Here is a 61,241-nt window from a genome sequence, read left to right on the forward strand (position 1 = left end):
TTCTGGGGGTCAGCGGCCCCCAACCCAAAAAGAATCCCTGCCCCTAGTGTAAATGGGTAATGGTTTGTGCTTACATGCAGCCTCTCCCTCACGCTGCTACCTCTGCATCAGAGGCACACAATGCCTGGTCACCCGCTGGAACTTGTTGCCAAGAAGGCTGTGAAACCCTGGGACCCAGGGGTCTCTAAACCTCTGCCTGCAAGAAGCTCCCCTGAATGGCAGGTGTGGATCATGCGATGATCACGCTGTTCCGTTTGTTCCCTCAGAAGCCGGTGGTCCTAGCTGCTGTTGGAAAACTGGGTACAAGGGTCCCTGAGCCATTGGTCTGGCCCTGTCTGGGTGCGACTCTGCTACAGAATGGGACTACCCCGTGGCGGCCAACCCCTCCAAATACTTTCCTCTGACAACTGGCACTGCCTCTGTCTTGCTAGGGTTTAGTTTCAGCCTGCCGTCCTTCACCCATAGGTGCCAACTTTCCCTCTAGCCAAGGGGGTGCTGGATCTGCCCTCTGCTCTGCCCTGCCCCCATTCTAGGGATGTGAATGGTTAACCAGTTAACCCTAAGCATCACCCTTACCAGCTGATGCTTACTCAGAGTTGGGGGCTGTCATTTTCAAGGGGCCACCGACAGAGCCGGTCTTACGGCCTTAGGGGTGGGCTGCGACCGCATTTTGGCCCAACTTCCCAAATCTCCCCTCCCCCCAGGTTTCCCTTTTTTTTTCTCGACAAATTTTTGTCCAGTATATATATATATATATATATATTAATCATCTGGCAACCCTGCGGGCGAGCCAGGCAGTCACCTGGGGCTGACAATTGGCTAGGACCGGCCCTGTACTTACTAGTTACGGTTCATTGGCAGGGGCCAGTCCCCCACGAACCGTGGCTTAGGGGTGCTCCAGTCTGGCTAGAGCAGCTCCTCTACTCCCCCCGCCCCGCTTTAAGTGGTTAATGGTTAAACATAATGTTTAATTGTTGAAACAGGATTTTACATCCCTGCCCCCATTCCACCTCATCCCTGTCTCCTGACCTGTGGCTCTATAGACACTGAACAGAAGCAGAGAGACAAGTTATCCAGGCGGGACCCCCACAAACGAGGGGCGAAAGGGCAGAGATGCACCCCTGGGCCCCCTGCCAGCGCTCTGAGGTGGGACAGCCCTGTCTCAAGGTGGCCCTTGCTGGAGAGGTCCAGCCAGACCAGACGGTCTCCCAGTCCCCACCATCCCTGGGGGGCGTTGCAGTTGTGCCTGTCCCGTGATTTGGTCTGAATCCAGATTGTATCCGAACCAGAGCAGCTCTTGTGGACAAGGCCAACGCCGGACGTGCAGGAATGTGGGTGGGGTCCGACGGGCCCCCGCAGTGAAAGCCTTCCACTGCTCACTAGCCGAGACCTGCTTCTTGCAGGCCTTTGACCGCCTCCGCTGGCAGCGTGGGTGTGACGCTGGGTGGGGGGCTGGCTCGGGTGCTGCCCCACCGCCGCTCCCAGTGTGGGGGGAGGCAGCATCCGAGTAGGCGGCTCCAGTCCCAGTAGGCTCCGCTCCGCCCTCCACGTTTTCCCTCCTTCCAGCCGCGCCCCGGACTCCGGCTCCGGGTTTCCCGGCAGCTCCGAGCTCAGCCCAGCTGTTCGCAGCTGTACGGCCGCCGCTGCCCCGTGTCCTGCGCCCGCCCGGCCCCGCCGCTCCTAGCCCAGCCCCGGCCGCTCCTAGCCCGGCCCTTGCGCACCCCCCGGCCGCTCCTAGCCCGGCCCTTGCGCACCCCCCGGCCGCTCCTAGCCCAGCCCCGGCCGCTGCCAGTCCGGACCCCAGCCCCGGCCCGATCCGGTCCAGCCCAGCCCAGCCCGGCCATGTCCGGGGAAGAGGCAGCGGCAGCGGCGCCCCCGGCCCCCGCCGAGCAGGCGCCCCCGGCGGAGCAGCAGGCGGCGGCGGCGCCCCCACCGGAGCCCCAGTACCGGGCCCTGGTGCTCACGGGCTTCGGCGGCTACGAGAAGGTGAAGGTGCAGGTGCGGCGGGGCGAGCCCAGCCCGCGGCCCGGGGAGCTCGCCGTGCGGGTCCGAGCCTGCGGCCTCAACTTCGCCGACCTGCTGGCCCGGCAGGGGCTGTACGATCGGCTGCCGCCGCCGCCCGTCTCGCCAGGCATGGAGTGCGCGGGCACCGTGCAGGCGCTGGGCGAAGGGGTCACCGGCCGCCAGGTGAGACGGGGGAGGCGAGCCTGGGGCTGGGGGAGGCGAGCCGGGGGAGGAGGGGTGGGGATCGGGCGAGCCGAGCCTGGGACCAGGGGTGTGAGGAGCTGGAGGGCGGGGGCCGCGAGCCTGGGGCCAGGGGTGTGAGGAGCTGGGGGCGGATGCGGCGAGCCTGGGGGTGGGGATCGGGCGAGCCGAGCCTGGGACCAAGGGTGTGAAGAGCTGGGGAAGCGGGCGAGGCGAGCCTGAGGCGTGGGGGAGGCGAGCCTGGGCCAGGGGTGTGAGGAGCTGGCGGAGCGGGCGAGCCTGGGACCAGGAGTATGAGGAGCTGGAGGGCGGGGGCCGCGAGCCTGGGGCCAGGGGTGTGGGGCGCTGCGACCCTGGAGCTGGTGACCGCCGGTCTCAGGGCTCTCCCCTCCTCCGAGGCGGGGGTGGTGGCTGGGCTGGGCCAGGCCCTGGCGGGTCCCCGCCAGGAAAGGGGGGGGGGCTGTCCCAGACTCCGGTCACCGCCCTGAGGCCGGGAAACAATGGGGGCTGCGGTGCGCATGCGGCCGGGGGGCTCGGGAGCGGTCGCCCCCGGCCCGCCGCTAGGTTCCGCCCGCATCTGCAGCGAGGGGCGGCTGGCGTGGGGCCGGCCGCGGGGGAGGGAGCGGCAGGGGCGGGGCTGAGAGAGCTGGGGTAACGTGCTTCTTGCTGTGGGGGGACTCGGTGCACCCCCATTTTGCGGCATGGCAGATCCGTCCACCCCAAGCTGACCTCCCACCCCCGCCCCTCTGCAGACAGCTGGATCAAGGGAGCTTCTGCCTAGGTGGTTCCATCACTCACAAGGGTTACAGTTGGGGTCACTGGCTCTCAGCCCCCCCAACGTACATATTGTTCCCAAACCCCTGGCGGACAATGGAGATGGTGAGAAATCCCCCCTAACCGCCCCAGAGGGGGTACTTGCTAGCCAGGTGCACCCAGAAAATGAAGTCCCTTGGCAGTGAAATGTAACCAAGGTGGAAAGCAAGTACTGGCGGTTCTGTCACTAGGTAGCCTTGCAAATACCTTCCAGGTCTCTGCTCCCCCAGTACAAATGTCCTATGGCCATGAAAGTAACACCCTATAAGCCTTGAACACCATCTGTAGCTTCTCTTCATGCAGGGGGTGGCATTAACTAGCTAGACCTGACTGCCACCGGAGCAATATTCATTCCCTGGATTGAATAAAGAAACCAGATTTTTCATTCAGCACAAGGCTGCAGAACAAGTTTCTGATCTGTGCACCGCATAGTGTGGGAGGAAAATATTGGGAAGGGCAGCAAAAATGATGGTGGGGGCTGGGGAGCTGGGTCTGCTCATCTAGAGATAGTGGGGGGAGGGGGAGGGGGAGGGCAGAGATGAGTGAGGTCTATAAAATCATGAATGGTGGAGAAAGTGAATAGGGAAGTGTTATTAACCTCTTCACATAACACATGAAGCAGAGGGCACCCAATGAAATTAAGAGGTTGTTCAATTTAAAAGAAAGTATTTTTTTCACCACAATTCGCAACCTGTGGAACTCATTGCCAGGGGATGTCGTGGAAAGCCAAAAGTATAACTTGGTTAAAAAATTGAGACGTTTGTGAAGGGCAGATCTATCAGTGGCTGTTAACTGAGCGACATATCCATGGCGCCCTAAGTATCTGACTTCTAGAATCGGACAATAGAGGATGGATCCCTCCTCAATAAATTGCCCTAAGTCTCTGACTAGCAGATGTCAGAAGACAACATGCTGGGCTAGGTGGATCATCAGTCTGACCGGATATGGCTATTCTTCTATATTACAGTCTGTATTGCTGGTTTCACCAGGTGCTAGGCAGACATGATTTTTCCTTACTGTCATTGTTACAAAAATAAAAAAGCCAATGTGACCTGTGCTGGACTGAATGTGAGACTGCTTCTCTACACGTGTAAAGTGTATCCACCCTCTCCTCTTGGTGGGGCAGTTCCCATGAAGCCAGATTTAAATTAAATTGCTTGGAGGTCTCATTTTGTCAAAATCGGTTTAGTGAATGACAATTTAAGTTGCAAAGAATTTCCATCTTATTAGGAGTAGTAAATCCAGCTCTTGGCATATGTGCTGAGAAATCACCCTGCGATAAAATTGTCATAAATACAAGCTGGGGGGGGGGGGCTTCAATTAAAGGCGTTACTAAATGCAGCATGTGTGCCACAAAGGCAGTTTATGGAGATAATCATATAAACACATCCGTCTCGGGGGCTGGTTTCACTGTGTCATTGTCTTTATGGGCAGACCTCACTGATGAATGTTACTTAAGAGCTCTTCTAGAGTAGAACAAAGATGCTGTTATTAATTAGCTTTCTCTAAATATATGTAATTCTGTTACAGTGGGAGGAGAGTAGGCAACGTTAAGTAACTGGCACGTTGTGGATGAGTCACTAGGGGTGGTTGGCTGTGAGGATGCCATCACCCCGGCCTGCTAGAAGTGACTTGTGCAGGTGTGAAGCTGTCAAATATGGGATGGCAGGATGGTTAATTGCAAAATTGGTTGCTTTTATTTTGACTGGGATGTTTTGTCTCAACACTGGTGCGGCTGGCAGGTGTACTGCTCTGCAATACGGAGGAAGGTATCTTGAATGAATGATGCTTCAGAACCAGATATGCACCCGGGGACAATAAATGTGTCCATTTCTGATCATGATGAGATGCATAATAAATAGCTGCGCAGATGGACCATGGCTGTGTCTAGACCAGCCAGTGTTTCTGGAAAATCAGCCGCTTTTCAGAAAAACTTGCCAGCTGTCTACACTGGCCGCTTGAATTTCTGCAAAAGCACTGACTTCCTACTGTAAGAAATCCGTGCTTCTTGCAGAAATACTATTCTGCTCCTGTTCAGGTAAAAGTCCCTTTTGCGCAAAGCTTTTGCACGAAAGGGCCAGTGTAGACAGCTCAGATTTGTTTTCCGCAAAAAAGCCCCGATCACGAAAATGGCCATCAGGGTTTTTTTGCGGAAAAGCGCGTCTAGATTGGCACGGATGCTTTTCCGCAAAAAGTGCTTTTGCAGAAAAGCATCCGTGCCAATCTAGATGCTCTGTTCCAAAAATGCTTTTAACGGAAAAGTTTTCCGTTAAAAGCATTTCCGGAAAATCATGCCAATCTAGACGCAGCCCATGTGTCTAATATGGCTTAATCCAGGGGGAGGGAGAAGAGCCTTGGCTAAAATGTCTAAGCATCAGAAATGTGGCAGTAATGATTTCCACCATCTTAGCCTGCTTTTAAGCTACCTAAATGAGCCTTTTTTGGGGAAAATGCAGTGCCTCGCAGACCATAGTCGCTGGGCTTGTTCCTCATTTCTGGGTCTTTAAGTTTTAATGCTGCTGACTGCTATTAGTCATCTACTTGTTGTCCAGTTCTCATTTTGAGGAATTAGGCTGCTGGGTCATTTTCCTTTCTCCCAGCCTGCAAGAGTTTACAGTCTGGACTGGGGTGGGCAATAATTTTCACAAATGAATTTTAGTACATGGTTGTAAGCCCTGTCTCCAGAAGGGACGGAAGGGGTGGGGTCTGAGGCAGAAGGGGCGGGGCTTGGGTGGAAGGGGTGGATCTGAGGCAGAAGGGGCGGGGCTTGGGCGGAAGGGGTGGGGTCTGAGGCAGAAGGGGCGGGGCTGGGGAATAGCCTCCCCCCACAGAGTTATCTGGTGACAGGCTTTGAATTAAGACTGCCGGGGTAGCACCACAAGCCTTTTAAATAGGATCCTGCTGCCTGAGTCACCGCTTAGCAATTTGGTGGCATGGGCAGCAGGATGCAAATAGAAAGTGGCCAGATGCAGCCTGAGGGTCAGATCGAAGTGTTACGTGGGTTGGATCCAGCCCTAATCTGGATTGACAAAGGTTTTACAATGTGTTTGTACAATCCTTAGCATGACGGGACCCTGATTTCTGGAGTCTCCAGGCATTACTGCAATAAAAGCAGCTTCCTGTTCATGTACTAGATCTGCTCTAGAACGACATACAGGCAGTCCCCGACTTACGCGGATCCGACTTATGTCGGATCCGCACTTACGAACAGGGCTTTCTCGCCCCGGAGGTCGAGGTGGCGGATTGCTACCTGCGAGCTCCGGGGTGAGAGAGCCCCGTTCGTAAGCTGCTCCGGTGCCCCTGGTCTGCTGGAGACCGTCTCCAGCAGACCAGGGGCACCAGGCGGGTTCCCGCGCTTCTGAGGCTTTGCCAGCAGACCACAGGCACCGGGACTGAAGCTGCAGCCGCGGCGGGGTCCCGCGCCTCTGAGACTTTGCCAGAGCAAAGCCTCAGAGGTGCGGCACCCCTCTGCCACTGCGGCTCTGCTCCCCGTGTCCCTGGTCTGCTGGGGGGGGGGGCGCAGCTAGTGTGCCCCCCCCCCCCCAGCAGACCAGGCTTTTGTTTTGGACCCTGGGGCAGAGCAGCTGGGGTGCTGCCGATTGGTCCTGTAGCGCCGCTCTGGGCACTACTGGACCAACCCGGCAGCACCCCAGCTGCTCTGCCCCAGGTCCTGATTCAGCCGCTGCTGGTCAGTTTCAGCAGCGGCTGAATCAGGACGCCTGGGGCAGAGCAGATGGGGTGCTGCTGGGTTGGTCCAGTAGCACCGAGGAGCGGCGCTACTGGAGCAACCCAGCAGAACCCCAGCTGCTCTGCCCCAGGCGTCCCCAAGTCAGCTTCTGCTGAAACTGACCAGCGCTGACTACAGGAAGCCCGAGGCAGAGTTGCTCTGCCCTGGGCTTCCTGGAATCAGCTGCTGATCAGTTTCAGCAGCAGCTGACTTGGGGACGCCTGGGGTTCTTAAGTTGATTCTGTATGTAAGTCAGAACTGGCGGTCAGTTTCAGCAGTGGCTGAATCTGGACACCAGTTCCGACTTACATACAGATTCAACTTAAGAACAAACCTACAGTCCCTATCTTGTATGTAACCCGGGGACTGCCTGTATACGATATAGTTCATCTAAAGATCAGTTTGGGTTTCTTTAAAGCACTTCCACCCCTCGCTGGATAATAGCACGTTTATTTAATAATTGAATGTGGTCTCTTCTCAGAGTTTCTCCCAGGGAGTTTGAAGGGATGTTAATCTGCCCGACGGGTAGTCCTGGCTGCGTTATAAAAGTATTAGTCTTAATTCTGGGAGGCTTGTCTCGCTTTGACTAAGTGGCGAACATTTCCAAGATAGGTTTGAAGATCTCCATTGGCTATAAAACCCGCTAAACCCCTAGGGATGTAAAATCCCCGTTAGTTAGTTAACCGGTTAACCTAACATTTAACCACAGGGGCTGGTTGCTGGTTCTGAGCCTCTGCTAGCTCCCAACCCCCACCGGCGCAGCTCCTGTCTGTGTCAGGCTGGGCTCTTTGCAGACAGAGGCTGCTCCAGATGCCAGCACAGCCCCTGTCCATGGCTGGCCCCCTGCGGGCAGCTGCTTCAGCCCCACCGGGTCCTGGTTCACCAGTTTAACCTTTCACATCCCCAATCAGCAAGAGTCTGGTGCCTGATCCCTACCCAGAGCTGACTGGTACCCTCCGTGCTTTCTTCCTCGCACGTACCACTGTGCAAGGAGGGTGGGACATGATGCACGTGCCCACTGGCTGCTGAAAAGCAGGATGCACCCATTTGACATCAGCCGTTTGGGGAAGAAGTAAAGTTTTGTTTTAAAAAAAAAATCAGATTTGTGACGGTTTGAAGGGGGGGGTCACTTTTGTGGAGAGAGTCAAGCCGTGTGTTCAGGGCCTGCTTTCAACTCGCCCCACCCCCGGTGTGTGGATGATGTATGTGGAAAATGCTTGTGCCGCCTGCTGTAGCAGGGTTCATGTAAAAGGTGAAGGATGTGGAGCATCAATAATACTTTTTTTCCTGACTCGGCTGCCAAATAAATACAGGATTTCCTGCCAGCAAAGGAAGATTGTGTTTGCTTTTCGCCTGAAAGATGCACAGCTCAGGAGCCTCGGAGGGTTCAGAGAGAAGCAATTCCAGTAACCGTTCATTGTACATTAAAATCTGTTCTGGAGACAGAGACACCCCGCAACATGTGGGGGGCGGAAGAAATGTCTAGCCACAGCTTCCTTTAAAAGGAGAATCTTCTGGGGAGCTGGGCCAGTAGGAGATCAGCTGCTGGGGCCCTATGTCTAACGGTAGCAGGGTGTAAAATAACGGGGCACTAGCTGGAGCAATTTTACTACCTGAGCCAGTTTCCAAGATGTGAGAGCTAGAGGAGGGCAGTTTGGCCGGGCAGGCTGTGAGGGATGGGAGATCAGCTGCCGAGCTCTGTTTGACATGAGGCTTCGCATGTGCAAAATGACGAGTTCATTGGAGTTGGAGATAGGGATGGAAGTGACTAGTTCACTATCCGATAAGCAAAACGATGGGATAGTTGAGGGACTAGTCGACTAGTCATCCCCCCCACACTTGCTGCCTCTATCAAATGTATTTAAAAGCCTGGTGCGTGGTAGGAGAGGACCCTGTGCAAGCTGGGAATCAGCTGTCTCAGCTCACGTTGGGTCCCTCCTGCTGCACTTTAGCCTTTTAAATGGATTAATAGCTGACAGGTTCTTAATCCATTTAAAAGGCAGAGCCGCCACAGGGTTAGCTCCCGAGCCAGGAGTTAACCCCGCTGAGCTCCCCTCTTATCAACTAGTCCAGGGCTACTCAACACACGGCCCGTGGCCCGTTTGTTTGCGGCCTGCAGTGCAGTTTGTTTACACGAGGCTCAACAGGCAGCCATGGGTGGGAGCCAAAACAAAAAAGTAGTGAACATAATGGTCTTCTGTTGATAATGCATTTTAGTAGTTACATTTCTGGACTGTCATGGCTCATTAAAAGTGCTGTTATATGGGTGGAAATTGGGTAAATATTGCATTTCGTTAATATCAGCAGAACTGACTTACATGGGGCCTGCGTGCTGGGTAGCCTTGCCTTAATCTTTGTATTCATACCTGTCCGTGTGAAAGAAGCTATTTGCATATATTTGCATGTGGTCTATGCAACCACACTTAAGTTGTGGCCCTCGGCATGTGCTGTGAGTATCATTGTGGCCCCCGGGGCTTCCAAAATTGAGTAGTCCTGGACTAGGCGATGGAAAATCCATCAACTAGTCGATTTAGTTGATTAAATTTCACTTCCCTAGTTGGAGAGAACCCCTGCGATTTCTCGCCTCCTTGCCCCCAGCCCCCGTAAGGAGCGCCGCTAAAACATGATAGCAGGGTAGCAGGTTTAAAACTAATGGGTAGCAGGTTTAAAACTAATAAAAGAAAGTTCTTCTTCACACAGCGTGTAGTCAACCTGTGGAACTCCTTGCCAGAGGAGGCTGTGACGGCTAGGACTAGAACAGAGTTTAAAGAGAAGCTAGATAATTTCATGGAGGTTAGGTCCATAAAAGGCTATTAGCCAGGGGATAAAATGGTGTCCTTGGCCTCTGTTTGTCAGAGGCTGGAGAGGGATGGCAGGAGACAAATCGCTTGATCATTGTCTTCGGTCCACCCTCTCTGGGGCACCTGGTGCTGGCCACCGTCAGCAGACAGGATACTGGGCTAGAAGGACCTTTGGTCTGACCCAGTACGGCCGTTCTTATGTTATGTTCTTATGATTTGGAACCGGTTTCTGTGTGGATGGAGATGGTGCCAAGCATTGCGAAGCTCTGTGCCAGCCCCAGAGCGGACCAGGTCTCCAGGGCATTAGCAGGTCAGCTGAAGTGGTGTCCTGTTGTGGCTAAGGCAGTGTGGCTCTGGCGTTCTAAATCCCGGTTATCTTTGGATGGTTGTAGGATTGAAATCCCCCCCCCCCCCCCCCGGTTCTGTTTCTCTCATCAAAGCTTCGGTAGGTCCTCAACAGGCTTGCCAAGTTAGTTTCCATTTACCTGTTGTCGTGAGCTCACGGAGCCAGGGCTGCTTCCAGCAAAGCGACTCAAACAACGCTTGGTTATTGCACACGATTCCGTTACCCTCTTCCCCTCCCCCCCCGCCAGCAACGTTTCACTTTGCTCAAGTGTAAATGCCAAACCCACACAGCGATGAGCCTTTCCGCTGCCTTGGCTCTGCCTCTCTGCCGTCCAATATGCTGCTCGCTGCTTTTGTGCCCCCCCCCATCTCACCCCCCCCCCCCCCACACACACACACACACTAGGAACAGATGCTCCCTGTCGGGCGGGGGATAAGAGCAGCTTTCTGGAAAGGCTTTTGGGTTTCGTGCATCTGGAAGCAAAACGAAACGTGAAAGATGAACAGATTTGCACCCCCGCTGCAACGAGGCGTGTGTCCCGCTTGCAGTTAAACACGGGGGGTTGGTCCGTGTTACCTGACAGCCAGGGAAGTGGGTCCCAGTCGAAGCCACCGGTGCCTCCATACTGTGATTTCACAGCTCCGCAGATCAGCCCTTGCGAGCACGAGTCAGCTGACACAGGCTAGCCATGGAGGGTTAATTGCAGTGTAGATGCATCTTGTCTTGTGTCTGGTGTGCACAGCCGGTTCTCTGAGCTCTTGACGCAGGGCTGGGGAACCTTTTTTGGGTCGGGGGCTGCTGACCCACAGGAAAATCGGGGGGGGGGGGGGGAGCACTCCAGTGAAAAGCAAAAAAAACCAAATAAATCACGTCAGCGATGACGTGTCCCCAAGAGAGAACAATACTCCTCACGTTCCCCTAATGCATCGTGACCTAAGGGAGTCCAAACTTTTTTCAAAGAGGGCCAGATTTGAAGAAGTGAACATGCGTGAGGGCCGTCCCCGCACTCTCAGCCCCAAGGCGGAGGGCCCGCAGGGTCGGAGGCGGGCGGAGAGCGCAGGGCACGGCGGCCTCACGGCGGCCTGGGGGCAGGGCGAACCCGCAGCCGAGCGGAGGAGCGGGGCTGCGGACGTGCCCTACAGGGCAGGCTCTAGGACCGCGGAGGCCATGGGCGGCGGTGGCGCAGCCGGAAGCGGCGTGTTGGGCGCGCCAGTTCAAAAGAGAGCCGGGGAGCCAGGAGAGGGGGAGGAAGCGGGGGCCGTATTAAATCGGAACACGGGCCGCAATTGGCCCGCGGGCCGGACTTTGGACATGCCTGCCCTAATGCATCGTGACCTAAGGGAGCCCAAGCTAGTAGATTCTGCATGCGCTAGCCCCGTAGTGGGGACGAGGGGGTCCAAAGCTGGAGGGGAGCCTTGAGCCTGCGGGGCCAGATCCAGACAAACCAGGGGCAGCATGCAGCCCCTGAGCCTTAGGATCCCCTGCCTTAAAGTTACAAGAGAGATCCAAGGTGGGGGAAGGTCACATCCACTATCGCACCAGCTTCTGTTAGTGAGAGAGACATGCTTCCAAGCCCACACAGAGGTCGGGTCAGGTCTCGCCTCATGCCGAGGCTTGCATTAGCCTGTAGTTGGTGACTAGGATGCTTCCCAAATATACAGCAAAGTGAAATCTTGACGTGTCTCCTTAGGACTCCGGCAGGCCGGCCTTACCCCATGCACTGGGTTTTATGGTGTGGTCTCTGAATGCAAAGGCTGCACGCTCTTCTCTCCATTGAGTTGCCACAGGGAAAGGGTTTTTTCCACATGTGCATACCTGGAAGCCACCTTTGAGAAATGCCGATTCTTCTATCACAGGGCTACTCAACACATGGCCCGTTTGTTTGTGGCCCGTGGTGCAATTTGGGTTTACACGGAGCTCAACATGCAGCCCACAGGTGGGAGCCAAAACAAAAAAGGAGTCAGTGTAATGATCTTCTGTTGATACACATTTTAGTAGTTGAATTCCTGAACAGTCATTGCTCAGTAAAAGTGCTGTCATATGGGTGGAAATGGGGTAAATACTGCTTTTTATTAATACCAGCAGAACTGACTTAAATGGGGCCTGCGTGTTGGGTGGTCTTGCCTTAATCTTTGTATTCATGCCCATGAGTGTGAAAGAAGCTATTTGCATATATTTGCATGTATATGCAACCACACTTAAGTTGCGGCCTTCAGCGTGTGCTGTGAGTATCATTGTGGCCTCTGGGGCTTCCAAAGTTGAGTAGCCCTGGTGTAGCCGATCAGGGCCAGCCCAAACCATTCGTGCGCCCCTGGAGCGCGGCGCCGCCCCCGGGAGTGCGACACATGCGTGGCTCCGCCCCCGGGCACGCAGTGCCCCTGGGCTTCCAGCGCATGCGTGGTCCCACCCCTGGGCACCCGGCGCATGCGAGGCGCTGCCCTGGGCGCTCAGAGCATGCGCGGTGCCGCCCCCGGCAGCCCCACACGGCGCCCCGTACAATGGGGTGCCCCGGGCAGTAGCCTGGTTGGCCCGTACCTTGGGCCAGCTCTGTAGCTGATAGAAGCGGCCATAGTTTGTGGAGGTTTGGTTGGTTCACGCAGTGGTTATTCCACATGTCTTAACTACATGCTGCCCGTTCCACTCCCAATGCCCTCAGAGAGGGGAGCTGATTCTAGGGTTGCCAGATGGTTTCAGACAAAATATTGAAAAAGAAAAAGGACCTTGAGAGTTAAGCAAAAATGAAAAAAAAATACCGTGGCCCCTTTAAAAAACATATGGTGAGGCTTTTTGGCCTTAACAGGCTGCCGGTGGCCACCTGCCATCTTGCCTCCCTAAATGGGGCCAGACAGCTCCCCTGCGGAACCTGGTAAGCATTTGAGTTGCCAGGCTGCCTCCGTATTGAGTCGGACAGCCCGGGATTTTCACCTCCTGGCCAGGAAAACATCAGAAAGCACTGGACATTTTAGGTGTCTGGTATTTTCTGATTTTTTTTTTACTGGACAGGAGGCAAAAATACTGAACTGTCCGGTTCAATACTGGACACCTGGCAACCCTAGATGATTCTGTTGAGATGTTTCAGCCTTGATGTAAACTCCATTTGGATGCTGGCTTCACCTGCAGTCCCTGGAGGCTTGTAGGGTCAGACCATTTAACAAACCCTGCTGGAAACTGCTCTTTGTTGAAATGCTTCTTCTGTCTTTCTTTGAGGTTTCTTTTAAGAGCAGAAGCTTAATGGCTTGTACTGTGGAAGGAGAGCTCTTCTAGGCACGCTTCCCTGCAGGCATCCCCTGGCTCAGACGTTTTGCTGCAACTGTTGGTCCCGCTGGCGAAATCGCTTCCAACAGAGGAGAAATATATAGAAATTGCCTTGGTGACTTATCAGCTGACTCGTATAACAAACATCACATGCAGAGTTCATTGGGGCTCAGTTACTTCTCCAAAATCTTTCTTCAGAAAGCATCTGGGGCCTCAAGGATCTAGAACCACTCCCTGCACCTGATGTCAGGCTATAAAGCATGTAGTTACAAAATGCAATGCCTTCCTACTCCCTTCCTCCCTGGACTGACGCTCCTAGAGTTTCCCTTTCACAGCCCCGTTTGGAATTCTGCTAGCAGCCAAAAAGTTTGGGATGTGTTTTGTGATTGGTAACTCCGCATTCCCAGCGTCTGTTAGATTGTTTCACTCGAGCTACTGCTTGAGCAATTCATCTTGGCGCTCTCTGGATCAGTGTTTCTCAACCTTTTTTTTTTTTTTTTTAAATAAAGTACCCCTTTAAATTAAAAAAAAAAAAAGTACCCCTACTGCCTACAGTTTTCAGACACACACCATTTTTTTCTATCATCATAACTCATTTGTTTAAACAACTTCATCGTAGCCGGGCGGGCGATGAAATTTTTGGGTGTAGAAAGTACAAAAATAATAAAGCGCTGTAAAACTTAAAACAAAAATTCAGTTTTCTCCAAATTTCAGTTGTGTTGATGTACTCCCCCCCCCCCCCCCCCCGACTTCTCTCGAGTCCCCCTAAGGGTATTCGTACCACTGGTTGTGAAACACTGCTCCAGATAACATCATGAGGCACATCCCAGTCTCGGAGTACCCAGCCTTAATACGACAGCATGCTAGTTTACTGCACCTCATGTAGCCAAAAGTCACCAGGCGTGAATTGTCTGGACCAGCGATGAGCAACCTAGGCTAGTAAGAGGGCCGCGTGAGTGGTCCTCTTTCATCTCGGTTGTCCTAACCAAGCCAGGATAGGGTAGTTTTGCTCACTGTACTTGCGTACCCGGAATTTGCCAGGTGTGCCGCCTGAACCTTAGCAGCGCTGTGATTGGACGCAGAAGGAGCGCACGGCTCTCGTGGTCTGTGTTGTGGACAATCAGTGCACCTCTCACATCACTTACCCTGGCTTTACATGCGTGTCACTTTAGTAATACCAGGAGGGGAAAAAACGACTTGGACGGAAACCAGCAGAATGTGGCAGCCCTGCACATGGGCAGCAGTAAATACAATGTCTCACGGGCCACATATAGAACCCTGACGGACCGCATGCTGGCGGCACTCTTAACCTTCCCAGTCACAGAGCGTGAAGCAGATGACGGCTGGACTGAAGAATGCCTTAAAGTTGGGTGTTCTGTATCCAAACCCAGATCGTACTAACCCAGCACAATCCTCTGCCTTAGGAGTCTCTGTTCGTGCACGAACAAATTCTGCCGTGAGCATATGAACAGCGAGACTGGGTCAGACCAGTGGCCCATCTAGCCCAGCATCCTGTCAGGCCAATGTCAGATGCTTCAAGGGAATAGACTAGGACTATTGCTGGTGATCCATCCCCTGTCATCCAGTCCTAGCATCTGACCGTCAAAGGATCAGGGACACCCAGAGCATGGGGTTGAATCCCCGAACATCGTGGCTAATTGCGAAAGCCCTGCACAATTGCAAAATGGGTGGCCATATCAGGGTGTGTCTAGACTACAGAGTTTTGTCGACAAAAGTGGACTTTTGTCGACAAAACTATACCTGCGTCTACACTACTGCTGAGTTCTGTCGACATAATGTCGACAGAACTCAGCAGTTTTGTCGACGCTGGTAAACCTCATTTTACGAGGCATAACGCCTTCTGTCGACCGAGTTTCTGTCGACAGAAGGTGTTATTGCATGTAAACTGTCCTTTGCGTCTACACTACCATATCGACAAAGCAGCTTGCTTTGTCGACAGAACTCAATGTAGTCTAGACGCTCTTTGTTGACAGAAGTTTTGTCGACAGTATCTGTCGACAAAACTTCTGTCGACAGAAGCCTGTAGTCTAGACGTACCCTTAGGGATGTAAAATCCCATTTCATCAGTAAACCAGGATTCAGATGTGGGGGACCACCCCAGGTAAAGGTGATACTTACTAGGGATGTTAAAATCTGTTTATTTTGGTAAATGTGTAACCGTTGCTGTTTTCAGCGGTTACACATTTATGCACTGGGGAGGGGGCTTTTAAGTCTGCTCCCTGCGTGTACCAGCTCCTGTCTGCTTTTCCCGCCCCCCGCACTGCTGCCTCTGTATCAGAGGCAGCAGCGCGGGGGGCAGGCAGTTCTCCGGGAGTGGGTGCTTGCAGGGAGCCTGCTTAAAAGCTAGCAAGAGGCCATGAGGCCGAAGGGGGAATGTGTGTAACTGTGAATATAAACTGATGAGCCCAAGGTCATCAGTTAACTGTTTACACTATCACATCCCTAATATTTACTAGGTAACCAGTTACCCATTCACATCCCTAATCCCTATCCCTTCATGGTCTGCAAATACGGTCTTCAGCTAAGGGTATCCACAGATTTGTAGAGTTTTGCTAATAGCTATTGATGGACCTACCCTCCATAATCTTACCTAATTCTTTTTTGAAACCAGTTATAGTTATGGCCTTCACAACATCCCCTGGCAAGGAGTTCCTCAGGATGACTTAGGCTATGTCTAGACTGCAAAGCTTTTTGAGGATACCGGAGGTATCCTAGAAATGCTATGCCTTGTCCAAGGAATGCGTCCACTTTTTCGGAACAATTTCCGAAAAAGCAGGCGCGTTCTTTCACCATCCCTGTAATCCTCGTTCTACAAGGAAGAAGGGATGTACCAAAAGAGGAGATTTTTCTGAAATTTGGTGCCGTGTAGACAGGCCAAATTTCAGAAAAGCCTCTTTCAAAAGAAAAGTGGAAAAAGAGACGCAAATTGCGAACCGCAATTTGCGTCTCTTTTTCCAACTTTTCTTTGCAGTGTAGACCTAGCCTGAGTATTCTGTGAGAAGTACTTTCTTTGGTTTGTTTTAATATTTGCCTGTTAATTTCTTTGGGTGATCTCAACTTCTTGTGTTATGTGAAAGGGTAAATAACGCTTCCTTGTTCACTTTCCCCAAAATATTCATGGTTTTGTAGACCTCTCGCATACCCCCTTCCAACCCAGTTGTTTCTTTTCCAAGCTGAATGGCTACAGTCTTTTAAATCTCTCCTCATATAGCCACCGTTCCATACCCTTAGACTCATAGACTCATAGATCGGGATATCATACAGGAAGATCTGGATGATCTTGTAAATTGGAGTGATAGCAATAGGATGAAATTTAATAGTGAGACGTGTAAGGTTATGTATTTATGGATTAATAACAAGAATTTTAGTTATAAGCTGGGGACACATCAGTTGGAAGTAACGGAGGAGGAGAAGGACCTTGGAGTCCTGGTTGATGATAGGATGACTATGAGCCGCCATTGTGACATGGCCGTGAAAAAGGCTAATACGGTCTTGGGATGTATTAGGCGAGGTATTTCCAGTAGAGATAAGGAGGTGTTAGTGCCATTATACAAGGCATTGGTGAGACCCCATTTGGAATACTGTGTGCAGTTCTGGTCCCCCATGTTTAAGAAGGATGAATTCAAACTGGAACAGGTACAAAGAAGGGCCACTAGGATGATCCGAGGAATGGAAAACCTGTCTTATGAAAGGAGACTTGAGGAGCTTGGCTTGTTTACCTTAACCAAAAGAAGGCTGAGGGGGGACATGATTGCACTCTTTAAATATATTATCAATGGAGGGATGATAGGAGTTACTTTAGAGAACTTTCTGAGTGTCTGGCTGGTGAGTCTTGCCCACATGCTCAGGGTTTAGCTGATCGCCATATTTGGGGTCGGGAAGGAATTTTCCTCCAGGGTAGATTGGCAGAGGCCCTGGAGGTTTTTAGCCTTCCTCTGTAGCATGGGGTACAGATCACAGCTGGAGGATTCTCTGCATCTTGTGGTCTTCAAAGTATTTGAAGGCTTCAATATCTGAGATATAGGTGAGAGGATTATTCTAGGACGGGTGGGTGAGATTCTGTGGCCTGCAGTGTGCAGGGGGTCAGACTAGATGATCATAATGGTCCCTTCTGACCTTAAAGTCTATGAGTCTATATAGCCACTGTTCCATACCCTTAATAGATGTTGTTGTCCCTCTCTGAACCTTTTCCATTTTTAATAAATTTTTTTGAGACGGGCAACTAGAATGCCATGCAGTATTCATGGTGAGGGTGTATCATGGATCTCTCTACTGGCTATATGATATTAGCATTTCGTTATCTCTAGTAGTTCTCAATATTGTTAGTCTTTTTGCCACTATACCTTGTGCAGGTATTTTCAAAAAACGAAGCACATGAATTCCAAAAGTTTCCTTGAGTGGTAGTGGCTCATTGAAACCCCATCATTTTTGTATGTAGAGTTGGGATTATGTTTCCCAATGTGCATTCATAGATGCTGCATTTATCTTTGCATTTAATGACGCTAAATTTCACTACCATTTTCTTGCCCAGTCATCCAGTTTTGTGAGATTCCATTTATAACTTCCTACCGTCTGCTTTGGGTAAGTTAGTATTGGCTGTAAATTTTGCCACCTCGCTGTTGATCTGTTTCTTCAGTTCATTTATGAATATGTTGACTCACAGATGACACTCAAATGTTGATGGGGGAAGCACAATTTAAAAATTGGGGATCATGTGACCATCCCACATGTTGTCTCTACTTGGGCAGCATGTGAACTGCAGGCTGGGAGATGCTAGCCCCAACCACACCCCTTCTGCTGAGGCCCCTCCCCTTCTGCTGAGGCCCCGCCCCCTCTGCTCCACCACAGCTCCACCTCCGCAGGGGACAGTTCCTCAGATACATCACTTAAAAGCAGGTCTGCACAACTCAGAAAGCAGCAAGGGCCATATTACTCCAAAGAAAACAACTGTGGGCCGCAAGTAGGGATGCCCTCCCAAAAAATACCGAACACGCGGGCTAAAAATTTTTGTCGAGCAAAAACAAAATGCCATGCGTGTCTCCACTTGGCCCCTTGGCATTTGTCTCTCCTGCACCCTGCCCCTTGGTGCCTTCCCTTTTCTCCTGACCTGCCCCCCTCCCCTCAGCAAAAGCCCCTTCCTCTCCCCTACCTGGCTTCTGCCTTGCAGGCTGCGGGGCTGCCGGAGCCTTTTTGAATCTGGCGGTCGCCGGCCGTGACGTCATGATGCCACGTCACACCAGCGTCCTGGCGTCTGCCGGCGTCCCGCTCTCTGGCTTGCACCCCGCCTCCTCGCACCGGAGCTGCTTGCAGGCATCCCGGCAGCAAGAATTGTCGCACTTCCCCCTCCCCGGCAGCGCTCCGCTCCTCCGCCCGGCCGGCAGATCGGATGGGGCCGGGCCGCTCATAGTTGGCACGGGCTGCACAGTGAGCCCTTGGGCCATATGTTGTGCAGGCCTGCCTAAAAGGAATGTCTCTTGTGGGAGTCTCCCTCACATCCTCTGCAGTGAAGACCCGGGCAAAGAATTCAGTTAGCATCTCCATGTTGGCTTTGTGTTCCTTGAGTGCTCCTTTAGCATCTCAATTGTCCAGGGGCGCCGCTGATGGTTTGCAGACTTCCTGCTTCTGACGTCCTTAAAAAATAACAGGAAAATGTTTACAGAGTCTTTTGCTAATTGCTCTGTAAGATCTTTTGTGGCTGGCCTAATGGGAAAATGCGGTGTTGCTTTGAACATTGAGGCTGTTGCCTCAGCGCCTGCAGAAGCCAGAACGGTGCAAGGGTCTTGGCAGGAGTTGTAAAACCCGAGTGGAATTTGCAGTTGTCTGTAGAGAAATGCGCAGTATCGCTTGAAACAAAATTGCCGGGCTGTTCCACACCGCATCTGTATCCATTTCAGAGCAGGTCAACTCCTGGATATCCTGTTACTGTCAGGGAGCCGGGAACGTGCCTTACAGAACACGGTCTGGTCCCTGCCCTAAGGCTAGGGGCCAACAGACAATCCATGTGCCAGTCTTCTGAAAGTAGAAAGGGCAACTTCTCTCTGTAATCACAACTATCAGAGCGCGCTCACCTTGAGTCTCCATTCATGCTCCTGTCCCTAGATTGCATTTTGCTGCCTTCGACAGGACTAGGGATGTGACTGGTTAACTGGTAAGCATCATCTGGTAAGGGTGAGGCTTACAGGTTACTGTTAAACTGGCGGTCTGGCTGGGCTGGAGCAGCCCTCTGGATGGATGGAGAGCTGCTCCGGTCTGGCTGGGCCCCCTGCCCACGGGAGCCCGTTTAAGCGGTTAACTGGTAAACCCTGAAGAGGACCAGGCACTTGCTGGAGAGAGAACTCTCAACAGGAAGCAGATGTCGCAGAATGATCGTAGGCTTTGGACTTCTTGCTCCCTGGTTGGGAATCCCACCCGGCCTTGCTTCAGGTTTCAGCCCACGTGTCAGGTTCTAAGTAGGGAGATTAAAAAGCGGTTAATTAGGTAACCATTAAAAAATCTTAGCGGTTACATGCTGCAGGTTCTGCAATATAAAGCAGGGACAGCAGCCGGCTCCCCGGGAGCCAATGTGTACCAGAAGCCTGCCTTTAAGCCAGCTCCTGGCTCCCACCTGCTCCCCCGCTCCGGGGGAGCCAGCTGCTACCTCTGCTGCCTCTTTTAAGCCCTGCTTCTGGCTCCCGACCCCACTCCCAGAAAGCCGGCTGCTGCCCCACTCTGATACAGAGCCAGCAGAGTGGCATGGCAGCTCCCTGGGAGCTGGCATGTAACCGTTAGAGGAACCGATAAACTCATGCTTCTCCATTAACCGTTTAAACATTCACCCTATTACATCCCTAGTTGTAAGTGAAACTAAATGCCAGAAGTTTGCTGCTCCCTTGTCCCATGGAGTCTGTTGCACAAAGCCCAGCCAGCATGGCGAGTTCGGTTGTGTCCAGAAACGTGGCAAACGCATATTGACTCTGTGGAGGAGGAGGAGAGCCATCGCGTTCCCAGCCAGAGACCAGCGGCAGGCCAGGCACAGCAGACTTGTGCGTTGTCTGAGAAGAAACTGGTGTTGGTGCTGTAGGCTGAGTACCTGCAGAATGGGGTGCAGAAGATGCTGAGTGGTGTTGTACTTAAAATACTGCACAGGATCTTTTCAGGGGGATAAGGCAAAACACCACTTTTATTGGTAATACACCTGGCAATCAACACTTATCATATGCATATGATCTATTACACTCTCTCACACACACATAAAAGCACACTCTGTTCTGTTGTTGCTACCAATAGTTGCTCCCCTGAACCGCACTGGCCAGGTGAGTTAGATGGGGGAGGGGCAGAGCTGGGCTTCTACCGATCCGGTTCGGTGCCCCTCCCCTCCCCCCTTGACAAGAGGAAACCCGGGGTCCTCCTGCAAGATGTCTTAGATTTATAGTAGCTCCCCTCTCATGCAAATCTATCCTCTTATGCATATGCAAAATCTGTGAGCGTCGTCGTATGCAGATGCAGTTAGTCCTCTGTGGCGCCTTCTTCTGGGTGGTGTCTCAACGCTGCCACATTCCCCATCAAAGAGGGGGCTTCCCAAAGCAGGCCCTTGCTGCTGACTCCCAAGGCATCCATATGTCCAATCGTCTTTCAATGGGCCCACTTCCCAGGTCTCATTGTTCTTGGGTCAAGCTTCCATCCCCGCTCCAAACTGCCCGGAAGGGCTCGCCTTATCCATTCCCACCTCCTTCACTCCACAAGGACATTCTCTTCGCCTTCCTCCTTTTTAGGGGCTATTCTACCAAGATGTAATACAAAGAAGTGTCTCTGTTCTATAAGAAAAGGTACAAAGTGTCTATGTAAAAGGACTTGATACAAAGTTAAAAACTAGGGATGTAATCGAGTCAGTGAACCGATTAACCGATAAGCAAAAGCTTATAGGTGAATGCTATAGACCACACGCATTTCTTCCCCCCTCACCTCCCACCAGTAATTTTTTAGCAGGCTAGCCAGCAACCAGGCTCCGTTCCAGCTTGTGGGAGCTCAGACCACCCACCCCAGATATGCTGCTGCCTCTGTATCAGAAGCAGCAGCGCGGGGTGGCAGGTCCACAAGGGAAGGTGGTTTTTAAATTGGCTTTCCTCGCAGACCAGCTCCCACCTGGGATGGCAGGGGACTCTCCAAGAGTGGGGTCGGAGCACACTGGCTGCCGGCCCCACCCCCCGGGGACTATAGAATAGTCGACTAACCGATAAGAATTCATGAGCTTAATTGACTATTCAATTAACCAATATTTAATATCCCTGTTCAAAACTTCAATGAGGAAATGATGAATGTAGAGATTTGTGATTAATACAGAGATGTAGCTACAGTGCGACCTCTCTGCCGACCCACCATCCACCCTCCTTTCTCCCTCTGGCTTTAGGTTGGTGACAAGGTGATGGTGCTGGCCAGGGCGGGGCTCTGGCAGGAAGTCATCACTGTCCCAGCCAATCAGACTTACCTGATGCCCGACGGAATGAGCTTCGAGGAAGCGGCCGCCTTCCTGGTCAACTACATCACGGCGTACATGATCCTCTTTGACTTCGGGAACCTGAGACCCAACCAGAGCATCCTCGTCCACATGGCTGCCGGTACTGTGCTGCTCACGGGGAGCTGGCTCCGGAACAGCCCGCTTAGCTGGGGGGAGGGAGGTGCGAGATGAGTTAAGCACTTGGACAAGAGGGTGATAAACCTGATACAAAAGCTGAGACCGGTTGCACAGGTGCTGGGTTGGCAAAATAGCCCACTGAGCTCTGTGCAGGTCCTGGCCATGCCTGGGCTGTTGGGTGCTATGCAGTCCAGTTGGATGGATCTGATTTTTTTTAAGCCCCTTCAAGCGCCGTAGTGAGGTGGCGGAGCCCAGGGCCGTATTCATGAGCCCGCGCCCGTCTAGCGCTCCATTGCTTGAGTTTTTCTGTGCCACGGACACACCTTTCGCTCAGAGGTTGAGCCACGGCAGGGGGCCAGGTGTGCGGAGGGGACATCTCACAAGAGGGGACTGATTTGTTTCTGACGCTTTCCTGACTGCTCCTCTGTCGCCTTCTGTTTCAGGGGGGGTGGGAACGGCCGCCATCCAGCTCTGCAAGACGGTGGAAAACGTCACCATCTTTGGCACGGCTTCCGCCTCCAAGCATGACGCCCTCAGGGAAAGCGGAGTCACTCACCCCATTGACTACCGGACGATGGATTACGTGGAGGAAGTCCGGAAGATCTCCCCGAAAGGTACCATGAGCGCCTGCGGGTAGGACGAGGTGGCAGGCGACACCCCTACCCTGCCCGTCCCTCCGGAGGCAGGAATAAACGGCCTCTTACTCTCTGCGCAAACTCTCTCTAGGTGTTGATATTGTCTTGGACCCCCTGGGAGGATCGGACACTTCCAAAGCCTTCCACCTCCTGAAGCCGATGGGCAAACTCATAACCTATGGTGAGTCTGAGGGGGGAGGATGCATCTACTGAACCGGCCAGATTGCCTGTAGGGTGCGGTCACACCAAAGGCCAGGGGTTCTCAAACTTTTTGGCTCGTGACCCTCCCTGCTCAATGCACGTTTCTGCAGATCACCAGCCAACCACCCACGATGACAAAATGATGCAGGTGGGGTGCTGGAGTGGGGTGGAGGTGTGGGCTCAGGGAGGGAGGCTACTGGAGTGGGGGGGGTGTAAGGTCTGGGATGAGGGACACTTACCTGGCTCTGTTCCTGCCACTGCTCCCAGGCACCGCCCCCCTCTGCTCCCATTAACCATGATTCCGGGAATCAGGCGAGCGGGTTTCCCATGCTGCCCCTCAGCTGGGTCGGGGAGGCAGCAACACACAGAGCCGCTTCCTTCCCCTGCAAGCCAGATCTGGCCCATGAGGCTCGCCCCCCCCCCCCCCCCCCCCGCCCGCCCTCCACAGTGGAAAGCGGGCACTTCGAACTCATGGAGAGGGGGTGTGACGGCGCGTTGGGGTCCCCCGTCTCCTGCACCCCGAAATGGCACAAACAGACTGCACCAGCCGGTGGAATAGGGGAAGTTTATTGCCTCTCCAGGATACAGCACAGCACAGATGGAATCTGGTCACAGAGCTGGGCTAGGATGCCTCAGGCCCCCTTGAGATGGGGGAGACTGGGCCCCTAAACTCCAGCCCCTTCCCCTAGGCTCTCCTCCATGCTCTCAGACAGCCAGCAACAAACTCACTAACTTCCAGCCCTGCCCCCCAGCCAGGGCAGCATTCCACCTTCCTTTGTTCCTCTCCATGGGGGGTGTCTGGCCACTGGTTTGCATAGTGACTCATCCTGTTTTGCTGGGTCGTGGTACCCACGGCAGCCAGTGGGGGTTACCCCAGAGCCAGCAGCATAGAAACCAGCCAGGTACCCCCACTACGTCACAGGGGGGCACAGGGATGGAGTATCAGCATAGGCTTCCCGCTGGGTGGGCCTGAGCTCACGGCCCACCTGGAATATGGTCAGGGACCACACTTTGAGAACCACTGCCATAGGGCTTGGAGGGGGGTGGCTTTGCATGGCTTTGCACGGTCTGTTCTCCCCAGCGAGGCCCTGAGGGACAGCAGCCTCCAGTGGCTGGTTGCTCCATTAACTAGAATTCTCACATCTACCCTCTCTGGAGTGTCACATGCTTTAGAAAGCCAGATTTCTGCTGGGGGCAGCGGATCACTCCTGCCTTGCTTGGAGAGCTGCATCCTCTCTTCCTACCCAAGGGACATGGTTCGCTCCGCTCCATACACGACCTTCTGCCTCTCCCCTGCAAAGAGAGCTGCTCCGCAGTGCCAACACACACGTGCAGGCAGTAGTGGGATCTGTGTCCTGAACACAGGATCGGTTGCAGTGGGTTGATCGCAGTTCAGGCTGACTTAATGCGTTGCCCTCCTAGACGCTCACTTTTCTTCTGTGGGGTGTGTGGGTTTGCCACGTCAGAATATTTCTTTCTCCCTTTCCCAGCAGTGAAACACTGGCATTCTGTCCCCCCAGACAAAGCCCTCATACAGCCCCGGCGGGACATGCAGGAATCTCACGCTGGCTTGCATTCCATCCCCTGGCATTGGCTCCCGACTCCAGTCTGCAGGGTGTTTTGGCAGGGTTAACCCTTCCTGCGGCCCAGGTTCCAAAATGTTAGCTCAGGGTTCATTTGGCCAACGCCGCTGGCTCCTGATGCTAAAATCCAGTAATTTCCCATGCGCTAGACTCCCTGGCTTGGCACCGAAATCTGGCTTTGTTGAGCCGCTGCCTCTCCACAGGTGATAAACTATCAGATGTTGAATCCTTATTGTCATGGGTTGGATCACAAGAGGCCCCCAGGGGGCTGTCCCCCCCCATTGTGCTAATCACGCCTGTCTGTCCTCCGGGGCGCCCCATCACCCTGTCCTGCAGGGCCAGACACTTTGGTCTCTCCCCCAAACAAGGTGCAGAGTTAGGGTAACCGCTCCCCTGCACAGCAACACAGACACTGACCCAGCTCCGCTCTGGGGCGTTCCAGAGGGTGGGTGGGCAGGCTCGGTAGCATGATCAGCACATCGGGGGGCAGCCCCAAGGGGACCTCTGTGATCAGACCCGTCACACTTCCTCTAGCCCATGGTGTCTACCTGCCAAAGCAGGTCTCTGTTCCATCAGCGGAAGCCCGTTTGCCTCGGCCTTTCTTCGGCAGACCCTGGCTTGACCTGACCCCCTTAGCCACCTTCTGTCTCCTTCGGCGTGTGCTGGTGGAGAGGGTGCTCGGTGCCCTGGGTGCTTTTCGCCAGGTGGGAGCCTTGTGTGAGGTTCTGAGCATGGCCCTGGCCGTGGCTTCCTCCTAGGGGTGGCAAACCTGCTCACCGGGCAGAAGAAGAACCTGATGGCCATGGCGAAGACGTGGTGGAACCAGTTCAGCATCAACGCCCTGCAGCTCCTGCACCTCAACAAGGCCGTGTGCGGCTACCACCTGGGCTACCTGGACGAGGAGCTGGAGCTCGTCGGGGGCGTCGTGGCCAAGTTGCTGAGCCTGTACAGCCAGGGCAAAATCAAGCCCAAAATAGACTCCGTGTGGCCCTTTGAGCAGGTGAGTCCTGGGCCTGGCTGGGTTCTGGGCAGCTCTGGGCTGCGTTTAGTGTTTGCGCTTTGATTTTGCTTTGCAGTCAAGGCCCCCGCCGAGATGGGCTGTGTGCCAGACCCATCCGTGCTGAGATAGTCCCTGAGCCAGGGGCGAGGGGTGGGTGCGGCTTGTAAGCTGAAGAGACAAGCCAGCCAAAGTGTGGGAGAAGGGAAGACTGTGCCTTCCATGTCATAGACGGGGGGATTAAGCGGCTGGCCCAGAGTCCCCTGGGGAGCGTCGGGGCTGGGAAATGCACCCAGATCTCCTGCACCGTGAGGGCCCCCGCCCCTGTGCAGTGCTTTCAGGCATCCATGAGAAGCAGGTTAACGGTGCCCAGTGCCCTTTTCGTTTGGAGCTGCAGGCTCGCTGAGGCAGGCACTGTGTGTGTACAGCGCCTAGCGCAGAGCAGCCCCGATCCCTGAGTGGGCACGATCATAATACACACAATAATTGGCCTCCTCTGGAACACCTGAGTTCAGTCTCTGCCCCAGTAGCTCTGCACAGATGGATGAGTGCAGCCCACTTGCTCCCGAAAAACTCCAGGTAGTTACGGAGCATTGGCCCTTGCTCTCGCAGGGCGTTTTCTAGTGTGTTAACCTCTCTGTGCCTCCTCCCAGTCCCAGCCGGCAGGGACTGAGCCGGGGGGCTGGAACGGTTGGTGTTGTGTGGGTGCAGAGAGCCGGCGAACCAAACTGTAACCCCTGTAGATATTGAAACCCCTTCACGCCAGGGGATGCAGCTTCACCCCAATGTTCCAGGTAAGCTGAGTGTTTGGGCAGCCGCCCAGCTGAGATTCCAATGCCACCCAGCTGATGAACAGAGCTCTCACTGCCGGCAGGATGTTTTGTGGGTGGTGCACATCTGCACGTGCCTTGGTGCACAGAACAAAATGTATTCTGCACATGAATAGAAAAAAAAAGAATTAGAGGGAACATTGCTGCATGCCTAGATTCTGCACTGCAGAATAGGGATATATAACCCCAGTTAAACGGGGGTACAGAGGGTGGAGCCGCTGCAGCCTGGCCGGGCAGGAGTGGCCCTCTCTGACATGGATGGGGACTGCTTTGGCCAAACTGGGCCCACCACGGACAGGGGCTGCTCCAGCTGGACGTGAGCTCCCCACACCTGTGGCAGGCCCCCCAAGGCTGGAGGACCCCCCCACAGAACAGAGGGGACACTGGCTAGATTGTCCCTTTTAGGGAGCTTGTCCGCCGCAGTGTGAACTGAAGCAGGCTATCAAACGGGCGGCTGTTCACAGGATTGATGGAGCTGCAGGATTCCTAGTATCTGTGCTGGGCGTGGCTGCTAGTGACAGTGGAGCCTGAGGACACAAAGCACCGACTGCCAAGTGCTAAGTGGCATCTTGGAGCAGCGATCCCGGGGTAATCTGGAGTGAGATGCAGGCGGCCTCCAACGGCGGCATAATGCGCATAGCGTCTGCCTGACCCATTTGCTGTCGCTCTGTTGCTCAGCTGCTTTTGGGGCTGGCGGTGGGGGGAGGGGACTGACCCATAAGTTGGTTTAACCCCCAAGTGCCCTGTACCGTGCTGGGGAGCTACAGAATCCCTGGAGCAGGAACGGGGCAACCCCCCCTGCTGTGAGGGGATGGCGGAGTCCTGGGGCAAAGGCCAACGGGCGGACTTCACCCTGTCCTGTTGGCTTCTCTGTACGTCGACCTGGGCTTGGCACAGGCGGCAGCAGCGTCTCCCGGAGGGCGAGGAGAAGGCGGCGTATCCTGCAGGGGGTGCGTGCTGATTGTGGCATGCCGATGCCTCGCGCTGAGGGGGAGGCGCCAGTGCTCGCGCTCTGCCCCTTTGCAGAGTGACTCCCTCCCGGTGCAGCGTGCGCCTTTTCTTCTGGCCGGCTCCTGGGAGCTCGGCTGAGCAGCCAGCCCACGGAAAGGAGGAGCGTTTTCCCCACAAAGGGGGAGCTGGGAGTGGCCATGTGGGGCCAGACTTGTATTTACCCCTAGAGGATTTACCTGGCGTCGCTCAGGTTCTTCCGGGTAGGGGGCTGGGAGTGGGGGCAGTGCAGGAGTGAGGGCAGAGGGTGGGGACTCAGAGTAGGGAGTGAGGGGTGCAGGAATTGGGTTGGGGGTGCAGGGTTTAGGGGGGTGCAGTCAGCAGCTGCTCCCTCGGGGCGGTGGAGGTCACGCTGCCTGGTCACCAGTATTGCTTTCTGGGGCCGGCCTAGGGCAGCAGGGGTGCACTTGCTTGCTGCCCCCCTGTGGTCAGTCTGACATATAAGCAGTCTGTGCTGCCAGACCCCTCCCTTTCCGGCATTGAACTCGGGCTCAGGCATTACTGAGGAAACTGCACGTGGGTGGGTCATTGTTCTGCCGTCTCAGTTCCTAATGAGCAGAAAAATCTGAGGGTGAAGCAACAAAAAGGGGACGCGCCCATCGACTTCCCTTATGTCCTGCTAAATCCTGCTGGAGACTCAGCGCTCTTCACCCTGAAATCTGTCTCTGAGGCGGGGGAGTCCCTCTGGAATGTAAACCCCGCCTGTCGGAAGAGATGGATTCGAACCAGCATTACTCATGTGGGAATTCTCCAGACGCAGGCCCTGCCCGGCCCAGCTCCATTCTGTAGAACATCAGCCCTTGGCTAGGATGTCTTGGAAGAGTGACCTTTAAGAGCATGCGTATTGGAAAGGGCCCTGGAAGGCTCGGGGATCAGAAAACAATGCCTGGCAGGAGGATGGAGGAGCGTTACTGTGCTAGTTTCCTGTCACCGCTGGTGGCCTGGTGCAGTGAAACAATGAATTCAGATTAAATAGGCTCTTAGACAGAGCTGGCATCTTTACCGCTTCCTGGCAAGAGACCAGGAGCAGGGAGCCTGCGGGTCAGGATTGAGGGGCATCCGCAGAGCTGGCTGTGGGGTGCGCGGGTCCGGGAGAGCAGGACCCTGTGGTCAGAGCTGGGTGTGGGGTGCGCAGAACCGGGAGATCAGGGCCCTGTGGTCAGAGCTGGCTGTGGGGTGCACGGGACTGGGAGAGCAGGGCCCTGTGGTCAGAGCTGGCTGTGGGGTGCCCGGGGCCCTGTGCTCGGAGCTGGCTGTGGGGTGCCCGGGGCCCTGTGCTCGGAGCTGGCTGTGGGGTGCCCGGGGCCCTGTGCTCGGAGCTGGCTGTGGGGTGCCCGGGGCCCTGTGCTCGGAGCTGGCTGTGGGGTGCCCGGGACTGGGAGAGCAGGGCCCTGTGCTTGGAGCTGGCTGTGGGGTGCCCGGGGCCCTGTGCTCGGAGCTGGCTGTGGGGTGCCCAGGACTGGACTGTCAAATGAGATTCCGGGTTGGAATAAGCTGGATGTGGACGCTGGGCCTGCCATAACATGCTTTGGTTTCCGCGACAACCAGGGCCACCACAGAGGGAGGGGGGCGGTGTGGGGTGCAAAGGGGGTATTTTCCCCAAGGCCTGGCAAGTCAGAGGCCTGAGGCTCTGGGCTGGTTCCGCTGCTACTGTAGCGGCAGCCAGAACCCTGGGCCCTTTAAATAGCTGCCTACATGGCTCTCGGGGCTGGCAGGAGAGGGGGTCTGAGCCACAGCCCGGGCAGTGCTGGCTGTCCCACCCTGCCCCATCCACTCAATGCCACCTCCTGGGGGGCGTGGACCCAGCTCTTTCTCCCCCCAACACACACACTTTGCCCAGGGCCTGAGGAAGCTGTTCCCACCCACCGGGCATAACACAACTGCTAAGACTTTAGAGCAGGGGCAGGGAACATTTTTGGGGTGGGGGGGCCACTAACCCACAGAAAAATCAGTCAGGGGCCACACGCAAGTGAGAAGAATAAACACAAAAAACCCACAGCCCTCCCCAAGCGAGAAGGAAAAAACCCCTCACAGGTGTGGTGCCCCCCGCCCCAGCTGAAATTCAGGGAAAAAAAAGTTTCCCTCACTCTTCTCAAGCACCAGCCCCATGGGGGGTTGGAGGGAGAAGGTGCTGAGGCTCAGGGCTTACTCCCCAGAGCTGGATTAACTCTTCCAGGGGGGGTCTAGGGATAATGGATTTTGTGGGGATCCCCTAGGCTCTGGGAGGAAGCAAAAAGGAGGGGGTTCAGGATCTGGGTGGGAAGGGATGCAGGAAATGGGGTTGGAGGTACAACCTGGAAAGGAGGGTGCAAGGAGCAGGACTGGCATTTAAGCAGGAAGGGGCCAGGGGATGGCGGTGAGGTGGGGGAGGGAGGGGGCTGCAGGTGGTGAGCCCTGATCCTCACGGGCCGGATCAAGGCAAGCCATGGGCCGGAGCCAGCTTGCAGGCGGTAGGTGGTGAGACTCTGACACTGAACCGGAAACCTATCCGCACCTGAAAGCGCCATTTAAAAACCACCTGACTCCTTTCCAAGCCTGCTGTGGCTGCTGTGAAGGCCTTTAATCAAGTCTGCCTTCAAAGGATCCCGCAGGTGGCTGGAATGCAAGTCAAATGACCGCTTGGCTGTTGACTGTCCCTGAGCGCTGTGTGTCTGCCCAGAGCAAGGGAGGTTGTCTGGCTACGCGTGGGTCACGTGTGTGTTCTCTGGAGGAGGGGGGCTGTGTTAGTGGTATTGCCCATTCTTCTCTGCAGAGATTGCCAGCTTCTTGAACACACTCGAGTGGCTTAACCCTCCTCTCCAGCTCCCAGTCGTGAGAGCAAACATGGGGGAAGGGAGGGGAGAAGTGCTCAGCGCTGGAAGGAACTGAGTCTCTCCAGCAGCACAGAATCTCCATTGGGGAGCCGATTGGTAGTGCGGGCAGCCTGACACGGCGTTCCTACCTGGAAGCTGGTCAGTAGCCCCATGGAAACCGGTGGTGAAGTCTCCGGAGTTTGCTGGACTCTACCAAACTGCTCTGATTTCAGTCTAAGGGTGCGGGGTGCTCAGAGTGGTCCAGGAAATCTGTGCTGCTCTGTACTTCACTGTCCCTGCTACAGCAGCCAGCTGAATCATCTCAGCAATCGGTGAATGGACAGTAATGCAGGGAGGTGTCCTAGCGCTTCTTGCCCACCCAGGGACCAAGCTCATCTCCAGAGAGGAGCAGAAAGAGCAGCTGCTTCTAGGGTCTCTGCAGCAGAAGGCCAAAGAAAGGGGGTGTGATCTGTGCCAGTGGTGTGCGGAATAAATTTTTCTATCTGCACTAAAGCATGTGCAAATGTGCACCACCAATAGAATCCTAGCTGTGGGTGCTCTGCTAATCAGCTGGGCAGCACTGAAATCTCTTCTGAGTGGCTGCCCAAGCACCCAGCTTCCAGGGAATGCTGATTGTGATGCTGGTTCGTAGCCCTTTTGCTGCTAGCAAAGCACAGGACTGGTGCACGAGCCCACAGGCGTTGGCGTCTGTCTGTCCGATTGGCTCCCGGCCCCGCATGCCGAGTGGAGCGGTACCTGCTTCATGCCCCAACGTTGCACACCTGAGCTCTGCAAAGGAGGGGTTGGTTTAGCCAGTGTAGAGTCCCACATGTCCCATGCTGCAGTGTCATTTTCCCCAGCATGCCCTGGCTAGACAGCAGGCGAGGCAGGGGTTTGCTCACACTGCTGGGCCTGCTAGCTGTTGAGACCATGCTGCTATTGGGAAATGCTGTGGAGCGGCCCTTCTGCGGGTGCAGTTCTGTGATGCAGCTGGGAGGCCCTTCCAGAGCCGGAGAGAAACGCGGGTGGTTCCCTGGTAAAACATCTTCCCTGCCTTTCCCTTCCCCTTGCTTTGGATTCCTAACCTGGAGCTTCTGTTTGGAGGAACTGGCCTTGGTCGGTGGTGAATGGGGCAAGGGGTGAATTGCTAAAGACAAACGGGAGTGGATACTAGGAGCGCTGGCTGTCTCCAGCTGGCCGGGAGATGAATCTGCTGCCCTCCCGTTCACCTGCCCTCTGTTTACACGAGCTCTGCCGGGAAGAGCTGCGCGCAATGGGGCTCTGATTGCATTACCAGCCGACAGCCGCGGCCCTGCCTGCCTGGCTCGGGGCAGCCGCTTGGTAACAAGCCGGCAGGTTCAAGCGTGAGGGAGCTCCGGAAGGACACAGTCCTGCCTGGCGAACGACGAGTGTGTCATTGGCATGTCTGCTTGGCACAGCTCGTCCCAGGGAGCTGAAGGCCAACTGCCTCTCCCGGCCTTTCCAAACAGACTAAAGCGGGCGCAGTCCTACAGAGAGCACGGCCTCGTCCGGGGCTCGAAGCAGGAGGACCCTCCGGTCCCCTCCGGACGTGGCCTGTCCCAGACACAGTGCAGCTAATGCTGGGGGCTAGGACGCGCTGTGTGCTTTTGGCCAGACTGCTGGCCTTTGCCTAGTGCCTGGGGCAGCTCAAAGCTTTTCTCCTTCCTGACCTAAGGCTGTCTGCCGGTCACTGCTTTGGCACAGTTTGTGCGGCAGCAGGGCCGGGAAGCCCTCATGGTGCCGGTGTAACCCATCAGCCCGAACCCCCCCCCTCTCCTGGCTCTCCATTCAGTGCCACGCCCCGTAGCTTGCAGCCCTGAGAGATGTCTGAGCTCAGGCAGTATGGAGTAGCTGCCCAAGGGTCTGCGTTGTGGGGCTGCGCAGCAGTTGCTGATCTGAGGGGATGCTGCTGATGAAAACCTTACCACACAGATGCCACTGCATGGGCCTGTCCCCTCCCATGGGGGACGGAGAGGCAGGCTTGGTTCTCTTCTCATATCTGTCTGTCTTTTTCCTTTTCTTTCTCTCTCTCTCTAGGTGGCCGATGCCATGAGGCAGATGCAAGAAAAGAAGAACGTTGGGAAAGTCATCTTAGTTCCTGAGCTGCCGAAGGAAGAGCCCAAAAAAGAGGAAAACTAAAGCGAGGAGACGTGTCTGCAGGTGGTGAATTTGTGGTTTAACGCCTAACCCTTTTGGGAGCTGGGAATGGGCGGATCGCTGCCCTCTTCCCCATTAAGGGAACGATACAATTTTTTTTTTTACAAGCCAGTTGTAGGCGTGTGAGCACGGGGGGTTGTGAATCACGTGCACCCGCCACGACCAGCCTCTCTCCAGGTGTGACTGCATAACCCTAAGCCCCAAGCCTCCTACTCTAGCCCTGCTTTTCTCACCTGCCACTTCCGGTTGTTATGTTTCCATTGCCAAATTCCTACCCGAGTTCTCTCTGGCAATGCCTCTCTGGCCTCCGAGCTGGCAGTGATTAATGGCTGTGTAGTGCGTTGCTGCAAAGCGTAAACGCAGATTGTTATAGCAACCATTGACTGTCTCCATAGAAACGGAGGCCTTGTGGCAGTCTGAAGCTGCACGTTCACGAGACGGATGTGCCAAGCCAGAGATGCTTGTCAATGAAATTGCTGTAGGAAAATAGCATCGATCCCTGCATTGTTCTAGTGCCGGTTATTTCTCTGACTTCGCTGCTCTGTCGTGACACTTTCCTTCTTCCTCTCCCTCCTCTTCCTCTCCCCCTGTCATCTTCGATGCGTCTTTTTCATTTGCTTGTTCCTTCTCTGTGCAACCTAAGGAGTTAGGCTGGTGCCCTATGAATACTAAAGAGAAATTTCAATTCAACAGTTTGCTCTCGTCCATTTTCTGCTCCCAAACCGGTCAGGAAAGTCTAAACCAATTCGGTGGTCAGGGATGGGTTTGGCGACCGACAGGACTCGGCTGTGTCTCCCAAACGAGTGACCCATTTGTGTTGGCTCTGTGTGCTTTGTTAACGTTGGGCTCTGAATGTCCATCCGGCTAAACTCCCCCGCCCCCACCCCACCCCGTGTTTGTTACCAAGGGCTGCCCATGTGGAACCGGGTCTGCGAGGCTGGGACCATGCCAGCCTCGCGGTCGGCCGTGGCTTCTGTGCTTGCGTGCGCTGGGAAAGGGGCTACTGCCAGGCTCAGGAAGGTCTGGGCTGGCGTCCGCCCTTTGGAGAAGCCAGCGTGTGACTCGGAGTGAGGCGCGCGTTGTAGAAATCAAACGTCTGGGCTCAGATCCGTCAAACCCTGCTGGTGGGTGGATCTCACCTGGTTAGCTCCCGGCTTTTGTTTTGCACTTTCCACTCCAGTTTTAATTGGCTTTTCAGATTGTCCACTAGTCTCCGGCCATCCCCAGGCTCTGCCCTGTTCCTGTGCCAAAGGGGGCTTTGCAGCGCATCTGCCAGTCTTTTTAGCATCCTTCCTGCGTGGACCTGGAGAACTCCTTTCCTCAGGATGAAAGCTGGGTGTGTGGGAAAGCCCCTGGGGCTTTAGTTCAGGTCGTGTCCTGGTGGGTGGTGCAGGGGCTCGGCCATTCCTAGTGCTTGGGATCTGTAGGGACCGAGCCTCTCTTTCTCCCCCGCTAAGCCTTTTCTGTCAAGTGCCACAGCAGAAGCAACATGCTGCCCTCCGAGCCAACATGGATCTCCTGAGCTGTGAACATCCCCCCAGCTCGGGTCTTGCCCCTCCACTGACATGAAAGCACAAGGATTTCATTGTGCAAGGAAAAAGAGAAGGTGGCATCTCCAGGAGGTGGGTGTTTCGCCACTGAGGCTGGTGTAACGACGTGGCTCAGCCGTGCCGCTGTCCCCTGCTGTAGACCGCGCTATGTGGGTGCCTTCTCCCAGCGCCATGGCCACCGCCTCTTGGGGGATGGAGTATGTGGGAGAGGCTCTTCTCTCGGTGTGGGCAGCTTCTTTGCCGCCGCGCCACAGTGGGGAAGCTGCATTAGCCCCTCAGTGCAGCCCTGTAGGGCCGGGATCCCGAGCAGCTGCGCCCGGGGAACTGCGATTGGATTCAGGCTTTCTCGTGCCTTCCTTCCTTCCCTTCCCCTCCCCACGCAGGGGTTGACTCCAGGGATGCGAATGCTGAGCTGACAAGCACAATTCCTTCCTAACCCTCTTCTCAACACCCATCCTGGCTGGGCCCTGCCCCCACCCCGAACCGCTCCTGCCCAGTGAATTCGCTTTCTGTTATTTCAGCCCAGGTTTGTGAAAGCAGCTCAGACGCTTGTTTTGCTGTAACACGAAAAGCCGGCTCCCATCTGAATCTTGGCTTCACCTGGAGACAGGTGGAGTCTGGCTAAACTGCACCGCAAAGCTTTCCTTAGGGTCTTGGAAAGGGGGAAACGATTGTACTTTTCCCCAGAAGCCCTCCTTTCCTCGGCTCTCCTCGGCCCACTGAGAGCACCTGGTGCCTTACTCCGGACAGCCTTATCCTAGGCACCAGTCTAGTCCCCCTTTTGATACCGTGTGAAGGAAGCAAATGGGAATCTCTTGTATCTTCTAGGGCAACTCCGATGTATGCTGCATTGCAACACACCATAGAAAACAGTATCTCAGTGCCTTTTCTAGACCGCTTGTCAGGCTAGCGAGTCACTGAAACCGTTGCCAAACCGGCCTCTTAAAATACTGCCAAATATCTCATGTGCTGCATAATAGATATGGCTTGTGCTAAACAAGCGACCTAGCCCTACTTCCCCCACGCCGCGAGATACTCCTCGTACGTGGGTGTGGTATGGACTTTTCCAGGCAGATCCCTGGAAGCCGTTCCTCCAGAGTCTGAGGCCTCGCCCGAGTTGGCTGAACTTGGATGTGGCCAAAGGTGACGCCAGCCTCCCCAAGTCTGTCATCTCTCTAGGGCCTGTCCCTCTTGCAAAGCTTTGTTGGAAGTGGCCTTTCCAGGTGCGGAGGACACTTGTCACCCTTGCGGGGACACTCTGGATTTCTCCCCGCCCCCCCGTGTTTGCTAGTGACGTTTCTACCTATAAACTCCTGATGCCCTTTTCACTTGTGAATCCTTCTGAGCGATTAGGTCTTTGTGAGATTAGCACCCCAGTAGCTATGATGTTTTCTACAGAAGATGAAAATTGCGTAACCCTGTGCTTTCTGGCCTCACGGGCTAATGCTCTGCCCTAGATTTTATAGTAGCCTTTCTTTCCCCTGGCGTTTTATAGGGCAGGTAGGATTAAACTTACTGACGTGTCCGTTTTTAGTACAACTTCATGACCAGTGTTTCAAGCAACCTGTTAAACAGCAGGTTGTGCTAGCAAGGACCAAAGCACAATGGCATTCCACGCCGGAAGATGTCCAATGTGCTCTAGGCACAACCTGTGTCATTCCAGGGACCACTGAACGCCACGTTGCCTCTTCCATTGGGTAGCGTTCCACAAGAGCTGACACACGGCTGTGTGTGCCTTTGAGGGATGGATCACTTTGACTCAAGTCTTGTACCATGGGGGGTAAACTGGCTAAAGGGCAAAAGTTGATGTCAGGACGCTACACGTGCTAGGTAGCTTCCCTGCCCTTTTTCCTGCGGCATGTTGCGATGCCTTCTGCCTTGGGCGTGTAGGTTGCGACATCAGGGGGACCTGTCTCCGTTCTCTGAGCATCAGTCTGTATCTGTTACCAAAACTGCCCATCTGAGAAGGGGGCCTTAAACCGACTTTACGTACTTTGCTTGTTTAGTTCTACTAGGACGTTTATTAACGTTACACAAATGTTTCTTGCACCCGGGAGATGGGAGGGCAAGGGAGTCCCTTGGCGTGCACAAGCGTAAGCCCTACACCAAAACCACCGTTCCTAAGCGCTGGGGAAAGGTCCTACAGACACCGGGGAAAGGAGTTTAGCTGCATGTTTAGTTACAAACCATCTGTGTGAAGTAGAGTTGAGTGACCAGTGATGGGCAAAAAGTGTTGTGGGCATCAGACTTCGACCAATGCAGGAATCAGACCCATCGGCAGCTGCTATCAGAGGTGGAGTCCCACGCCTGTAGCCAAACAAAGTCAGTGATGCCCAAGGCACTGGTGATGGCAAAGGGGGGTGGGCACCTCGCGTGTGCGAATGCGTTACTCTGTGAGCCTCTTGCGACCCATGGCAGCATCTGTGCCGCCCAGCTGATTTGCAGAGATGTGATGCGAGTGGCTGTTGTCTTACAGCGCAGCGTGGTTGGGTTTTGTTTTTGTTTTGTTTTTTAAAAAACCACCTCTCTATTCCGCTTTGTGCGTGTAACCAAGTTGAACCGAAAGCGAATTGTGCCAATGCTGTTTACATGACTACACAGTGTAATGCTCTTCTGCCTAACGTTACCGTATGCCTTATGTGTTCCACATGTTAATTAAAAGCATAACAAAAACCTCGTGGGCACGTGTAGCTGCTTGTGATGCCGTGGGGGTTAAGGATGTTGGGTGGCATAAAGCAAAAGTTGTGTGGGTTTGTCTGTGGCCTAGCAATGCATCTGGGGTGCGCTGTCGCACCTGGGTGGGACCTTGTCCCATCCATTTCATGCTCGGTCATGTGACCAGAGGAGTTGGGCAATATAAATGCTCCCTGGTTTGTTAGTAATCCAGATCAGTCACACTGGGAGGGGAGCCAAGATCTACCTTATGTGTTTTAAATACAGCTGCGACCTCCTTAGTCCAGCGCATGTGGGACCTGAAACCGTCTCAGAGGGAGTTGGTGGACCAGGGGAGGTCAGCCGCTTTGCTGACAGACTCTGGGCTCTCCTAGGGTCTGTCAGCAGATGGCCAGACATCCTTTTCCCAGGCCACTGGGCAGAGCTGGTCTTAGGGGCGGGTGAGTCGGGCAGTTGCCCCTGGGGCTGCCGACCTCCATAATCCTCTTCCCAGGTTTCCCTGGTTACTCCCTGACTTTTTTTTTCTTTCTTTTTGGCCTGGGGCTTCCAATTGGTTAGAACCGGCCCTGCCACTGGGTTCCCGGCTCTGGGGTCAGCCCCAGGGGTGCTGGAGCTCCGCAGCCCTTGGGCTGCTGGGGCTCAGCTATTCCAGGACGCCTGGGGCTCCGTGACCAGACGGGAGGCTGCTCCAGGGCCACCGGGAGGGACTCCACTGCCTCAAATCGGGACGCTCTGGCCCAGGGACTCTCTTTTCCAGCAACATCCTTGCCGGGCCAGAGTAACTCAACCTGTAGTCACTGACTCGGGGCTGCGGTGGGGGGGTGTAGCAGCAATGCCACTGGCAAAGGTGAAAGGAATCGCCATGCAACGTGACCAGGGCGAGCCCTCGGCGGGTCCAGCAGGGAGCCGTGCGCCAGAACCTCGATGGGTACAAGCGTCACCCCTTGTTAATAGAAACGTATCGGGGGAGCACAGACTGGTGGAGAGAGCATGTAACGCTGCACAGCTGGTATGAATGCAAAGCAGGCCCTAGGCAGCAGGCTTGAGTCTGTCCTCCCAAAATTTAAAGCCCACCCCTCTCCTCCCACCTTCTACGGGGCGGGGTACGAAGCAGGTCAGGGACCACGGATCCACAGGAAGATCAGTTGGGCTGCAAAACACCTCCCTGACGTGGCCCTCACACACCAGAGCCTGGTGGGGCCCAGGCTTGTGGATTTTGTGGGGCGAAAAGCCTCCAGGCAGTACTTCACTGCCACAACCAGGGGGGAGGGGCAGCAGGTGGGGTCGCTTCCTCCCCACGTCAGGCAGAGGCCGTGGGTCGGATCTGGTTCTGGCTCGCCTGACTCCGGCCCACGAGGGGCGAGGCTCCTCCCCACGCAGTGCGGAAGCAGGGCAGGTGCTCCAGCCCTGTCGGGGAGGGGCGTGTGGCTGGCATGCCAGCGCCGGCTCTCCCATACTCGGGGGGGAGCCTCGGGGCCAGATCCAGGCAAGGACAGGGCCTTAGGTTCCCCACTGCATGCACCTCCCCTGCCCTCAGTGCACTGGGTCTGAAAGAGGAGCCAGAGCCGGGTGACGAGGGTCTTAGTGCCTGGCTAACTATTCCTAAGGCTGCTTGTCACCCCGACTCATGCTCTTAGATTGGGGTGGGCAATCATTTTTCCCCGGGGCCACTTCAAAAAGGTTTATAAAGTAGCCCGGGGCCATCCTGGAAAGGGTGGGGCCTAAACAGGAAGGGGTGTGGCTATCCCACCCCCAGACCATAATTGGTCTGGGGGTGGGGGAGCCCTTTTGCCCCCTCCCTTCCCACTAGGCACCCATGCCCTTGAAGAGGCTTGGCATGCTCCCTACCCCCAGGCCACTCAGGGCCTGGGGGCAGGGGAGCGCGGGAAGCCTGCAAGGAGCACGTGGCGCTTTGAAGTGCCGCAGGCTCCTTGCAGGGCCGGGGCAGGGTGAAGGAAGCTTCACACAGCTCCCCCACCCTCAGGCCAAAGCCTCTGTTCGGCCCCCGCCCTAACTGGCTGGATCCAGCCTACGGAGGCCCTTTTGCCCACCCTGTCTTAGATCCTCGGTCCCGCTGGCTCCCAGCGCCGTGAGAATGCGGCTGCTTGTCGCTGATGGGCCAAGCGCTCTCCAGCAGGGAGCAGAGGTTGCCAGACGATGGGGTTGGCCACAGTGCGCGGGGGCCCAGGCCCGCTTGCCCCTTTCCCGGCAGGCTCGAGAACTGAATGGAGCCTCAAGTCCCCTCCTGGCCCACGGGCCACTTCAGAGGGGAGCTTGTGCTGCGGGTAAACGGAGACCCCCTCCCCCCCCCCCCCCAAAGATCTGGCTGCGGATGCCGCCTCTCCCTCGAACAACAGGAAGCAGATTTAGCACAGAGCTTTTGAGCAGCCGCCTGGACCCCAGCTGGGAAATGTAACCAGCAGGGTCATGGCTGCTTTGGGAGGGCTCAGGTCCGTCCTGCCCCCCTCTGCGATCAGCGCCAAGTGTTTCTTTGGAGCCCTAAATGCACCAGCCGTTCTCAGAACACGCCACATCAAAGCTGGAGGGGGGGGCTTGCAGGCTCCCAGCCGGAGCCACGGACAAGCTACTGAATGAGCGGGGAGGGAGGGGACATTTATTTGGACTCCTCTGTCCGACGACGACATGGAATGCAAAGTAACAGTGCAACGCCGTGCTCCCTCCAGCCCTGCCAACTTGGGCCCCTGGCTCTCCCTGGATCTGTGCTGGGGCCGGGAGCTCCAGCTTGTCTCTCCAAGGAATGAAAAGCCCAAGGTAACCGAAATGAAGTGTGATTCGGCACTGCCCCGGCTGCTAGTACGTGGGACCCTCTTGTCTGTTTTGGCTCCGTTCGCCGAAGAGGAAAGTGCTATTCCAGAAACTCCCAGGAGCGGCCGCCCCCAAGAGCACAACGGGGTTGTCCCAGCCTGGACCCTTTCTGCCACCAGGCACAGGCCTCCGTCGGAGAGCAGTAGGAGTTTAACACCAGTTAGGCTCGCAGTTCACTGACGCAGAAACAAGCTGTGCTAGAAGTTGCTGGTGGGTGGTTAACAAGCAAGACCAAGTGGGAGCTGGAGCTGGTAGTAGGTAGTTGACAGAAAGAAAAGGGGCAGCTACCATGGCTCCCAGCTGCCGCTGCAGCAGCAGTAGCAGCCATCAGCGCCCTGGACAATGCTGAAGGGTGAAAAGTTGCCCCAGCCTTGCCTCTTCTGCCCAAAACCCAGCCCTTTTCAGAGCCCCCTTCCCCACACACCCACCTTGCTCAGGGACTCAGTGAAGTCAATCAGCCACCCTGACAGCAGGTTTGACTTCTGCTCAGCAAGGGTGAGGGTGGGGGGTGGTGAGACGCTGCCATCGGACAGCTCGAGGCTCCGTGTGTTCACATTTGGCACAGGAATTCCTGGCAAGCAAAGGGCCCGGGTGGAGGCGAGTCCGGAGCAGCTCAGCCCTGAACGTGGCTTGTGCCGGCTGGGCCGGGCTTGGAGGACGGCAGCGAGGGGGTGGCTTTGGGCGGCTCAGCCCTGAATTTCACTCGATGCCCAAGTTTCTCAGCACGGCGCCGACCTGGTGGAGGTACTGGGCGTCCGGATAGCCCTTCCTGCCGGCAGAGAGGAAGAGGTGTGAGGGAGTGATCCCGGGAACGCTCACCCCGTGTTCCAAATTCTCCCCTTCCCAAGAGCCACAGGAAGGTTCCTATTCCTGCCCCTCCCCCCATAGCACGCACCTCATTTCCCAGGTTGGGGGGGAGCCAGAGACCTCAATCACACTGGGAACTTTTCAGAGCTCGCGCGTCCCTCCCTCCCCAGCGGCGGCCTTCACTAAGGGCCTCGCCGTGTCCTGCCTCCCAGGGAGGTGGCAAACATGCAGCGGGGAGAGAGTAGCATGAAACATTTTAAAATGGAGGTTGGATGCTTGCTCATTCGTGTAAGAACGGCCACGGTGGGTCAGACCAAAGGGTCTAGCCCGGAGTCTTGTGTTCCAACAGCGGCCAGTGCCAGATGCCCCAGAGGGAATAAACAGAACAGGGAATCCTCAAGTGAGCCCTCTCCTGTCACCCGTTCCCTGCCAGTGATAAACAGAGACTAGGGATACCATCCTTACCCATCCTGGCTAATAAACATTGATGGACACATGAATTTATCTAGTTCTTATTTTAACCCTATTAAAGTCCTGGCCTTCACAACATCCTTTGGCAAGGAGTTCCACAAGTAGACTGTGCGCTGCGTGAAGAAAAACTTCCTTTTGTTTGTTTTAAACGTGTTACCTCTTCATTTCACGTGGTGACCCTTAGTTCTGATGTTAGGGGGAACAAGTAAAGAGCTTTTCCTTGTTCACATTCTCCGCATCAGTCATGATTTTATAGACCTGACAAAGCGGCTGCTGCAACCCCGCCAGCTGAGATAAGAGGGTTCAGGGTCCAGAAGCAGCTGGGGGCTCGGGCAATTCCCGGGCACGGTGCTATGTTGCAGCACTGGTGCCAGCTGTCAGCCAGGCCCCGAGATGGGTTCGCTCCCGGGCTGGCTGAGCACTGGGTGATGTGCCAGGCCCGGATGCAGCACAGCAGCCGGGAGTCCAGAACCAAGCCCTGTTCCTAGGCCAACAGCTAACAAGCCAAAGGCCCCCTGGGCCCCGATCCCCTGTCCAAAGGTACCTGGCCTTGCCCTTGTCGAAAGAGGTTTTGTGGGGGATGAGGTGCCATGCCACCCTCTCCTCCCCGTCACAGGACTGGAGCTGGAAGGTCAGGCCCTGCTCAAACGCTTTCTGCAGCAGCTGAGAGATCTTCTTCCCCTCCCTGTTGTCAGGCAGGAAGGCCTGGAAGCGGCCACCCCTATACGGTCTCCCGGGTCGGGGGTCTCCAGCCTAGAAATGGAGGGGGAGGGGGAGAGGGGCAGGGGAGGGAAGAAGGGAGAAAGCTGCCGTGAAAATCAGCCCCGGGCAGAAGTTTGTGTTGGTGGAACGGGGCCGCCCTGAGGTTTGCCCATGGGCAGGCAAAGCCGGTTTCGATGCCTGCCATGGTAACGCCCCCCCCCCCCCGCCGTGAAGGCAGGGTCAGCTGAGGGGAGGTTTGAAAAGCAGCAGCGCTGCACCCCTTCCCCGTCCGGCCCTGCCCACGGAGAGGCTCGTCAGCAGGAAGGTGGCAATGAAGAGGCTGCTAGCGGCCTGGTTGTGACGTTTCCTGCCCTCACACCCTCCTGCACAAATGCGCGTCTCCACTGCGGCTTGAATTGTGGGGGGAGGGGGAGAGAAGATAAGAACGGCCAGACTGGGTCAGCCCAAAGGTCCATCTGGCCCAATCTCCTGTCTGCTGACCGTGGCCAATGCCAGGTGCCCCAGAGCAGGGGTGGGCAAAAGGGCCTCCGTGGGGCGGATCCGGTCCACCAAGTGGGTTTATCCAGCCCACGGATGCCCTGCTGCTCCCCTGCCCCCCAGGCCAATCAGGACCTGGGGTGGGGGGCGTGTGCGAAGTCTCCCCTGCCAGCGGCGCGCCACGCTTAGCATGAACCGCCAGGGTTGACTCTCCGAGCCGTGTGCCCCTTGCCAGGTGGGCGCAGGGTGCGAGAGACTGTGTGCGCTCTCCTTGCCCCCAGGCCAGTCAGGGTCTGTGGGGTGGGGAAGCACAGCTGTGTCCTGGCCCCGCCCCTTCTGCCCAAGTCCTGCCCCTTTTGGGGCAGCCCGGGACCACTTCAAAAATTTCTGAAGTGAGCCCCCTGTCTAAAATTATTGCCCACCCTTTACCCAGAGGGAGGGAACACAACAGGTAATCCGCACGTGATCCCTCTCCCGACATGCGTTTCCAGACAGCGGCTAGGGACACTATTCCTCCCCATCCTGGCTAATAGCCACTGGTGGGACCTAACCCTCCATGAATTCATCTAGCTCTTTTTTTAACCCTGTTAAAGTCCTAGTCTTCACCGCATCCTCTGGCAAGGAGTTCCACAGGTTGACTGTGTGCTGAGTGAAGAAAAACGTCCTTTTGTTTGTTTTAAACCTGCTGCCTAGTCATTTCATTTGGTGACCCCTAGCTCTTATATTGTGGGACTAAGTAAATAACTTTCCCTTATTCACTTTTTCCACACCAGATTATTGCTGAGTTGGAAGGGGCGTGTAGGAAAACACTGTCCCACCTCCGTCCGGGAACAATCAGTGTTGGGCTGGGCCTGGCCTTAAAATAAATAAATAAATGGGAGGGAGAGGGGAAAAGTTGCTGCCTGTGAACAAGCTGCAGACCTGGCACCCGCAGAAAGCCAGAGGCCCCCCTTCGGCCCAGGCAGAAGCTGTTTCTGCCTCATTCCACTCTCCCTGCAAAACTCCACTGCTGCGGCACCTACAATGTAAGAATGGACAGACTGGACTAGACCAAAGGTCCAGCTAGCCCAGTCTCCTGTCGACCGACAGTGCCCAATTCCAGATGCCCCAGAGGGAAGGAGCAGAACAGGCCAATTACTGAGTAATCCACCCCGTCGCCCACTCCCAGCTACCAGGAGGCTGAGGTTTAGGGACACCCAGAGCCTGGAGTTGGGTCCCTAACCATCTTGGCCAATAGCCATGGATATGCTTATCCTCTATTGCCATTATTAAGCTCTTTTTTGAAGCCAGTCATTGTTCTGAGTTTCATAAGACCCCCTGGCAAGGAGTTCCACAGGTAACCACGTGCTGTGTAAAGCAGCACTTACATTTGCTTTAAGCCCATTGCCTAGTAAGTTTATTGGATAATCTCTGGTTCTTGTTATGAGAAGGGGAAAAGTACCACTTCCTTATAGTGACGTAAAATCCCATTTAATGAGTTAACCGGTTAAACATTATGTTTAAGCAGTTAACTGATTAAACGGGAGTGGGTGGGGGCACTTGCTCCAGCCAGGCTGGAATGCCTCTGCCGCGGCGTGCTGGGGTGGACCCGTTGTGGACGGACGCTGCTCCGGCCAGGCTGGAGATCACTGCCAGCAGCAGGCAGGGTGGGGAGGGCTGCTACAGATTAACCATTCACATCCCTACTTCTTTATTCGCACTCTCCACACCACTCATGATTTTATAGTCCTCACGCATGTGCCCCCTTAGACGTCTCTTTTCCAAGCTAAACAGCCCCAGTCTTATTAATCTCTGCTCACGTGAAGCTGTTCCAGGGCCCTGATCATTTTCATTGCGCGTCTCTGAATCTTTTCCACTTGAATCGCTTTCTTCTGAAATGTGATGACCAGAACTTCAGGTGTGGGCGTACCGGGGATTTATATCGTTGCATGACGCTATGTTTTCTCACATTAGCGACCCCTTTTCTAATGCGTCTTTACATGCGGGGTTCAGCTTTTTTGACCGCTGCTGCACACTAAGCAGATGTTCTCAGAAACGTACCTACACTGACTCAAAGATCTCTTTCTTAGTGGTAACAGCAAAAAGTGGTAGACCCCCCTTTTGTATGTATCGTTGGGATGATGTTTTCCAATGTGCATGGCCTTGCACTGAATTTCATCTACCGGTTTGTGAACTGGTCACTCGGTTCTGTGCAATCCCTTTGTAACTGCAGCCAGCTTTGGATTTAACTTTCTTGAATGGTTTCGTATCATCTGCAAATTTTGCCACCTTCTTGCATATCCCCTTCTCCAGTGAATATGTTGAACAGTGCAGGTCCCAGGACAGAGTCTGGGGGGACTTTAATACTTTTCACTGTGAAAACTGACTATTTATGCCTCCCCTTAAGTTTCCTGTCTTTTAAATGGTTACTGATCCTGGAGAAGACCTTCCTTCTTAGCCCATGACAACTTACTTCGCTTAAGAGCCTCTACTGAGGGGCCTTGTCAAAGGCTTTCTGGACATCTAAGTATACTATATCCACTGGATCCCTTTTGTCCACGTTTGTTGTCCTTTCAGAAAATCCTAATAGATTGTGGAGGCGGGACTTCCCTTTACAAAAGCAGCGTTGATGCGTCCTCAACCAATCGTGTTCATCTTAGCACTGGAAAAAGTTCAGAAAAGGGCAACAAAAATGGTGAGGGGGTTGGAACGGCTGCCATCTGAAAAGAGATTAAACAGACTGGGACTTTTCAGCTTCGAAAAGAGGAGATGAGGGAGGGACATGACAGAGAGCCACCAAATCATGACTGGTGTGGAGAAAGCGAATAAGGAAAAAATATGTACTTGTTCCCATAACATAAGAACTAAGGGTCGCCAAATGAAATGAATAGGTAGGTGGTTTAAAACAAACAAAAAGAAGTTTTTCTTCGTGCAACACACAGTCAACTTGTGGAACTCCTTGCCAGAGGATGTTGTGAAGGCCAGGACTTTAACAGGGTTCAAACAAAGAATAAGATACATTCCTGGAGGTTAGGTCCATCACTACTTATTAGCCAAGATGGGTAGGAATGGTGTCAGAGGCTGGGAATGGGTGACAGGAGAGGGATCGATCGCTTGATGGTTCCCTGTTGTGTTCACTCCCTCTGGGGCATCTGGCATTGGCCACTGTGGGCAGACAGGACACTGGGCTAGATGGGCCTTCGGGCTGACCCAGTGTGGCCGTTCTTATGTTCTTACCTATATGTCATAATTCCGTTTCTTACGAGCGTGTTTCAACTGCAGCTCATCCCCGACTATGCTTCCAATCTGCCTGCTATGCTCCCCCGCCTCCCCTCTTGAGAGCTCTTTGGGGCAGGGACTCTGCTGGGTGCGTCCCACGCCCAGTGCAATGGAGCTCTGGCCTCTGACTGGGACAGCTAGATGGTTTAAGGAGAGGGCTGGCCGACTCTCTGTGCTGCCCGGCTACCTACCTCCTGCACCCCGTCAGGGATGTCATAGGTGATCTTGAGCGTCGGGTCTCGAAAGTAGCCAGGGAGACTCTGGGACAAGGTCACGACCTTGAACGTCCCTTTAATAGCCCTTGCTCTCCTGCAGCAGGCGGGGGGCGTGTCGTCTGCGGCGAAGCAAGTCCTGCACAGGGAGTGGCCGCACGGGGCGCGGCAGGTCGCCGTGGGCGAGCTCCGGCACGCTTCGCACTTCCCAAGCTTGTGCTCATCACCTTCCCGCCCGGGGCTGGAGTCTCTTGGCTCCCGCTCGGAACCCCCCGTCTCCTGCCTGTCCCCCTCTCCTGCTGGGAGCAAGCGCCCTTCCTGGCTCTCGGGGTCCACCTGGCCCGGCTTGGGGGGTTGCTCTGTGGCGGTCCTGGCTGGCGGCGCCGTCGCACAGGTAGACAGCCAGACAGGCAAGGATCGCGGGGCACCGTCTGCCGCAGGAGCAGGGGACCTCGGGCCTTCCCCAGCCTCACCGGGGCCTCCTCGGCTCTTGTCCCTTGCGAGCTGGAATCTGTCAGGCAGGACCCGTTTTACCCTGGCGGCCTCGGGCTCTCCAGCTGGCCTCTCCCCCTGCTGCAGCTCCTGAGGCTCCCTCAGACTGAGGCTCTGCCTGCCTGCCACGCCGGCATCAAGATGGCCGCTGCCTCCTTGCACGTCCTGCGAGTGGCTGTGGTAACTTAGGTCCTCCCTCCCCACCGCCTGGTGATGGCTGCTAGTTTTCATGGCGTTCCACCCGGGACCACTCAGACTCCTTGTGTCAGCACCGTCCAGCAGGGGATCCCTCTCCGGTGGGCCGCTAACCTCCGGCTGCTGCAGTCCCTCCCGGCTCTGGTACTGTTCGGTCACCAGCGCTGGGTCCTGGGGTTTCACCTGCCACGTAGGGCTGGGATTTGCCGTGTACGGCGATCCCTCAGGCCCTGGAGACGGGGAAGAAAGCCGCAACATGCTTCGCCTCTGGGCCAAGAATCTCTGGAAGGCCTCGTTGACGCTCGGCAGGGTGTCCTTGGGGCACAGGAGATGCAGTTTGTACCGGTCTTTGCTGACACGGACCTGCTCGGAGCATCCTTGCAAGAGGCCGCACAGCTCGGTCAAGGCCTCGTCGCTGGGCCCGTCCACATCGAGTTCGGAGTAGCTGAAGCTCTGGCAGATGAGAGCAGGACACACCCTCCGGCAGAGAGCCTCCATCTTCCACCTGGCCTGGAGGAGCTTGGTCCGGTCCTCGGCGGTGAGCGTCAGCACGGCGCCGTCGCTGCCCCTGCGCTCGGAGAGCAGGACGCCGCCCTCCCTGCACAGGCCGGCGATCACGGCGCCGTGAACGTCTTTCAGATAAGCCCAATGCACGGGGTCCAGGCTGAGCTCCTCGCTCGCCGCCCGGCCCCCGCTGGCTGCCCTGCTGGGGTCTCGGGGCGTGTCGCTCGCCTTGGGCGTCGGGATGGAGAAACTGCTGGAGCGTCTCAGCGGGGCGGCGGGCGCTTTGGAATCGAGTGCGGAGCAGGTCCCCGTGGTGTCAAACAGGCTCAGGGATTTGAAGGCAGCAGACACGTCGCTCATGGGCTGAGGCCTCACGGGGCCGGGGCTTTCTTTACCTCCTGCAAACAGAGACAGCGTCTTGGGCCTCAGGGGCAGGGAGCCCCCCTTCCGTCGCTCCCAATCCTTCAGCGCCATCTGCTCAACCTCCGCCGCTGGCCTGGTGCCGGCCGCAGAGACGAGCAGGTGGTGCTGCCCTGGTGCTGGGTCGCTCTGGCCCGGGGCGCCAGCTTCCCTTAACCAGCTGCCAGAAAGCTGCGCCAGCCCCGTGAGCGGGGCGCTGCGAGCCGGCGCGGGCCGGGTGCTGGGGAGAGACCCCGCGTGCTGCGCCAAGCTGAAGTTGGCAGCCAACTTGTGCTCCCCTTTAAACTCCAACGTGCCGTGGCTTAGTCTCGGTGGTGGAGCCGCCATGGTGGGTTTGGGCTTGGCATCCCCTCCGGGAAGGGCGGCTGTGTAAGCGACCTGGGAGGCGTCGGACGTCCTGAGAGCGCCTGCGGCTCTGCTCCCGCTGCTGCCAACTTGGAGGTACTGTTTGGCCTGGGAGACGTCCACCAGATTCCCGATGAGGTAGAGATGCCTCTCGTCGGCGTGGCAAAGGAGCAGCGGCCAGAGCTTCTGCAGCTCCCCTTGCAATGCCTCCGCCTCGCCGCTCAGCTCCGCCTTGAGGACCTTCTCCTTGCGCAGACTGGCCTCCAGCTGCTGATAGAGCTGCAGCAGCGCCAGGCGGGCCTGCGCCAAGGCGCCCACGTTCCCCGTGTTCGTCGGGGAGGCCTGCAGGTAGAGAATCGCGATGCCGTCGCTGCTGACGTCCACCATGTCCACCTGGTGTTGCTGCAACACCCGCTGGGACTCACTGCTGCAGAACCGCTGCATGTACAGGTAGATGTCGGCGTCCATCACCAAGGAGAAGTCCTCCAGCTGCTCCACCACCTCCCCATCCACAGGGTCCCCGTGCAACGGGGGCTCAGACGCCTCCCGGCCCGTACTCAGCTGCTTCTCCACTTTGGGATCTGGCAAAGGGGAGCTGGGCCCTTGCTGGGAGGTGGACACCTCCACGGCCGAGGGTAGGTGGCCGGCTACCTCCAGGGGGGCCTCTTTGGCTTGCTGGCTGCTCAGCAGCTCCTGGCTGAAGGCCTGCAGCTCGGTGAACAGCCCCTTGACCGTGCACAGCATCTCCTTGGAGTCAAAGCTGAACTGCACGTTGCTGTAGCGGCGGCGCAGGCTGCGCAGGAGGGTTTTGCCGTCCACGAGCCTCCCGTAGTCAATGATCATGCAAACATGCACAAAGACCTGCGGGGACAGGGCCCAGAGGGTCAGGGGGCGGCGACTGAGAGCCACGTGCCCCCCACAGCAGCCCCCACCCCACTGCCCCAGCAACAACAGCCGCAACAGGACACCAGCAGCTGCACACCCCCTCTGTCCTTGGCACAGGGTCACCTCAAGGCCGAGTACCCAGCGCCCCCACCTCTCCTTGTACTCTGTTTGCTCGCCCCAAGGGCAGGCAAACAAACCTACATTAGCCTCGTGCTGCGCTGCCCACGGAGACACCTGCGGCAGGAAGGGGTTGGCGGCTGGCGGCCGGGAGCAGGGAGTGGAGCCGAGGACGAGTTTCATACGGTGACGGCAGCACCCCTGCGAGCAGAGAGCTCTGCAAAGAGCCCAACCCCAGAGATCTCTTCGGGCCACCAGGATCTCCGCCCTGGCTGCAGCTGCCTTGGGCCGGCCTCTGACATCACACATAGTTGCTGTGGAGACGACTGTGATGTCACAGACAGCAGGGTCCCACCCAGAGCAGCAGAGAAATCAGAGGAAGGGCAGAATCGCCTCCAGGTCTCTGTCACCTAAACTCCCTGGGGCGGGGCGAGGAAATCGCCTGGCTCACGAACTTAACACCAGCCCCGGCCTGGCCATGTGCGAACAGTCGGGCTGGGTTTGAGGCCACCCTTCCCCCTCGCACACACTGCTGGTCCCGCCCGCTTGGACAGGTCCAAATGCAGACGGACGCAGTGTAACACTGGGCCCTGCCTCCGGCACGTTATCAGCAAAATCCCCGTCAAAGCCTCATCTGCTTACAAAGAAACCGAGTTTGCTTGCACCCTAATTATGATGGTTCCGCAGAGTCTCCCTCCCTGTGTCAGGTGCCTGGCCGGGGGGACCCCGCGCATACCTCGTCCGGGCTCAGCTTGGCCTCATGCGCCGTGACCGTCAGCGGGTACGCCTTTCCACCGACCAACAACACGTGGTTCTCCGTCGCCAGGACCCTCTGAGCCACTGCGCCGAGCAAAGCAATAGACACCGGTCAGCAGGCCGTGTCCAGCCCGTGCGGCACCACCGGGGCACTGGGCTTGCCAGCTGGAGGAGGCCCAAAGCGGGGTAACCTTTCCCTCCGTGCGACCCCCCAGGACACGACCTGAGTCCCCTCTAAGTTGTGCGGCTGCTCCGCTGTCTACCGAGCCCTGCGCAGGGGCTCACCACCTCTGCCTGCCAGCCACAGCAGCTCCCTGCCGGGGCCGGTGGAGAGGAATCGCTCCCTTCCCTGGCAGCAACAGCACCGTGCTGCGTCTGGGGAGGTGGGTCTCTGCTGGCGATGCTGCCCAACCTGGAGCTGCCCCAGAGCTGCCATGGCCTAGGGACAGGTGCCCCTTCTCTGGCCCCCACCCAGCCTCGCCGGGACCTGCCCCAGCTGTGGGACAGGAGCCCTTCCCCAGGCTGTGCCCGCTGGAGCTGCGGCAAGTGTGGAGAGGCGCCTCTCACCTGGCCCCAAGCTGCTGCGGAGACAGAGGGCTGGGGGGAGTCCTCTCTTCTCGGAGCAGCCTGCACCGGGAACCATCATCCCTGCCCCCACAGCCAGAGCCCTCACCCCACACCCCTACCCTCTGCCCCAGCCCTGAGCCCCCCTCCCACAGCCCAACCCCTCGGCGCTACCCCCGGCCCACGCTGTCCGTGTGCGGAATGACTTTTGTTCTGTGACACATCCCCTCCCTATTGCTGCACATAACAAAAGTCCTGCCCGTGGATCAAAACTGAAGAGGGAACACTGGCCCCAACAGCCCAGCAGGTGCTGCCCGGCGCGGGCCCGCCCCTCTCGCCCCCTGCAGTACCTTCCGCGTCCTCGAAGGTGACAAGGGCGCAGGCCGGGGAGCCGGCCACGATGTGGATGTCGGCGATCTCGCCGCCGCCGTTGCGGGCGCGCAGGAAGTGGATGGTGAGCTTGTCGGCGACTCTCTCCGGCGGGATGTCTGTGGGGATCCCCCCCACGCGCACCGTGCGCCCAGCCATGCTGCCGGACCCCCCTGTGCGGAGGAAGCGCGGATGTGAGGCAACCAGCAGAGCTCTCGGGCCGCCAAGGGTGCCCCCCCTCCACGGGGCTCGTAGGCAGGAGACCCGGGTTCGGTTCTGGTGCACGTGATCTACCAAGCAACTATTTGCTGCCGCGCCCCTCCCGGTGGGCAGGTCCCAGTCCCGTCTGTCGCTCCGTTTCTGCACCTGTACACAGAATTGCTGCACAAGGGCTTGTGCGGCTGAACCGCAGAGCATCTGCACAGCCTGTTTGGATCCTCAGCCCAAGACTGAAGGGGAAACCTGAGCAGCCACAGCCAACCTGCAGCAAATCCCGGCCCTTCACCGCATATGGCACCCAAAACCTCTCCTGCTGGGAGTAACCCCTCCGGCATCACGGTCACAGCTCAGTTCCGACGCCCATGAGTGGGAATCAGGAAACCACCATCCCGCAGGAGACAACACTGGAGTCCTGCCGCTGGAGCACAACAGCACGTGGCCAGGCACCTCGCTACAAAAAGGGCAGGACAAAAGCCTCTGCCCAAGGCACTTCCTGGGAATAGCGGGCCAGATGGGGGAGCGCTCATGCCAGAACCAAGATGTCCCCCCCCACCAGTGTTCCCTGTAAGCTGAGTGTTTCAAATGCCACCCAGCTGTTGAGCAGAGCACCCACTGCTGGCAGCAGGTGTTTCTACTGGTGGTGCACCTCTGTGCATGCTTTAGTGCGCAGAACAAAATGTATTCCGCACATGGGTGGAAACAATTAAGAGGGAACACTGCTCCCCACCTCCCTTTCCTAACCCACAACCCCATTTGCCCTAAGGGAAAGGGAGGTCTCTTGGATTTGTGCATCAGCAGTTCTTCTCCAGGGAGCTGGAAGGTTTTTTTTCTGGTGTCAAGGCTCCCACCAGGAGAGCCAACCCCTCCTCCTCCTGAAGTGGTATCCATGGCTTTCTGGCACCGAGCTACTGAACGGCCAGCCCGGGCAGGCACCAAGGGCGCTGACTAGTTCCCCAGCTCCCGTCTGGCGTCAAGGCGCCAGCTTCCTGCAGCCACATGAATAATGCAGCCGCGGGGCCCTGCCCTCATGCATACACCTCAGGGTCACTCTTTGGAAAGGCCGCGGGGGCAATGCTCAGTCTCTGCCACTCTGCTAAGGGCTCCGGGCTTTGTTGCCCCAGCCCAGGGAGCAGGGGGTGGAGAGGGGACACATCTCTGCTCACCCGCAAGCAAAGGGACTGAACTCTTGGATTATTCATGAGCTGTCACTTAACATGCACAAAGGCAGCTGAACCGGCTATTAATATTTATGAGGCCTCGGAGCCGGGGAGGGGGAACGGGACCCTTCTGTGCCTCTGAATTCTCATTACGTGTGAAGGAGCTGACAGAGCCCCCCCGACACCTCCTCTAGGCCAACACCCTGTGCCCCATCTGGTGCAGGAACAGCCTGGAGATAGGGGGAAGGACTGGGAGCCCCTGCCCCTCGAGGCAGGGCCAGGCCCCAAATGCGCCCTGCTCAGTGGTTTGCCACGAGGCGTGCGGTGGCGCAGCCGTTACCACGCCCGCTGCTTTTAGTGTCTTGCTCTGGTTTCTCACTGCAGCAGCTGGCGGGAAACGGGCATGGGGGGGGGAGGTGTGGGGCAGGCAGCCACATCACCCCCTGCTCCCGCCCCGGGCCGAGCCGGCGGTTCCTCAGTCGACCACGAAAGGGCAACTTTTTTCATCACTGGCAAGGCGTGGCGGGGGCGCTGCCTGGCTAACACCTGCCTCTTTGGGCCTCTGAGGCTCTGCGCATAGAGCAGCCCTGCTGGAGGAAAAGGCGTCTGGCCGAGGGCACCCCGAGGCTGCAGGGATCCCCTAAAGGGTTAGGGTCCCTAAAGGGGGCAACTGGCTTGGCAGGCGGCGTCTGGGAGCAGCGTGGCCCGCTCAGCTCTCGCTGGCTGCAGTGGCCAGCGGCTCCACGCAGCCACCAGAGCCGACGGCAAGAAGGGGCGCCCGTGGCTCGGGCTCCCCCAAGCATCAGGCTGCAGCCCGGCCCTTGGCAGGGGGCAGAGCCGAGGGCGTAGCGCCGGGGGGGGCCGGTCGCAAGGGCGGGGATGGAAGCAGCGAGGGGGGGGGGATGAGCCAGATTCCGCCCCCCCCCCCAGACTCCCAGCTGGGGCCGCACGTGGGGCGCGGGGGGGGGCGCTGGAAGCCCTGCCTCGGGGGGGGGGTATTTACTGCTTCAAGCCGGGGGGGCGCATCCCCCGCCGGGGGGGGGGCAGAGGCGGGCCATGAGCTGGCGGCCCCCCCGGGGGGTTCAGAGTGGGACGGGGGGGCACTGCCGGGGCTGTGTGCGCCCCTGGGGGCTGCCCATGGGGGGGCCCCTCCCGCCCCCGGTACCTGCGGGCTCCGCTCCCAGCTCCGGCCCGGGCGCCGCGGCGGGGAAGCGAAAGTGAAAGTCCGCGGAGGAGCCGCCCAGGAACCGCCCCCCCCCCCCGGGATCCGCCCCCCCCCCATGCCTCCAGTTCCCCCCCAGCATAGGGCTTCTCGCCCTATAGCCCCTCCCCCCAAACACTTATAGCCCCGGCCTGCCCCCCAATGCCCATTGACCCCCCCCCACACACACACACTGGGCTCTCCATTGTCCCTGCCGCAACTCCCCCCCCCCCCCCATCCTTATAGCCTGGCTCGACACCCTCCCCCCTGGCTCCTATAGCGCCAACCCGAGCCCCCCAGAGCCAGCTCGCTCCCCGCCACCCCACTATAGCCCCAGCACCGCCCAAGCCCCTTCCCCTCCCCTCCATCCCCTGCCCCCCTTCACACACAGGAACAGCCCCCCCCGCCCTGATGTCCCACCCTAGGGGCTCCCCATCCCCCCACAGTGCCAAGGAGGCAACCCTCCCACCCCAGTGCTTCAGCACCCTGGCACTGTGGGCGGGGGAGCTCAGGCTGGCAATACAGCACCCTCCTTCCCTGCCGAGAATCCCCTGGGCTAGCACTTGAAGCCCCCATGAAGCCTGGCTACTTTCCCCCCCGCCCCAGCGAGGGCAGCACCACAGGCTGAGCCTGCAGCCTCTTCCCCTCCCCCTCGGGCTGAGGAGCCAGAGATACACCCCCCCACACACACCCCTTCCCTGACCAGGAGAAGGGCTTTGCTCAACTCCATGCATCTAGGAAGGCTGGTGTGTCTGGCCAGCTGTGTGCAAATGCCTCCCCCACAACCTCCCACTGGGTGGCCCACCCTAAGGGCAAGGTCAGGGCGCCACACCCAGCCCACTCATGCCAGCCTGCACCCAGCAGAGCCGTGGGGCTGGCGCAGCCCCATCGGGGGCAAACGTTCAGCACAGTGGGGGACAGCAGGATCCCTGAACAATGCTCTTTGGGGACCATACCCTGTAAACATATGGGTTTGGCTCAACTCCAACCCCCGCTCCCCCCAGTTCCAAATTCATTTATTCACCCTACACCCCCCGGGCCTCACCCCCCGCTGGGAAGAAATGCCTGACGGGCCTGATGCGAGTGGGTTTGGCGAGCAGAGAGCTGGGCCATGGGGGTTTCACCCCCTGCTCATTTTGCTCCGTTTGGTGCACGTGGCCAGGTATGCCCTCCGCACTGTGCAGAACCAGGATGCTCTGAAATGGGGGGGGGGGGGGCCGCTCACAAGAGCCCCGCCCCAGAACACCGCACCGAGTGGCCTTGAGAAGGCAGAATAGGACGCACAGCAGCTCCACGAATACTTTAATTCCAAACCCGGGGGACTCCGGGCGGATTCGGTACTACAGGGAGCTCTTTGAGCCGGGGCTGGCTCCGGCCCAGTTCCCGGGCACCGCTGGGCACGTGCTCTGCTGAACCTCCCCAGAGGTGTTCAGTCCGTGTCCTCCTCAAAGACAGCGAGCGCCTGCTTCCCCGCCGGCACGTAGCCCAGGGCATCCACCTCGCCTCCGCCGCGGCTGGGCTTCTGGAAGTGGATCTCCAGGGCGTCCCTCATGGACTCCTCGTCCAAGACGTCCGGGATCCCCGACAGGAGCACGGTCCTGGCGCAGACGGACGGATGGAGCTGGGGGGGAAGAGAGCAGAGGAGTGACCCTGCAGCGGGCGCAGCCTCCTGCTGGCACAGCCCGGGACCGGCCAGGCTAAGAGGAGAAGAGGGCCCGGTGCTGATGGAATTAACCCAGGCAGGGACAGCCCCACCCAGACGTCAGAGCCGCCTGCTGAGCAGCGGGTGGGACCAAGCAGCGGGGAGCGCTGGGAACACAGAGCAGGGGGCTGGGCTCCTGCATCTCAGCCTCTCCCAGGGTCATCGTTACCTGTATTTCCACAGGGCCCAAGAGTCCAGCCATGGGCCAGGCCCCACAGCAGCCCCTGCCCCCCAGAGCTTAGTCTGCCTTGCCCCTCTTATGCTCTTGGCCAACAGAGGAATGGGGCATGCAGGTGCAAAGTGACAAAGGGCAGTGCACTCACACCCGGGGTGGGAGCGGGGCCAGGGCCAGGACATGCTGGGGTGGGGGCTGTCAGCACTGGGGCTAGCACAGAGAGGAGTGGGGTTCAGGGTCAGTGCATAATGTCCGGGGGGTGTGGTCAGTGTGCACCGAGTCGTATGGAGTGGAGGGGGGTTGGGTGAATGTGCACTAGGGGTGGGTGGTCAGTGCACACAGAGGTCGTGCGGAGGGAAGGGGTGTTGGGGTCAGTGCACAATGAAGTCATGTGAAGAGGGGTAACGGGTTAGTGCACACTCAGGCCGTGCAGAGGGAAGGAATGTCAGTGAGTTCACACTGGGGAGGTGCGGTCAGTGCACATTGGGGCTTGCACCTGGCTGGGGGTGGCCTTAGAGCATGCTGGGAGTGCACTGGGCGTGCAACCCCTCCCTACCTGCAGGTCTCGGATCTCTCCACTTGTGTACGGCGTCACTTTGAGCTCAAACGTCTGCTTCCCAATGGGGACTTGGGTGCGTCCTTTCTTCACTAGCTGCTCCGCCACTGCCGAGGGAAACAAGGCCTGACAACCTGCTTCTGCACGCTGCACGGTGCTGGGGCGGGGCGGGGGAGGTGCCCCAAACTGGCACTAGCAGCGCCAGCCCGAGGACACACCAGGTATCTGGCCCTCTGGCAAACCAGAGCCACCCCGGCCTCCTCCTCCCGCTGTGCCGCCTCGCAGCGGCTCCCCCAGGTACCTCCATCGTGCACGAAGGTCAGCACCACGTTCCCGGAGTCGTGCAGGAGCTCCCGCCGCTCCACCTCGCCGCCCCCGTGCTTCCTCTTGCTAAAGAACAGCTCCAGCTTGTCCAGCAGCAATTCCTCGGTGAGATCCAGCCGGGGCAGGTTGGACAGCAGGATGCTCCGGTCACTCAGCTCCAGCTCAATCTGCAGGGCAGGTAACAGGCCGTCAGGTGATGGGGCCGTGGCCGTGGCTGTGTGGGATGTGGCAGGCCCCAAGGAGCTTCATGCTCCAGGCCTCTGATGGGGGAGCTGCGCGCTGGCACTGATCACAGCCCCGGTTCCTTGAGCACAGGCAACGGCAGGGCATGCAGCCCAGCAGGATGTGAGGAGGCTGCCCACCCCGGCTGGGCATAGCCCGGCCCTGCAGTGTGAGAGGGGCTGCCCACGTTCCTTGAGGGAGGCAAAAGCCGTGGCCCTGACAGTGGGCCAGGGAGCAGAGAGTCCCCAGCATGCAGACTCACCTCCAGGGCTGAGGGCAGCAGCAACTCCACAGGCCTGGCCTGCATGCGCACCCGGCCCTCACTCCCCGCGCTCTCGTCCAGCTTCACCTCGTGCCACTTCATGTCTAGGATCCGCTGGGCCACTGCAAGCGGGGAGACACCCCTCAGGCCTGGGCGCGCCGGGCAGGCGGCTCGGGGAGGGAATCCCCCGCAGGAGGGGCTAGGTCGCGCGCAGCTGCCCCACAGGGAGGCCTGGCAGCGCTGGGGGAGACGGCGTCTGGGAAAGCAGCAGGGCTCCCGGTCACGGCGGCACAAAGAGCCCCGGGCGAGGGGAACGCTGGGGCCTCTCGCCCAGGCCAGTCACCTCTGAGGCAGGCACCCCCACGTGGGCGCCCGGCAGCAGGCCTTAGCCGGTGTGTGTGGAGCAGAGACGCATTCCCTCCGGGCTAGGCCCTGACCATGGCCTGCAGCCACAGACCTACCGTCCGGCCGCTCGAAGGTGATGAGGGCACAGCCCCCGGGCAGCACACGCTGGATCCGAGGGGTGACCACCAGCGCGGTTACGTCCTCGGCCTCCGCCACGTGACCCTTGAACACCATCGTTCTGTCCGGAAGGGCCAGCGGCGCCTGGGGAGGACACGCAGGGCCACATGAGGCAGTGCCACGTCCACAGAGGGGAGGGAGGAGAGGGCTGGGGTCCACCCCCGCCAGTCCCCACCTCAGAGCCTGCAGCTCGGCGCCCGGCACAGAACCACTCCTATGAAGGCTGCCGCCCGGGCCTGGCAGAGCCGCTAGCAGGCTGTTGAACCCTCCCGTCTGAGCAGGGGAACAGGAGTCGAGCTCACGCACTGCCCTGCCGTGTGAACGGATGTGCCCCAGCCGGGCCCCTCCGAGACAATTGGGTATTTCCTCATACCCACCCTAGACCTCCCCCGCGGTGACTTGAGACCATTGCTCCTCGTTCTGTCACCTGCCCCCACTGAGAACAGCCTCTCGCCATCCTCCTTGGAATCTCCCTCCAGGGAGTTGCAGGCTGCTCTCAAATCCCCCCTCACTCTTCTCTTCTGTGGACTAAATAAACCCAAACCCCTCAGTCTCTCCTCGTAGGTCCTGCGCTCCAGCCCCCTCATCATTTTGGTCGCCCTCCGCTGGCCCCTCTTCAATGCGTCCACGTCCTTTCTGTAACGGGGGCCCCAGAACTGGACGTAACCCTCCAGCTGCGGCCTCCCCCTTACCTTAGCTTGCTCCTCCAAGGCGACTCTCCTCTCCTCCAGCTCCGCCAGCTGCTTTTCCAGCTCCTGCTTCTGCTCAAGCAACTTGCTCCTCTCCTCCTTCGCCAAACAAAGCTCCTGGAAGGAAAAGTTAATCAGAGAGCAGGGCAAGGGAGCTCCGTCGCTGCCCCTCCCACGATCCCAGCCCTGGGCTCCCCTCACAGCTCGGCAACTGCCTCTCTCACCCCCTGCTCCCGATGCCATCGCCCCCCTGCCCTCCACCACCAATGGCTCTGCTGATTAGGGATGTAAAACCCAGTTTCATCAGTCAACTAGCAGGCGTGGGGAACCTTTTTCGGGTGGGAGCCACTGACCCACAGAGAAATCAGTGGGGAGCTGCACAAATATCTCCATCTCACTGACATGGCCCCTGACGGAGAAGCAGAAAGACCCTCCCCACATACCCCTTGCACACCAGAGCCTAGGGGGGCCTGGACTAGTAGATTTTGTGGGGTCCCCTAGGCTCTGGGGTGGGGTACCCCAATGCTTGGGAGAGAGCCCCGAGCCTTGGGGACCAGATCCAGGCAAGCTGGGGGGCCAAATCCAGCCACCAGGCCATAGGTTCCCCACCCCTGGATTAAATGTTACGTTTAACCAATTAAACACTGACGGGCAGAGGGGCCGCTCCAGCCCAGCTGAGTTGAAGTGGCCCCCTCCACTTCTCCGGCCAGGCTGGGGCGCCCTTGCCTCCAGCTCGCTGAGCCAGGCCCACTGCAAACGGGGGCTAGTCCGGCCGGGCTGGAACACCCACCCACGCCCCACGGATCTGGGGCAGCCCCGCCAGTTACCCGTAACCATCACCCATAAGGGCGATGCTTACCAGTTAACCGTCCACATCCCTACTGCTGATGGCCCTGCCCCCACCCCCAGCTGCTCCAGCCCTAGGACTTTGCTGGGCAGAGGTGGCCCTCTGTGCGGGATTTTGCTGCCGTTCTGGGACAGTCCCTCGGCTCAGACGAAACGCCCCTGGGGCGAGCAGCATGCAAAGGCCCACTCGGAGAAACCAGCCTGGAAGGGGGGCTCCAGCTCCCAGCTCCGAGACGTCTCGCGCTCCAGTTTCTCACGGAGCACTTTGGCTTCTTTCTGGAACCCTCGGGTCTTCCGCTCCGCGGCTTCCTTCGCCGCACGCAGCTCCAGCCGGTCTTGCTCCAGCACGTGGCGCTGCTCCTGGCAGAGGCACCGAAGGCAACGTCAGACTCCCCCTCTGCCGTACAACCCCGCACAGCCCCAGCCTGTCCCAGGCGGGTGTGCCGGGGCACAGCTCCTCCACCCGGGCACTGCCAGCCCAGAACTGCCTGGGCCTCGGCGAACCGCGCCCTGCGAGGGGACCGGTAGCTCATAGGCGCATTGTGAGCCCGTCCCATCCCGCTATCGGCCCTGAGGCAAGCTGCTATTCAACCCGCCGTGCCGGGGCAGAGACCCACCTTGAATTTCTCTATTTCCTGCTGCAGGCGTTCGGGGCTCATCGCGAGGGAGCTGTCCTCCAGTTTGAGCGCATCAGGCAGGCGGACAAAGGACTCCTACAAGCCAAGAGAGGCCAGTGACCCGCACGCTGCCTCGTGGGCCCTGCTAGGCACCAGCCCCTGTGAGCTCCCTAGCTCCTCCAGACATGGGTCAGAATTCAGGGGTGGAGCCAAAGAGCTGGGGGTGGAGCCTGGGGGTGCGAATGGGTAACTGGTTACCCGGTAAACATCACCCTTCCTGGGTGACGCTTACCGGGTAAGGGTTAACCGGCGCCATTAACCAGCCCTGCACCACACCGGGACAGGAATCGGTGTCCAGCCTGGGATCTTGCTTAATTGATTAACTAGTTAAACCTAATGGTTAACAGACTGAAGGGGATTTGACATTTCTAGTGGAGCCAGCATCCACATGGGGGTGCGGGGAGGAACTTTCCTGCTGGAACCAGACTTCTCTGCTGTCTTTGGCTCCTACCACACCTGTGCACCGAGCTCCTTCTCTCACTGCTCGTCTACACTGAAAGCTCTGCAGCTGGGCCTCTGTGAAGACGCTGCCCACACGGTCAGGAGGGGTGATCCACCTCCAAGGGGCAGCATGTCGGTGGGAGAGCCGCTGTCTACACCAGGGGCTAGGTTGGGTGAACGGCATCACTCAACAGAGCGGATTTTTCACACTCCGGAGCGACAGAGTCATGCCACCCCCATTTCCGAGTGAAGACCAGGCCTCACACAACCCAGCCCCCCGCCCCGAGAAACGTTACTCTCCGGTTAAATACACTTTGGCTTTCAACAGCCAAGGGCAGGGAATGGCCCTCTTGCGGCCAGTTACCTCTTCTGAATCCGTCATTGTGTCACTCACACCTGGGGGGAGGAAGCACCAAAGCGTCAGAATCTGGCACCAAAATCACCCTGCTCTGAATCTCCCGGAGGAAAGGGTCCAGCGCAATGTTCTCTCTCATTTTTTCCATATGTGTGCAGAATAAATTTTGTTATGTGCACCAAAGTGCATGTGAATGTGCAGAAGAAACACATGCTGCCTGCTGTGGGTGCTCTGCTAATCAGCGGGGTGGCATTTACATTTCTCTTGGGTGGCCGCCCGAGCACTCAGCTTACAGGGAGCACAGGTCCAGCGGCATCCCACTGAGGAGCAGCTCTCTCGTGACATGGGCCAGGGGGCCATGTGGGAGTCCAGCATACACTGACCTACTGACTTGCCAATCTCCACAGCGTGGAGCATTTCTGCAGGTTCAGGGAGCCGGGGAGAGAGGATTTGGGGGTGATATTGAGCACTCAACCCAAGTTCACTACAGGTCACTCTGGACTCCTCCCCACCCTCCACGATTAGCCCTGCCCTTCACCTGCAGGTACCAGACGGCCAGGGAGCCCAGGAGTGACAGGAAATGCAGCCTAGAGGGAGGTTGGCTCCCCAATGCCAACCTGGGACCAACCCTGGGGTGGAGGGCAAACGGGCCCTGCTCCTGGTGCCAGGACTCCAACCCTGCAGGGTAGGAGGGAATCCATGGAGAGGATGCATCCAATGGCAAGCAGGGGGGGCTTCACCCCAGCTCCTCTGTGGGCTGGGAACAGTGAGGAAGGGGCTGTACCAGACCCTAGGGAGGGGGCACAGAGAGCCCCCCCAGTGGGAAGAGCACTGGGAGACTGTAAAAAAGGGGTGCACGGTACCACCCCCTCACTCCACCCTACGCGAGATCTAGGGCAAGGAGTAGAGCTCCGAGCACCCTGAGAGCCCCCAGCAACCCGGGGCTAAGGGCAGCCCCCCAGCATGCTGGGATCCCAGGGCAGGGCGCACCCTGGGGAGCTCAGGGCAGGAACTGGCCCCCAACTGCCCGGGGGACCAGAGCCGGGACTGGCCTCCCAGTACCCCGGGGGCCCAGGGCAGGAGGCTCCCCCCTCCCCTCGGAATTTGCAGCCCCCCCCGTAGCCCAAGCAGGGCGCCCCGCGGAATTTGCAGCCTCACTCACCGGCTGCAGCGGCGCTTCCTGGCTCCGACTCTCCCCCTTTCACTTTCGCTTCCCGGCCGCGGCCGCCTCCCCCTGCCCCGCCCGCCGCGGTCCCGCACACCCGGCCGGAGCGGAGCCCGGCCCCCGGCGCCACCATCCCGGCCTCTCCCTAGCACAGGGAGGGCCTGCAGGGGGCCCCAGTAGGAGCCAGGTGCTGGCTCCGGAGCAAACACGTCCACACGGGAGTCACGCCGGGACTGAACCAGCACCCACCCCAAGCGAAACGAGGCCCAAGGCGGGGGCTGGACACCCAGGAACGCCGCCCTCACAAGGAGCATTTAGGCCCGTGGAGTTTGCAACCTTCCTCCCTCCCCACCTAAACTCTCCCTGCCCCAGCTGGTTTTTCACATCTAAAAGCATGGGCCAGCCGCCAACTCAGTGCTCAGGCTTCATTCCAGCCTTCAGCCCTATGCAGTGGGGCTTGGGCTTTCTGCTGAAGCAGGGGCTGCTTGCTGGACCTCCTGAAATCAACTCACAGCCCAGTAGGGTGCAGAGAGCCACCCACCTAGCCGGCAGCAGCTGTGTGCATCCCCTTCCCCAAGGCACCAGAAGTGCATCAAGTTTCACACACCCCTTCAGCGGTGGGAGCCCCAGACCATCTCTGCCAGCATTGGGAACATCCCAGTCTGGCCACCTGCAGTCCACATTGGCCATGGAGGGAGGGGCATGTGAGAAAAGAATTGGAGACTTATTGGTCTGTTGCTAATCTTCAGTCCCAGAGGCACCTCTGACCAGTCATCCCTCAGTTGCTCATTAAACCGTTTTGATGAAGTAGGGGAACATGTAATTTTTGCACAATAAACCCACTAAAGCAGGTGCCTGTAAATTACTTCTACCCACTGCTGAGGTCACACCACCTCGCTGTTAGATTCTCCTTTATCTGCATCTGCGGAAAGGTCAACCATGTATTTGAATCGGACACCGGTGGCACTTGCCATGTCAAGAACAAAAGGGAATTAGAAAAAATGACTGCTGTCACCCCAGCCAGCTGGAATAGCAGGATCCCACCTTCCCCTCAAGTGACCCTATTTCACTTTCAGAGCAT

General features: G+C 57.3%; 3 protein-coding genes across 3 annotated transcripts; 1 reads left to right on the forward strand and 2 right to left on the reverse strand.

Moving 5' to 3' along the window:
* Nucleotides 1-1,484: 1,484 nt before the first annotated feature.
* VAT1 (vesicle amine transport 1) lies at nt 1,485-36,226 on the forward strand. The gene is made up of 6 exons (XM_075911407.1): nt 1,485-2,187; nt 21,555-21,762; nt 22,223-22,393; nt 22,506-22,595; nt 24,957-25,198; nt 31,884-36,226. The coding sequence occupies exons 1-6, from the start codon at nt 1,843-1,845 to the stop codon at nt 31,983-31,985; spliced, it is 1,158 nt and encodes a 385-aa protein (XP_075767522.1). The 5' UTR covers nt 1,485-1,842; the 3' UTR covers nt 31,986-36,226.
* LOC102444464 (uncharacterized) lies at nt 34,732-52,275 on the reverse strand. Its single transcript, XM_075911406.1, has 6 exons — nt 52,189-52,275; nt 49,629-49,820; nt 48,695-48,798; nt 44,980-47,817; nt 40,875-41,083; nt 34,732-39,821 (listed from the first exon to the last, which is right to left on the reverse strand). The coding sequence occupies exons 2-6, from the start codon at nt 49,804-49,806 to the stop codon at nt 39,752-39,754; spliced, it is 3,399 nt and encodes a 1,132-aa protein (XP_075767521.1). The 5' UTR covers nt 49,807-49,820; nt 52,189-52,275; the 3' UTR covers nt 34,732-39,751.
* A 1,234-nt stretch (nt 52,276-53,509) lies between these two features.
* Nucleotides 53,510-60,434, reverse strand: IFI35 (interferon induced protein 35). Its single transcript, XM_075911593.1, has 10 exons — nt 60,158-60,434; nt 59,005-59,036; nt 58,140-58,235; nt 57,724-57,882; nt 56,680-56,793; nt 55,927-56,071; nt 55,466-55,587; nt 54,959-55,148; nt 54,658-54,764; nt 53,510-53,845 (listed from the first exon to the last, which is right to left on the reverse strand). The coding sequence occupies exons 1-10, from the start codon at nt 60,291-60,293 to the stop codon at nt 53,654-53,656; spliced, it is 1,293 nt and encodes a 430-aa protein (XP_075767708.1). The 5' UTR covers nt 60,294-60,434; the 3' UTR covers nt 53,510-53,653.
* Between the last annotated feature and the right edge of the window lie 807 nt (nt 60,435-61,241).

Source organism: Pelodiscus sinensis, chromosome 29 (genome assembly GCF_049634645.1).
Source record: "Pelodiscus sinensis isolate JC-2024 chromosome 29, ASM4963464v1, whole genome shotgun sequence".
NCBI lineage: Eukaryota > Metazoa > Chordata > Testudines > Trionychidae > Pelodiscus > Pelodiscus sinensis.

Bases quoted from the DNA above. Each gene is read 5' to 3' on its own strand.
- VAT1 (XM_075911407.1), top strand. From the start codon at position 1,843: ATGTCCGGGGAAGAGGCAGCGGCAGCGGCGCCCCCGGCCCCCGCCGAG. The intron at 22,596-24,956 runs GTGAGTCTGAGG...GCTTCCTCCTAG, and splicing joins GGGCAAACTCATAACCTATG to GGGTGGCAAACCTGCTCACC. The intron at 25,199-31,883 runs GTGAGTCCTGGG...CTCTCTCTCTAG, and splicing joins CCGTGTGGCCCTTTGAGCAG to GTGGCCGATGCCATGAGGCA.
- LOC102444464 (XM_075911406.1), bottom strand. From the start codon at position 49,806: ATGGCTGGGCGCACGGTGCGCGTGGGGGGGATCCCCACAGACATCCCG. The intron at 41,084-44,979 runs GTAGGTAGCCGG...CTCCATTTCTAG, and splicing joins TCCCTGACGGGGTGCAGGAG to GCTGGAGACCCCCGACCCGG. The intron at 39,822-40,874 runs GTACCTTTGGAC...CTCTGCCGGCAG, and splicing joins TTCGACAAGGGCAAGGCCAG to GAAGGGCTATCCGGACGCCC.
- IFI35 (XM_075911593.1), bottom strand. From the start codon at position 60,293: ATGGTGGCGCCGGGGGCCGGGCTCCGCTCCGGCCGGGTGTGCGGGACC. The intron at 58,236-59,004 runs GTAACTGGCCGC...CTTGGCTTGTAG, and splicing joins CAATGACGGATTCAGAAGAG to GAGTCCTTTGTCCGCCTGCC. The intron at 55,588-55,926 runs GTAGGTCTGTGG...CCCCGCTTGCAG, and splicing joins CACCTTCGAGCGGCCGGACG to TGGCCCAGCGGATCCTAGAC.